General features: G+C 34.6%; 1 protein-coding gene across 1 annotated transcript; it reads right to left on the bottom strand.

Moving 5' to 3' along the window:
• Positions 1-49,217: 49,217 nt before the first annotated feature.
• Positions 49,218-54,507, bottom strand: LOC131802421 (odorant receptor 85b-like). The gene is made up of 4 exons (XM_059122623.1): positions 53,843-54,507; positions 51,001-51,202; positions 49,339-49,494; positions 49,218-49,277 (listed from the first exon to the last, which is right to left on the bottom strand). The coding sequence occupies exons 1-4, from the start codon at positions 54,505-54,507 to the stop codon at positions 49,218-49,220; spliced, it is 1,083 nt and encodes a 360-aa protein (XP_058978606.1).
• Between the last annotated feature and the right edge of the window lie 17,582 nt (positions 54,508-72,089).

Below are 72,089 nucleotides of genomic sequence, written 5' to 3'. Positions count from 1 at the left end.
AACCGTTAATAAGCTGAGCAAAAAGGAGAGGGGAAATAAAAATTATGGACTTAATTGTTGTTGCGCCTATGGTGGGGTGACCATAAAAAGCGTAGAAGAAATTTCTAGATGTTGAACACCTGGTAAACCTAATTATACCCTCAGTCATATGGCTAGAGAGAGTATATATCATTTGAAACGGCCAAAAAGTGTCTCATCAAAGTAATGGTTTTAGACCCTTCAGATATGAGGCTAGAGTGGGTATATATCATTTGATATCGCCAAAACTTACCTAATCGAAATATATAAATAAATAACGGTTTTAAATAGTATGTCTCTTTGTACTAAATCCATTTCAGAACATTTGGAGTCGATCTAACGATGTCCGTCCATCCGTCTGTCTGGCTGGTGCGCTCGATAACTCTTAGAAGGGAGTATCCGATTTGGTCGAACCTTTGTACATCGTAATATTATTATCAAACTTAGATCCAGTTCTGAGATGGTTAATACCGGTACACACCATAAACAAGTAACAAAGCTGTAAATTCGGCCGAGTCGAACTTTGAATACCTTCCACCATTATGATCGAATTTAGCAGTTTTCAAAAAAACAAACAGTAAAGAAAGTCTTAAAGTCGGGCGGGGCCGATTTTATGATACCCTACACCATTTTGCTAATTTAGTTGAGCTCCACTTAATAATTAAAAGTTTTTATGGGAGAATTCAATCATACACACTATGATTATAATTATAATTTAAAGTTCAAAGGACTAAATATGCCGAAGCATTTGTATTTTTTAAAGTCGGACTTGTATTGCCCACTTGGTGCACAATTAATTTGAAATCGGATAAAAATATATATTACAGCTATATCCAAATCGGAACCGATCTCGATAAAATTTGGCAAAGATATTTCTGAGCTGTATTTGATATATTTCCCTGAATATCGCATATTACGGCTGTGGGTGACAAATCGGATGAACAGTATATATGGGAGCTATAGCTATATCTGAACCGATCTTCACCAAATTTGACATACTAGCTTCTAGACTCAATTCGATCGAAATTTTGCCAAATTTCATCCGATTTGAGTAAATATTAGACGTTTGGTGCACAATCAAAGGTAAATCGGACGAAGTTATATATGGGAGCTATATCCAAATCTGAACCGATCTCGATAAAATTTAGCAAATGTATTTCTGAGCTGTATTTGATATATTTCCCCAAATATTGTTGTTACAGAGTGCATATTACGGCTGCGGAGTACCAAAAATAACAAATCGGATGAACAATATATATGGGAGCTATAGCTATATCTGAACCGATTTCGATCAAATTTGGCATACTTATTTTAAGGTCCAATCTGACGGTACGTACAAAATTCCATACCATTCGGACTCATATTACACGTTTGGTGCACAATAAAAGGCAAATCGGACGAAGATACATATGGGAGCTATATCTAAATTTTGACCGATTATCTTCAATTTCAATAGGGTTCGTCCTTGGGCCAAACAAATGATTTGTGCAAAATTTCATCTGGATAGGGCAATAAATGCGAAGTGTACTTTGTTTACAAAAATACATGGACAGACGGACGAACGGACATGCATGAATCGACTCAGAATGTGATTCTATGCAGATCATCAAAAGGAACTACGGGTCTATTTCGTTTCCTTTTGCCTATTACAAACAAATGCAAAAAGATATACCCTGACCACCTTGTGGTGTAGGGTATAAATAAATCGGTAAAAAATTTTGTTAAAATCTTAAAAATACCGAATGTAGCGGTATGTATACGAAGATGTGGTGCTCCAAAGGCAACTTTTGTCATAAGCCATTACAATATTCAAACGTGAAACTTGAAAAAAAAAATCAAAAATGTCATAGGCTGTAGCATCCATTACGAAATTCAAATACCAAATATGAAACAATTCCAGAATATCTGGAGGTACCGTTATATGGGTGCTATACGAAGACGTTGACCTGCATAGACAATTTTCTGGCTTAGGCTGTAGTATCCATTACGAATTCCAAATGCCAAATTTTAAACAATTCCGGCAAATAATGTCCCTTAAATCATCAAAATACCGAATATACGGAGGTACCGTTATGTGGCGGCTACACGAAGACGTGGACCTGCACAGGCAATTTTCTGTCATAGGCTGAAGTTTCAACTTCAAATACCACATTTGACACAATTCCGGTGAATAGTTTCGCTAAAATCATCAAAATACCGAATATCGGGAGGTGCCTTTATACGGGGGCTATTCGAAGGCGTGAACCTGTACAGACAATTTAATGTCATAGGCTGTAGCATCCATTACGAACATCAAGTACAAAATTTGAAACAATTCCGTTGATTAATGTCGCTTAAATCATCAAAATACCGAATATCCGGAGGTACCGTTATATGGGGGCTATACGAAGACGTGGGTCTAGTCAGACAATTTTCTGTCATAGGCTGTAGCATTCATTACGAACATCAAATAGCAAATTTGAAAGAATTCCGATACATAATGTCGCTTAAATCATCAAAATACCGAAAATAGAAAGGTACCACTATATAGGGGCTATACCAGAACGTGGACCTACATGGCCCTTTTTCAATATCAAAAGTCCTGCAAACATAATATATATTTGAGTAAAATTTTATCAATCTACTTCAATTCGTCCGGAAGCTAAAGTGATTTCCACAGATAGACAGTCTTACGGACATCGCTAAATCGACATTGAATTTTATGCTGATCAACAATATATATGCCTTGTGGGGTCAAAAGTGTATATTTCGAGGTGTTACAAACGGAATGGTAAACTTAATGTACCCTCCATACTATGGCGGAGGGTATAAAAAGATAAAGGATAATCCGATTTTGCTTCAACGTTGCAAATCCTAATATTTACATCAGTGCTAGGTCAGGTGCGAAAATGGACTATATCGGACCTCTCCATCAAGTACCTCCCCCACAAAGGTTCAAAATTTTAAATATTTATAATTTTTATAAAATGTAACGTAAGAGTCTGGTCGTCTTTACATTACATATATCACAATATTTTTATTAACCCAAGATCTGCTGCGAAGATGCAATATATTGGTCCGCTCTTTCTGGTACCTCCCACTTAAAGGGTCAAAATTTTGAATATCCATGAAGCTCATAAAACGCAAAATTAACATTCGATTCTGTTCAGACTTGGCGCATCTTAATTCTTCCATCAACACCAGATCTTTTCAAAAGATGGTAGAGATCGGATCACTCCTTCTTATACCTCTCCCACAAAGAGTCAAAATTTTGCATAACCAAAACGATTATAAAATACGAAATAAACATCCGATTCTCCACATATTTCACACATCCCATTATTTCTACTAACAGCAGATCTGATGTGAAGATAGGATACATCGGTCCACACCTTCGGGTACCTTCCCCACAAAAGGTCAACATTTTGAATATCAATGAAGCCCATAAAGCGCGAAAATCACATCCGATTCCATTCAGACTTAGCTCATTTCAATATTTCTACCAACCCGAGATCTGTTATAAAGATGTTAGAGATTGGACCACTCCTTTTGGTACCCCTCCCACAGAGGGTCAAAGTTTTGAAAACGATTATAAATCCGAAATGAGCATCCGATTCTCCACATATTTCACACATTACATTATTTTTACTAACACAACTGCTGTGAAGATAGAATTTATCGGTCCCCACCCTGTGGGTATCTCCCCCACAAAGGGTCAAAATTTTGAATATCCATGAAGCTTACGAAACGCCAAATTAAGATCCGATTCCATTCAGACTTGGTACATCTCTATATTTTCAGAAACAAAAGGTCTGTTATAAAGATGGTGAGATCAGACCCTTCTGATCCCTCCCCCACAAAGGGTCAACGTTTTGTATAACCATGAAGATCATAAAACGAAAAATTAACATCCGATTCCATTCAGACTTCATACATCTCAGTATTTCCATCAATACAAGATCTGTTATCCAGAAGGAATGGACCATTATTTCTGGTACCTCTCCCAAAAAGGGTCAAAGTTTTGAATGACCAAAACGATCATAGAATCCGAAATAAGAAACCGGCTCTCTTCATATTTCACAAATCTCATTACTTCTACAAACACAAGACCTGCAGTGAATAAGGAATATATCTGCTAACCCCATCTGTTTCCTCCCCCACAAATTACAATAATCATGGCTGAGGGTATATATCTGTCGGCAAAACCGACTAATACTTTTTTATTTGTTTCATTATATTCTTGAATCCCATTCCAAAGACAAGTTCTTCACCCTTATATCCTATATATTTCACTGCGAAAGCAATGGTTAAGCTCATTCCAATTAACCTTTTTCAATTAAAAGAAAAACACAATATCAAGTGTATTTTTTAATGAAATACAAGTAGTTACTTCTTTCCCTCTCTACTGTATCCACATCGTATTCTTATCTCACAATATCCATTCCTACATTCGTTTACTTTTTGTTTCCTCTGTTTTTTTTTTTTGCTTTTTTGCATGAGCATCGCATAGTTTTTCTATTAAACAAAACTTTGAAATTAAATCATAGACCTATCTTTGTACTTTTTGAAATGAAATGAATGATAGCATAACTTACAGAGATGTTTTCCCATTGTTGTTATTACTGCATGTTTTGCTGTTTCTTCTTTTTATTCTGCCCATTTTCTATTTCCTTAATTATATGGAAAATGCATACAGCCACACACACCCCCACGCACACATGGACACAAAGGAAATGAAAATATTATTCTTTGTTTTTAAGTTTTAATACAAAATTCTAGGAAAAAAGAAAAACAAAGCTCATTCTAATTCATGTAGACACACACACACGCGGAGTGAGAACGAACACGGCACAGTAGGAGACAATATGGAAAGAAATATTAAAAAAATGCTACAATTTAGTAATAATTAAAATCGGATATTTTGCATATTTCTGATAAACTAATAGACATGCATCTTGAACTTTGTCAAATAATACTAGATAAGCTCTCAGAACAAAATATGGGTGCAGTATAAGTCGAATAACCCATTAAAAAGTAATGTAAACAAACAATTTTCTACATTACCAGCTGGTAAAATATAATAGACTAACAATTAAGGGCTACTTCGTCAGCGAAAAGTCCACCTTAAAATGTCCTTTAAAAATCCAAAATTTAAGCTATGAAAGTCCTTTAAAATTTCACGACTGTAGCTCTGGATGTCATTCAAAATTCGACAGCTTTTAAAGTCGTATGCCTGTCTTTTACCTAACTCAAGATTATACCTCTGTAGCTCTTGATATCCTTTAAAAATTCACAACTGTGGTTCTGGATGTCCTTTAATGATTTTTAGATTGGTTTCAATGTGTTCGTGTTAGGCCTTTTCATAACCTCCACCAGTCATATTATGGAGGGTATATTGAGTTCGTCATTCCATTTGTAACTCATCGAAATAATAGCTTTAAACTTAAATAAGTAAATATATTCTTGATCAGCGTAATACTCTAAGACGACTTAACCCTGTCCGTTCGTCTACGATATCATATAGCCCCCACATAACGGTACCTCCCTATATTGAGTATTTTCATGATTTTAGCGACACTATTCACGGGAATTGTCTCAAATTTAATATTTGATGTTTCTAATGGGTATTACAGTCTATTCTATGATGACAGCAACTTCCTATATTTGGTATTTTTAAGATTTTAACAGAATTTTTAACGGATTGTTTTTTAATTTCCAATTTTTTTCCAAGGTATAATCCATCGGCCCGGCCGAAATTAACCGTTTTCTTTACTTGTTAGTACTTAAAATGCATAATTTGTTCAGTTTGACAACATATACGTATCAAAATTTCATATATCGTACTAAATTACCAGACTTTTAAGGGTTTATATGTTATTCATATGTTATTTACTTTTCCGGAAAAAATAATGGGAAACTTTTTACCTTTTACAACAAAAAGTCTTCAGATTTTTTCATTAGAAGGATATTAGTAGAACAAATGAACAATGTACCCACATCAAATTTTTTCTGTCCAAAATACTTCACAGTCTTCAAATATAAAGACTACCCACTTACAGTGACCCCAATATCAAATTCCAGGAACATTTAGTACACATATCTAAATAATCTACATCTCTCTATTCCAGACATTTACAGTGATACAAAATTGGTACCATTAAGTACATTTCGAACACCAGATCTCAAGACCAGATCTCAACACCTGATACCGACACAGCCCTCAACAATAAATTTCCGAATTTTATATCTATTCCCTCGCCCAATACTAAATATAGAACAATTTAGTACTTTTCGAAAAAAAAAAAAAAAAAATATATATAATAGTACACATTTTTCAAAAATATAGTACACATTTCGAAAAAATATAGTACACATTTCGAAAACCACTTCCACTTCTCTATTTCAGAAACAAATAGAGACCTCATTATCAAATTTCAGGATTTCAGCTCTTTAATTTCCCCTATTACCAAATTTAGTACAATTTAGTACAATTATAGTATCAATATCTAAAACCAGCTCTTTTTCTCAACCACAGACACCAAGAGTGACATCCATATACAATTCTAGGATTTCAAAGTTATTTTTTAACCTAATACCAAATTTAGCGCAACCTAGTACTCTTGTACAATTATGGTTCACATTCTTAAAATGACCTCCATATTTCTATTCCAGATACCAACAGAGAACTGAATATCAAATTTTGGGATTCCAGCTCCATCCCTTCATTCAATACCAAATTTTGTACCACTTACTACTTTTCAAACAATTATAGTACACATTTCAAAACCACCTCCACATCTTAACCTACGGTGGATTTCAGGATTTTAGTTATATTCCCTAATCCAATACCAATTCTAGTACTTTTCGTACAATTATAGTACACATTTCCAACGCTCTCTCATATCATAACCACAGACACCAACGGTGACATCTTTATCAACTTTTAGGACTTGTACTTTTCGTACAATTACAGTACACAATCCCAAAACCACTTCCATATCACAATCCCAGGTACTAACAGAAACTTCAGTATAAAATTTCAGGATTCCAGCTCCAATTCTTCACTGTATACCAAATTCTGTACATTTCAAAAACTTCCTCCATATCTCAATTTTAGATATCAACAGAGACCTCAATATCAAAGTGTAGAATTTCAGCCCTATCCCTTGTCCCAGTATCACATTTAGTACTTTTCATTCAATTATAGTACACATTTTCAAAAATACCTCCATATCCAAACTAAAAAAAAAAAATAAAACAAAAAAAAAAAAATAAAATAAAAAACCACCTCAATAACCCAATCACAGACACCAACAGTAACATAAAATTTAGGGATTCCAGCTCTATAGCTTCACCCAATACAATATTTAGTACAATTTAGTGCTCTTCGAACAATTATAGGATAGAAACGGATTTCAAATACTATCCGTTCAACCAATACCAAATTGTATCAAATTTGTACTATTTAGTACTCGTCGTGCAACAGAGATTTAAATATCAAATTTCGGGATTTCAGGTCTATCCCTGCATCCAATACCAAATTTAGTACTACTTAGTACTTTTCGTAAAAATATAGGAACCATTTTCAAACCATTGTCCAATCAAATCAAACAGACACCATCAGTAATTGAAATATCAATTTTCAGAATTTTACCACTAACCCTTCGCCCAATACCAAATTTAGTGTCATTTAGTACTTTTGGTACAATTATATACATATTTCCAAAACAACACCAACAGAGATCTCTATATCAAATTTAAGAATTTCAGCCCTATTACTTTATCCAATACCACATTTAATACCCTTTGGTACTATTCGTACAGTTATAGTACACATTTTGGGAAGCCAACTTCATGTGTCCAGGCTAAACATGAACAGAGACCCTAATAACAAATTTCATATTTTAAGCACTATCTGTTGAACCAATACCAAATTGTACCAAATGTAATATTATTTAGTACTTTTCGTGCACTTGTAAGCACCTCGTTTCACAAACCAACCACTAACACGGAACACGTTACAAAATTTCAAAATTCCACCTTTATCCGTTCGCCCTAAACCAAAGTGTTCCAAATTTAGTACCATTTAGTAAAGTTCGCCCGCTTAGTACACACTTTCTAAACTTATATTCTAATACAAAATGTCAAGTTTATATCTTCATACATTCAAATAATACCTAATAGTACAGTTTTAGAACTTTTCGTAGCATTAAATTTCGAATCTCCAAAAACCTTTGGTGGATCTATCCTGCACTCCATCAGGGACTCTCATTCCAAATTTCAGAAATTCAGATCCATCGGTTTATCACAATTCCAATTTGTACCAAATTTAGAACAATTAAGTACGAATTTCCAAAAATTCGCTACATTCCTCAGACATAGAATGCAATAGTAATTTTATTTCTAAATTTAAGAATCCCGGCCTATCAGTTCACCCAAATCCAAATTGTACCATTTAGTACTTTTCGGGCAGATAAGTACAAATTTCGAAAACTTTGTAATTTTCCCAATCCTAGACTCCACCAGTAATGTTAATTTCAAATTTCAGGATTCCAGCTCCATCTGTTCCTCCAAATTCAAATTGTACAAAATTTTTGTTTTGTAATTGTTTTTTTGTATACATGAGTACACATTTCCAAAACTACCACCTCACATCGACTCTACTCTACTCCTCAACCTTGATTCCCATTCCAATTTTTTAGCTCTAATCGTTAACAGGATACGAAATGGTACCAAATGTAGTACATTTTAGTAATTTTCGTACACTTATAGTGCAAGTTTCCAAAAAACCCTTTGCTACATCTATCATACACTCCATCGGTGACAATGATTTCAAATTTAAGAGTTCTAGCTTTACTGTTTTCTCAAATACAACGGGTACCATATAGCCTTATCTGATCCCTTCGGACAAAGAGTGACCCTCACGCAAAAATGTCAAGATTCTAGCTTCGGCTGCTTCGTCTGGGCGTTGATAAATCGTTAAGTCAGTCAGCCAAACAGTCAGTCAATTGATTTACTCTCTTACTAATATAGATTACATATTTAAGTACATTTTAGTACTTTTCGTACCCATTTAGTACGAATTTCCAAAAACCCAGCCTCATCACTCCCCCAGACACCAAGACTGGGTATTATGCAACATTTCGGGCAAACTTTCAAAATTATAGCTTCAGCCGTTTCGACTTTACGTTGATTAGTCATTCAGGTATTTCACCACTCTTTTATTTATATAGACGAATATTCCTAACAAAAAACAAGTAAAAACCTGTAAATTCGACCGGGCCGAACTTTGAATATCCTCCACCATTTGGAACGTATTTGGCAATTTTCAAAAAAAAAATAAAATCCGTTAAAACATCTGTTAAATCTTAAAAATACCGAATGTAGCCGTATGTATACGACGATGTGGACCTGCATAGGAAACTTTTGTCATAAGCCGTTACAATATTCAAGTGCGAAACCTGAAAAAAAAGTTCGGTGAATAATGTGGCTAAAATCATCAAATTACCGAATATCGGGAGGTCCCGATATATTGGGGCAATACGAAGACGTGGACCTGCTTAGACAATTTTTTGTAATAGGCTGTAGTATTCATTACGAACTTCAAACACAAAATTTGAAATAGTTCCGGTAAAAATGTCTCTAAAATCATCAGAATAGCCAATATCGGGAGTTACCGTTATATGGGGGCTATACGAAGACGTGGACCTACATGGTTTATTATCTGTCCTTGGATGTGGTCTCCATTACGAACTTCAAACACCAAAATTGAAACAATTCCGGTAAATAATGTCACTAAAATCATCAAAATACGGAATACCGAGGGGGGGGGGCGGTACCGTTATATGGGGGCTATACGAAGAAGTGGACCTACATGGCCCATTTTCAAGACCAAAAGTCCTGCAGGCATAATACACATTTGAGTAAAATTTCATCAACCTATTTCATTCGTTCGGAAGCTAGAGTGATTTCCACAGACGAACAGACTGACGGACATAGATAAATCGACATAGAATTGTATGCTGATCAAGAATATATATACTTTGTGGGGTCTAAAATGTATATTTCGAGGTGTTACAAATGGAATGACAAACTTAATATACCCTCCATACTATGGTTGAGGGTATAAAAATACCGAATGTACAGACAACCTTTGTCATTAGCCGAGACTTGAAAAAAAAAAATCGGTGAATAATGTAGCTAAAATCATCAAATTACCGAATATCGGAAGGCATCGCTATAGCCCCCATATACGAAGACTAGGTCCATGTCTTCGTATATGGGGGCTATAGCGATGCCTTCCGATATTCGGTAATTTGATGATTTTAGCTACATAGACATTTTTGTTTTAGGCTGTAGTATCCATTACGAACTTCATATGCCAAATTTGACACAATTCCGGTGAATAATGTTGCTTAAATCAGCAAAATGCCAAAGATCGGAAGGTACCATTATATGGGGGCTATACGAAGTCATGGACCCACACAGACAATTTTTTGTCTTAGGCTGTAGTATCCATTACGAACTTAAGATATCAAATTTGAAACAATTCCGGTGAATAATGACGCTTAAGTCACCGATATGTCGAAAATAGGGAGATCAAAAATTCTATCTCATTCCCCCACAGTTCGCCCTATTTTTCGTTTCCTCCTTATTATTGTTATTATTGTTGACATTATTTTTACAGGCCTTGTCTAAGAAAATTTTCTCGCTGATTGTAACGATGTGTATATATGTGTGTGTGTGTGTGTGAATGTGGGTGAAGGAGATTGCGTGTGTGCGTGCGTGTGAGGGAGAGAGGAAAACAGGAAATGAGCTGCATCATAAATTCAACAACTCGTCTAAGATGACAAACAATCATAAATATCTATGTTTTGTTTTTCTTATGTTTTGAATATTTATTTGTGTCTTCGCTTTTGACTGACTTCACGCTGTACCACAAAACTAGTAGTTTTTCATTTAGAACTTGGGAATTTCAGTTACAGTGGAACCTATATGTGGAGGAAATTTAAAATTTAAGGAAACTGCTTACCTTTTTCTGTAATTTATTGCATTTTTTGTTATTTTATACATCAATGAACAATTCCCACTTTTTTGCCTCCCCATTTTAGACATGTCCTCCTGTCCATCAATGCATTTGTAAATCTGTGCATTTCCCGTTCCATCATCACCACCACAGCGCCCACCCCCGGCACCATTACAACTTGTCCATCGTTGTGTGTTCCCATTCATGACATTGTGTTTTCTTTGCCAACTTTTAATTCAAGACTTCCAATGAAATGGATGTTAGTACATGTCGGAATGGCAGGACACGACAGCAGAGAACAGAATAGGACGGGGCGGACGCTCTCCACCACCACCACCATTCATTCATTCATGGAATATCATTTGCTGCTGTTGTCACAATAATAAATTTAACTACTACGTGGAAAAATATAATAATACAAAAACTTTTCTTATTATCATTGTTGGTGTTATTAGTTCTCTCGTTTTTTTGCTAGCTTTCTTTAATGTTGGCGTTGTCGGTTTTTTGTCCCTAAAATACATAGTTTGGTATTTCTTGTCCTACGAGCTTTGTCGTTGCAATGGCATATTAAAATTGAAGCAAGCATTTTTTATGCTCATTGATGTTAAAGTGTAAATTTATTTTTTTCGTGGATATATTGATGGATGAACTACAATAGGTCTTCTAAAGATAGATGACCATTTAAAGGACTTATATAAATAGAAGGCTTTCCAGAGGGGTAGTTCACATTAACAAAAGCCCCCCATAAACACAAGTAAGCAAAGACTAGAGACGTGCGGGGCTGACCATGCGACACCCTGCCACACTACAATATGGTAGAAGTCCCCATATTTCCAAATACCTCTTGGAAGACTCCGACGATGTCCGTCCGTCTGTCTGTTGAAATTACGATACAGCCCACATTATTTGACGTAGAGCGTCAAAATTAAGCAGAATGATTTGTATTATATCTAGGATGCTTGGTATTGAAAATGAGATATATCGGTACACGTTTTGGTATAGTCCCCATATAACGGTACATCCCGATATTCGGTATTTTGATGATTTTTGCCATACTTTTTCACGGATTTGTCTGAAAATTGGAATTTGTAGGTCATAATGGGTCCTAGTTCGTGCGGCGAAACATTGTATGTATAGGTCCACGCTGTGGTATAGCCTCCATATAACGGTAGCTCCCAATATTCGGTATTTTGATGATTTTTGCCACATTTTTTCATGGATTTGTCTAAAAAATGGCATTTGTAGGTCATAATGGGTTCTAGCTCCGGTGGCAAGATATTGTATGTATAGGTCCACGGCATTATCCTTATATAACGGTATCTCCCGATATTCGGTTCGGTCATGGATTTGTCTGAAAATTGGAATTTGTAGGTCATAATGGGTCCTAGTTCGTGCGCCGAAACATTGCATGTATAGGTCCAAGCTTTGGTATAGCATCCATATAACGTTACTTCCGATATTCGGTATTTTGATGGTCTTTGTCACATTTTATGACGGATTTGTCTCAAAATTGATATTTGTTGGTCATAACAAATTGTAGATCCGTTGGCGAAACATTGTATGTATAGGTCCACGCTTTGGTATAGCCTCCATATAACGATATCTCCCGATATTCGGTATTTTGATGATTTTTGCCACATTTTTTCGCCTGCAAGTTATTTTCAGCGTTTCGGTAGAATGGAAATGTTTTTTTTTTTTTTACACAAAAGTAGTGGTCCATTCTTCCTGCTGTACTAAACTCTAACTTCATGGGAGATTTCGTACCCTTTGGTTCCTATTTGCGACCTGCAAAATCAGGAACATTGTTAGCTGTTGGTCCATTTCAACCCCTAAATACATTGCGGAAATCTTTGAAAACAATAGTCCTAAACTTTCTGAGCCTAACCCTACCCTTGTGAAAAGTTTAGTGAGGATCGGACGATAAATTCATCTTTTTATGCGATTTTTTTTAGATTTTATACTTTTATGCTAGAACGGCATTCTGAATTGACAAAATTTATCAAAATCGGTCCAGCCATTCATGCAATATAGCGTTTTAGCTAACATTCCTTTCCTTTATATACACACATTGTATATATTTCGCTATATATATCCGATATATTAACTATCGGCATCTACGTAATGGTCAGAACTGACCTGTTCGTCTATTTGTGATTTCGCCATAATTAAAAATATTCGCGGTTCATGAAAAATTTGACTTTTATTTGACACAAATGTTATGGTCTATTTCACCCACTGAATATTACCCGATGACCATCAAAATTGGAAAGCTTCTGCTCAGCCCTAAGCCCCTTCGATTGGTCTATAATTGCAACCTGTAGAGCAACTGCAAAATCAGGAAATTTTTCAGTTTTTGGTCCATTTCAACCCCTAAATATTATGCGATTATCTCCAAAAGAAATAGGCTTCTATTTAGGCCCTAGCCCCAACTTCATTTTAAATTTCGTGAAGATCGTCCATAATTGCGACCTGTAGAGTGATTACAAATTCACATGGACAGACTGGCAGACGGACGACGGATATACATAGCTAGATCGACTCAGCTCGGCGAGATAGGAAGATCCATATATACTTTCCTATGCCGGAAACCAATATTTCGAGGTGTCACATAATTTTTGGCGCAATCAACTCAGAATACCCCCAACACATAGTGTTGTGGGGTATGACAAGTAAAAAAGCTGTAAGTTCGGCCGGGACGAACCCTCCACCATTTGGTACAAATTTGCCAATTTTCAAAAAAATAAAAATAAATAAAATCCTGTTAAAATCTTAAAAATACCGAATGTAACCGTATATTAGGGTCTATACGACTACGTGGACCAATAAAGGCAATTTTTGTCATAAGCTGTTACAATATTCAAATGCGAAACTTGACAAAAAATCTGTTTATAATGCATCTAAAATCATCAAAATACCGAACATAGGGAGGTACCATGGGGGTTATAAAACGTGGACCTGCACAGACAATTCTCTGTAGTAAGCTATAGTATCCATTCCGAACTTCAAATGCGGAATTTGAAACAATTCCGGTAAATAATGTCGCTAAAGTCATCAAAATACCGAATATCGGGGAGTACAGTTATATGGGGGCTATACGAAGACGTGGACCTGCACAAACAATTTTCTGTCACAGGCTGTGGTATTCATTACGAATTTCAAATAACAAATTTGAAATAGTCCCGGTAATTAATGTCTCTAAAATCATCAAAACACCCAATATCGGGAAGAACGGTTATATGAGGGCTATACGAAGACGTGAACCTACGTGGATTCTTTTCTATCTTAGGCTGTAGTATCTTTTACGAGCTTCAAATACCAAATTTAAAACAATTCCGGTAAACTATGTCAAAAATCAAAATACCGAATATCGGGGGGTACCGTTGTATGGGGGCTATACGAAGACGTGGACCTACATGGTCCATTTTCTGTCTTAGGCTGTAGTATCCATTACGAACTTCAAATATCAATTTTGAAACAATTCCAGTGAATAATGTCTATAAAATCATCAAAATACCGCATATCGAGAGGTACCGCTATATGGGGGCTATACAAAGACTAGGTCCACGTCATGGCCCATTTTCAATACCAAAAGTCCTGCAGACATAATTCACATTTGAGTAAATTTTTATCAACTTACTTCATTTCGTTCGGAAGCTAAGGTGATTTCCACAGACGGATAGACGGACGGACTTTGCTAAATCGACATAGAATTTTATGCTGATGAAGAATATATATACTATGTGGGATCTAAAATGTATATTTCGAGGTGTTACAAACGGAATGACAAACTCAATATACCTTCCATACTATGGTGGAGGGTATAAAAATAGAGCATTTTTTAAATATCCCTAGGAAGTTGTATACTTTTCAAAACTATCAAGTCCACAATTGTCATTTTTCAAACTTTTAACAAAATTGCGGATTTTTCAAAGTATTTGTGTAGCTAAATTAAGATTCTTATTCAAAATTTTTATCTATTATTAAAATAATTACTACAAAAATAAAAAAAAACTAAAAAGATATTTCGCAATTTTATATATATACTTAATATTTTTTAAAACATTTTTTAATAAAATATGAATTTTCCAGGAATTGTTTTCAAAAAAAATTTAAAATTTCTAAGATTTTTTTTTGTAAAATTACAGCTTTTATAAAAAAAACATTATTTACAACCTTGCATAGAAAATAAACTGCTATCGACCATGATCCTCTAAAAAAGTGTTACTTCATAGAAATTCCTTGAGCAAACATTATAGATTGTAGAACTTCTATCAATTTTCAACAAATTTCGTTTCTACCCTCCTCCTCCTACACTTGATCTAAACAAAATAATAGACATCATCAGGAAATAAATTCGAAAACATTAATTATCTTATCAACGACAGTAACAACGATTGCACAGAGGACGACATCCCATTTGTCCTTAACTGAGGGGAAAAATTGCATGCCTAAACAATACTATGTCTCTCACACATACACACCCCCACATACATAGATGTTATGTATATGCAAACATTGTCTGTGTGAATGTTTATCCATTTCGAAAAAAAAGTCCCCTTTGCATGTGTCACTTTGGATCCGCGCTGACCTTGTGTCCAGGTCATTCTAAAACTGGAATTAATAGCCGCCATTTAAACCCCCACACGCTAATATATTTTTTTGGGACCATCGGCCATGGTTCTTTTGGGGAATTTTGTACGAAAAAAAAAATAAAAAAAAATGTCAACCTGGGAAATTTAGCGGACAACATAAAATACCAAAATGCCAAATTTGTCTTTCAATTTTTTTCTGTCGGACAGTTGTGTTTTTTTTTCAATTGAGATTAGAAATAAATGTTTTACATTTGTATTCAAATGGAGATATGGCCACTAAAGTGAAATCGGACAAATTTGTTGAAACTTTTGTAGTGAAAGGTAAAATTTATTGGAAACATTTAAAAAACGATACCTTGAGAGGGAATATTGAAAAATAGAGGGGAAACATATTTTAAAAAGGGAGAGATTCCAATTAGACAATATTACAGATGTTCATGTGTAAAATTCCGAAATTTGGAATTTGATGGGGTAATGAGGTGAGCTTCAGCCAGATTGAATATACTTTATGTTAAATCTAAATTTATAAAGGAGTAGAGTAATAGAAGTAGGCTGATGCTAGAGTCCTGAAATTTTTGTTGAGGTTCAAAGAGGTAAGATAAAGCTGGGTTTTGGAAATTCGTATTGGAACGGTACGAAAAATATTAAAAGATACTAAATTTGAAATGAAAGTCACTGATGGAGAGTATGATAGATTTACTAACGGGCTTTTGGAAATTCGCATTATAAGTATGTGAAGAGTTAGGAATAAAAACTTGAAATTTGGAATGGAAACCAAGGTTGAGGAGTACAGTCGATGTAAGGCGGTAGTTTTGGAAACGTGCACTCATGTACCCGAAAAGTACTAGACGGTACTTAATTTAGTACAAATTGTATTTGGAGGAACGGATGGAGCTGGAATCCTGAAATTTGAAATTATCATTACTGGCGGAGTATAGGGTTGTTTTCACACAAATGGTACTTAATTTGGTACCATTTGGATTTGTGTGAGCCAATAGAGCTGATATCCTGAAAATTGGTAGTATGCAGGAAGTTTTGGAAATTCCTACAAATATGTACTAAATGGTACCAAATTTAGTACAATATAAATTTTGGGAGAACCCTTAGAGTTTAAATTCTCAAATTTGAAATTGAAAATGCTGTGGGAGTGTAGGATTGTAGGATTTATGTATGGTACTAAAGTTGGTACAATTTCTACTTAGACGAACCGACAATTATGGAATCCTGATTTTTGGGTTGGCGTTATTGTGGGTGTGTAGGATTGTGGATTGCAAAAAGCTTTGGAAATTCGTACTTATGTGTATTAAATAGTACTAATTTTTGGGATGAAACCAATTGGATCTGGAATCCTGATATTGAGAAATAAGGTTTCTATTGGAATATATATGGAGCAGGTTGTCATGAAAATGTGTAATTGTGAGTACTAAATGGTACTAAACTTTGAACAAATTGAAATTGTGGTGAGCCGATAAAGGACGAATTCTGAAATTTGGAAAAATCATTTCTATAGGATTATATGTTTTATGAATGGAGATAGTTTTAGAAGTTTTGAGTGTAGGATTGGGGTATGTGGGTTGTTTGAAATTAGCACTTATTTACATTAAATTAATTGGCTGACTGACCCAGATGACACGAAATCCTGAAATTTTGCACGAGAGACAGTCTTGGTGCATAGGAGTGTAATAAGGTTGGGTTCTTGAAAATTCGTACTAAAATTGTACGAAAAATACTAAAAATTTAATCTTTGTATTGAACAAACAATATGAGCTAGAAATTTGAAATGAGAGTCTCTGATGGAGTGCAGGATTGAGGTACCAAAATGGTTTTTAGAAATTCGAACATAAAGGTTAAATGGAAATAAACTTATAAAATTTTACTATTTGGTATTATATGTTGGTGGTTGGTTTGTGGTAAGTAGGTGGTTTTGGAAATGTGTACTACAAGTGTACGAAAATTAATAATTAGTACCATTTAGTACAATTTGGTATTTTTTGGCGAACATATAATGTTTGGACTCCTGAATTTGGTATGTTTAAGTCGCTGTTCATGTATAGCCTTGGCACTATGTTGTAGTTTCAGAAAAGTGTACTATAATTGTACGAAAAATACTGAATGGTACTATATTTGACAGTGAGTGAAAGGTTACAGATAAAATTCTGAATTTTTATATTTAGATTACTGATAGTATCTGTGTTTGAGATTTGGCGGTGATTTGGAAATGCGTCGTTCATTTGTACGAAAAGTTCGAAATGGTACTAAATTTGGTATTGGGTGTGGAGATAGGGTTGGAATCCTTAAATTTGATTTTGAAGTCTCTGCGGGTATTTGAAATCAGGATATGTAGTTGTTTTGGAAATGAGTACAAAATTTTTCAAAAAGTACTAAATAGTACTAAATTTCGATAACTGCTGGTGTCTAAGATGGAGAGATTTCAGATTGGTTTGGATATTGGTACTAACTGTTACCATCCCGAAATTTGTTCTAGGGATTACCTATGAAGACATTTAAATAGTTTTGGAAAGAAAAATGGGATGAGGGTCCATTGTGCAATGGTTTTACTAATATCCTTCTCTGTGAACTTCAAAATTAAAGACATTGAAGATTTAGATTTAGTAAGTTTTGATTAAAAAATTTTGTTAAACTGAACAAATTGTGAGTTTTGAGTACAAAACAAGTAAAACAGCTTTAAGCTTTAAATATCCTACACTATTTGGTACAAATTTGGCAATTTTCAAAAAAATTTATAATCCGTTAAAAATTCTGTTAAAATCTTAAAAATACCGATAATAAAAGTATATTAGGGTCTATACGACGACGTGGACCTGCATAGGCAACTTTTGAGTAAAATATCATCAACCTACTTCATTTCGTTCGGAAGCTAGAGTGATTCCCACAGACGGTCAGACGGCCATACGGACGGACATCGCTAAATCGACATAGAATTTTATGCTGATCAAGAACTTTGTAAGGACTAAAATGTATATTTCGAGGTGTTACAAACGGAATGACAAACTTAATATACCCTCCATACTATGGTGGAGGGTATAAGAAGGCCTAACACGAACTGTTGGAACGAACCTAACATTTTAAGATGGACTTGTCGCTGACGAAATAATGGGCACCTGTGCCAATGTTACTATAAATACTACATGCTATAATACTGCATCGCTAAAAGTCCTTTTCTATTAATGATAACTTTCCCCAAAAATATTACCCTATACCGCACATTCAATCATGATTTAGTACCACTAAAAAATTAGTTAAAAATATAATCCTTTTTAAAAGCGAACTCATCATCAAATCAAATTTCATCTCTTTCAAAATGAATATCAAATATTGCTTTTAATTTACTGGAATAATTTCCAAGATATTATGACAAACGTGATATGGCATTTGTACACTTACACAAATACATATGCAACATGACTATTCGCAGTACAATATTTCATAAGCACTTTACCGCTTTGCAATGTTGGGAAAAAGCAGCGAATGTATTCTCTTGGCTTTGATTAATCCGATAATGGATCGCATCAGTTACACCATCAATGAATAATTAGATAATGTATGTGTATATGTGTGCCACTTAAATGGTAGCATGGGTATAACACACACATACATACATTATTTTTTATACCCTACAACACTATGTGTTGAGGGTATTATAAGTTTGATTGCGCCAAAAATTATGTAACACCTCGAAATATTGGTTTCCCACATAGGAAAATATATATGGATCTTCCTATCTCGCCGAGCTGAGTCGATCTAGCTATGTATATCCGTCCGTCCGTCCGTCCGTCTGTCCATGTTAATTTGTAATCACTCTACAGGTCGCAATTATGGTCCGATCTTCACGAAATTTAGAATGGAGGTGGGGCTAGGTTCAGAATAGAACCCTATTTCTTTTGGAGATGATTGCATAGTATATAGGGGTTGAAATGGACCAAAAACAACATTTGTGTTAAATAAAAGTCAAATTTTCCATTAAACCGCGAATATTTAATCCCGGCGAAATCACAAATAGACGAACAGGTCAATTCTGACCGTTACGTAGATGCCGATAGTAAATATATCAGATATATATAGCGAAATATATACAATGTATATATACAATGGAAGGGGATGTTACCTAGAATGCTTATATCTCAAGAATGGCTGGACGGATTTTGACAAATTTTGTCAATGTAGAATGCCCTCTTGGCATTAAAGTATAAAATCAAAAAAAATCGTAGAAAAAAAAAATGCGCCAATAATGATGTTAATTTAGATTTTGTAGTATTTTGTGACATATTTTTATATTTTCATATTTTTATCGCATGCGATTTTTTCAAATATCGTCCGATCCTCACGAAAATTTTCACAAGGGTAGGGTTGGGCTCAGAAGGGCTAGGCCAATTGTTTTCAAAGATGCCCGCAATATATTAGGAGTTGAAATGGACCAACAACTAAAAATTTTATATTTAGAGGCTCAAGTGAACCAACAGAAAAACTTCCTGATCACAAAATTGAAGCCAATCGACACGCCTGTGAAGAAAGTAAGGACAGTGAAGAATTCTAGCATTTTGGATGACCAATGGATTATATTTAGCTGTAAAATGAACTACAACAACTAACAGCCCGACGGAGTGCATAACTATTGGGCAAATGTCCCTAGTCAAAATCCTAATTTCAAAAGCGAAATGGACATAAGGGGGCTTCTAACATATTGTAGTGTTGTAGGGTATAACATAGTCGGCCCCGCACGACTATAGCCTTTTCTTACTTGTTTTTATGTATGCTCGTTCTTTCTTGCGATGCTTATGAAATGCATGTAAGTGAATGTAAATAAGTGCTAAAGTGTTTTGCAGGATTTGCTATTGCAAATATACTCTATATTATTATGAGGATAGAGTTTTAGTAATCATGTAACGGCACACTTTTAATGACGGTTTTTTATTAATGTAATAAAATAGTTCTGCAAATAGTTCATAAAGCACAACATATTTCTAAGCAGTGAAAAATGTGTCACTCTCGAGCCATTCATTTTAAGGGCAAAAACTTAGTATTGTTAAATACCATACATTTTAGCAATTTACCGATGTGCTAAGTTTGGAATAAAACAAGTTTAAAAGTATCAGTCGGTATTGCCGCCAGAGATATACCCTCAGCCTATGTTCGATTATCTAAATATATTTTGACTAGTGTTAAGGTTATTCAAGCGTTTGACCCTCTATGGAGCAGATCCCGAAGGAATGGGCCAAAATTGCCCATTTCCTATCGGACCCAAAATATGATATAAATATTTCGACAGATGTGCCAAGTCTAAATGGAATCGGATGTTAATTTGGCGATTTATGAGCTTCATGGGTACTCAAAATTTCAATATTTTGTGGGGGAGGTACCAGAAGGAGTGGACCGATGTATTCCCCCTTCACAACAGACCATGGGTTAATACAAATATTAGGATGTGTGAAATTTGAAGACAATCGGACTTTTACATCACATTTAATGAGATTGTAATTATTCAAAATTTTGACCATTTGTGGGGGAGGTACTTGATGGAGTGGACCGATATTGTCCATTTCCACACCTGACCTAGTACTGACGCAAATTTTAGGATATGCAAAGTTGGAGCAAATTCGGATTATCCTTTCTCTTTCTGTGCAAAAAATATATTTTTTGAAAATTTCGGCCTTTTGTGGGGGATGTACCAGAAGGAGTGGACCGATGTTGCCCATCTTCGAACTCGATCTAAGTTTGACAAAAATATTATGATGTAGCCAATTTGGACCAAATCGGATACTCCCTTCGAGAATTATCGTGCGCACCAGCCAGACAAACAGACAGACAGACGGACGGACGGACATCGCTAGATCGACTCCAAATGTTCTGAAACGGATTTGGTCCAAAGAGACCTAGGGTGTAAAACCGTTATTTCAACTAGGCACGTTTTGGCCGTATCAAATGATATATACCCTCTGAAGCCATATGGCTGAGTTGTTTTCTAATATTTAACCATTAATTAATCATTTGCAAAGATATTATAAGCGGATATGAATGGAAATTATCAGACCTACTGGCGGACTTGACTAGATGCACTTCAAATGTCCTGACTCGGATTTTTTACAAAATATTATGGGGCTAGGTTCCTTTTTGATCATATCATACTATACACAATCTGAAGCCACATTTTTTGAGTAACACGAGGTCATAATATAAAACATGTGAGAGGGGTACGAGAAGGAATTGCCGAATTTACATTAGGCAAGTTGGCTAGTGGTAATTTTCTGTTTGTAGGTGAGAGAAGAGGGGGAATGGGAATAGAAAAAATGCTGGTACTGGCTATTTCTTTTCTTTGAACAACAAAGACAAAAAAAGAAATGATCAAAAACTAAAATTTCTAAAAAAAAACAGTAAGGAAAGCTCAAAAGTCGGGCGGGGCCGAATATATGATACCCTACACCACTATGCATATTTAGTAGAGCTCTCGTAAAAAGGTTTATACAGAGCATTTCTGAGCTCTATGAGATATTTGGTACAAAATCAAAATCTATCTAATTCTGTCGTACATTTTACGAACTATAGCTATCTCTAACCGGGTTTCTCCAAATTTTACGTATTAGCTTCTAGACTGGTGATTTGGGCTGATATTGACCATTTAGTGCACATTTAACCCGAGTTCGGATGAAGATATATATGAGAGCTATATCCAAATCTGAACCGATTTCGATAAAATTTAAAACAGCTATTCCTGTGCTCCATCTAATACCTGGTACCAAATATCACGGTTGTGGAGTGAATATTACGAATGTATGGGACTAAAACTCTAAATCGGATGAAACATATATATGGTTGCTATATCTATATCTGAACCGATTTTCACTAAATTTGATATACTTGCTTCTAGGCTGAATTTGGTCCGATGTACTAAAATTCAGTCCATTTGGACTTATATCGGCCATTTGGTGCACAATTAACCCGAAATCGGATGAAGATATATATGGGAGCTATATCCAAATCTGAACCGATTTCGATAAAATTACAAACAGCTATTTCTGGGCTGTATCTTATATCTGGTACCAAATATCATTCTTGTGGAGTGCATATTACGAATGTGAGAGGCTTAAACACCAAATCGGATGAAAGATATATATGGGAGCTATAGCTATATGTGAACCGATTTTCTCCAAATTTGATATACTTGCTTCTAGGCCGAACTCGGTTGGGTGTGCCAAAATTCAAGTAATTTGGACTGATAGTGGACATTTGGTGCACATTTAACCCGAAATCGGATGAAGGTATGTATGGGAGCTATAGCTGTTTCTGAACCGATTTTTTCCAAATTTGTTGTATTTGCTTTAAGGCTAATCTCGGTCACATGTGCCAAAATTCGGGCCATTTGGGCTGATATTGGCCATTTGGTGGTCAATTAACCCGAAATCGGATGAAGATATATATGGGAGCTATATCCAAATCTGAACCGATTTCGATAAAATTTAAAACAGCTATTTCTGTGCTCCATCTAATACCTGGTACCAAATATCACGGTTGTGGAGTGCATAGTAGGAATGTGAGGGACTTAAAGATCAAATCGTATGAAAGATATATATGGGAGCTATAGCTATATCTGAACCGATTTTCTCCAAATTTGATATACTTGCTTCTAGGCCGAACTCGGTTGGGTGTGCCAAAATTCAGGTAATTTCGACTGATAGTGGATATTTGGTGCACATTGAACCCGAAATCGGATGAAGATATATATGGGAGCTATATCTAAATTTGATCCGATTCTCACCAATTTCAATAGGGTTCGTCCTTGGGCCAAAAAAATATTGTTTGGAAAATTTCATCTCAATCGGATAATAAATGCGACCTGCATTTTGTTCACAAGAATACATGGACAGACGGACGGACGGACAGACGGACTGACATGCATAAATCGACTCAGAAAGTGATTCTATGAAGGTTCTCAAAAGTAACTATGGGTCTATCTCGTTTCCTTCTCCATGTTACAAACAAATGCACAAAGACATAATACCCTTACCACTATGTGGTGTAGGGTATAAAAATCCCTGTATAAATGCATAAAGCAAGTTCAATTGATAAAATAAAATATGGAGATACTAGATACGTGGTGCAATTTTGAACTCGATGTAAAATCGACCAAAAATATTTTTACGTTTAAAGATATAAGGAGTCATTCTAACTGACTATGTACGTAAATCGTAAAGATAACTCTCAAAGGGACCATACTATTTGTTGAACATTTTTGCACACCGAAATATTTTTGCCAAACTAAATTCGATTTCAATGGCGGATCATATTGGTCCACGCCTCCTAGTCATCACTTTAAAGAGTAAGAAGTTAAAAAGTATCAGTCGGTTTTGCCAACAGATATATACCCTCAGCCAATGTTCGATGATTTTTAATATATTTTGCCTTCTGCTATGATTATTCATATTGTTGACGCTCTATGGAGTAGGCTCCTAATGAATGGGTCTATATTGTCCATTTCATTTCGGATCTAAATAAATATGATATAAATATTGCGAAGGGCCAGGTTTGGACGATATTATTTATTTCGTTCACTTTATATGAGATATGTGATATTGTTTGAAAATGTTAAAATGTTCGCGAGGTTCCATATATAGTCGACCGAAGTATTCCGTTTTCATCCTCCATGGGTATGGGCAAAATTACAAGAAAATGGAGAATGTATGTCAAATTTTATGCGAAATCATAAATTCCATATTCATCTCAGGTTTTGGTTAAGAGAAAAATTTTGAAATAGCAAGTTGTAAAGAATTGCTGACCTGTTTCCCAAGTTATAACAGATAAAAGTATTGACAATTGTGAACGTTTATAGGTGAGATATCAGAAGGGGTTCTCAGATATATATCATCTTCACAATAGATCTTCTCTCAGAAAAAATGTTTGTATGTGTGAAATTTGAAGAGTGTTTGATGCCTATTTTGAGCGTTTTTTTCGAAATCTTGAACCCTATTTGGTCCGATCTTAACCATCTTTATAACTGATCTTGCGTTGATGGAAAGATTGAGATGTACCAAGTCTGGAATGGAATCGGATGTAAATTTCGCGTTTTATGAGATTCATGGATATTGAAAATGTCGACCCTTTTGTGGGGGAGGTACCAGAAGGAGTGAACCGATTTCATTTTCACATTAGACTTTGGATTAATTAAAATATTGTGATGTTTTGTAATTTAAAATTTTTCAAAATTTTGACGATTTGTGGGGGAGGTACTTGATGAAGTGAACCCATTTCGAACCTGACCTAGCACTGATGCAAACATTAGGATGTACAAAGTTTGAGCAAACTTGAATAATCCGTTCTCTTTCTGTGCAGTAAAATATTTCCTTTGACTTTTGTGAGGGGAGGGGTACCAAAAGGAGTAGACCGATATTGCCCATCTCCGAACTCGAACTAAGTGTAACAATAATATTACTATGTACCAAGTTTGGAAATATCGTGAGCAACAGCCAGACAGACAGACGAACGGACATCGCTAGATCGACACCAAATATTTTGAACCGGATTTAGTCCAAAGAGACCTAGGGTCTAAAACCGCCATATGGCTGAGGATATAAAAAGATATATCGGAGCAATAGATATATGGGAACCGAGTTTTACGAAATGGAAAAATTCTGTAGAATGTGTAAAAATCAATCCAATGTGGCCTTCTTTTACATATGGAAGCTATATCCAAATCTGAACCGACTTCGACAAAATTTGTCGGAGGGACTTAATGTGAGATACTTAAACCCTAAATCTGATGAAACATATATCTGGGAACTTTATCTAAATCTGAAACGAAAATTGCCAGACATAATTCTGAACTGAACATGGTTGTGTGTGCTAAAATTCAGTTGATTCGGACTTATATATGCATTTGGTGCACAATATTTATGAAATAGGATGACACTATACTATATTGTTGGTCAAAGGAAAAACATTATGGATCCTTCAGAATGACGAAAATTTAGACGTGCCCTTATATGCCTACTTACTAACAAAAATCATATTTCCAGTACCAATTATCCTAGACGCAATACCAATCAGATTATGTCCAATTATATGCCCTCTATCGTGATCTTAGCCTACAGACATAGTTAAAACCTGTTTAGATTTTTTGGTAAATAATATTTTATATTTATTTATTTTAAATCTCCTCTAAACACTAAGTTACAGTTAATTTAACATTTTCTATTATTTGTGAGCTTTTTATATTTATTTGACTAAAATATAATTTAAAGTGCCTAACATTTCATCATATGCAACGCCTTTGAACTCCACACTCACTTAGCCTACGGAAAAATATATAAAAGGACAAAAGCAATAGCAGGATTTCACGTTTAAACATAAGTTAAATTTTATTTTCTGTTAAATTGTGAGCTGGACAAAAAAAGGGGAACTGTTTGTATGTAGTCCATGTGACATATATAAGCAATTATGATGTGTTTGTAGTGTGCAGAGGAAGAAAAAAAGCACTAGTTGCCGTTTATCAATGTTTGTGCTAGGGATTATAAATCATCACATAGTTTAGAGAAATTGTTTTAAACCATTGTCCCAGAGTACATTTTAAAGTAACTGGTATGCAAGAGTATGGGTTTTTGGAAATTCTGATTGAATAGGTACAAAAAGTACTAATATGCACCAAAAGTTGAATAATTTGTATTAAAAAAACGAAATGAGCTAGAATTGTGACATTTTGAATGAGAGTCACTGATGGAGTTCAGGATAGATGTACCAAAGGTTTTCTTGAAAATTGAAAACTTTATGAAAATATATAAAATAGTACTAAACCATTTGGTATTATGAGAATGGATAGAACTAAAAACTTGAAATTTGCTATCAAGAATCAAGACGATAAAGTATATTTGGAATAATTTAGTAAAGGGTGAAAGGGTTCTGTTAAAATTTTGAAAATTTGTATTGGGGTCCCTGTTGGTGGTAGGTTTGTGATAAAGAATTGCTTTAGGAAATGGGTGCACGAAAAGTACTGAAAATTTGTAACATGTACAATTTAGCATTTAGTGGACAAATAGTGCTTGAAATCTGAAATTTTTTACTAGGGTCGCAGTTCGTGATTAGCCTGGACATATGGAGATGGCTTCGGAAATGTGTACTTAAATGGTACGTAAAGTACTAAGTGGTATTAAATTTGTTGTTGTATGAGGAGAAAGGGCCTCAAATTTGATATTGAAGTCACTTTTGTTGTCTGTGGTTAAGATATTAAGATTAGGTGGTTTTGGAAGTGTGTACTATAGTTGATCGGAAAGTACTAAATAGTGTATTGGGTTAAGGGATAGTGCCTGAAATCTTAAATTAGGTATTAGAGTCGCTGTTCACGTGTAGCCTGGACATGTGGAGGTGGTTTCGAAAATGTGTGCCATAATTGTACGAAAAGTACTGAATGCTACTATGTTTTGGGATTTGTTGAAGCGATAGAGCTGGTGACCCGAAACTTGATATGGATATCACCGTTGGTGTAATAAGCGAAATTACAGAGCCGTAATATGGAAACTTAATGGTGACTGTTGGTATCTGAGGTTAAGATAAGGAGATTACTTTAAAAATGCGTACATTAACTGTACGAAAGAAACTAAATGCTACCAAATTTAGTATTGGGTTAAGGGATAGGGCTGGAATCCTCAAATTTTGATATTGAGACCTCTTTTGGTATCAGGAATTTATTTATAGAAGTGTTTCTTGCTAAAATACTAAATAGTACTAAATGTCATTGTGTGAAGGAATAGAACTGAAATCCTTTACTTTAAGGTGTAGTTGTCGCTGATAAAGTATCGGCCTATAAAATATCGACCTATTCTACACTATATTCTTAAATACTATTTAAAATACTAAACCATTTTTATACCCTACTCGACACAGTGCTAAGGGAAGCAATATAGACCCATAGTTACTATTGAGGATCTTCATAGAATCACTTTCTGATTCGATTTATGCATGTCAGAGCGTCTGTCCGTCCGTCCATTCGTCTGTCCATATACTGTTGTGAACAAAATGCAGGTCGCATTTATTATCCAATTGAGATGAAATTTTGCAAACAATATTTGTTTAGCCCAAGGATGAACCCTATTGAAATTTGTGAGAATCGGTTCAATTATAGATATATCTCCCATATATATCTTCAACCGGTTTCGGGTTAATTGGTACATCCCACCAAATTCAGTCTAGAAGCAAGTAAAACAAATTTGGAGAAAGTCGGTTCAGCCCATATATATGTTTCATGCGATTTGAGATTTAAAGTCCCTCACATGCATAATATACCCTCCAGAAGAATAATAATTGGTACCGGACATGAGATACTGAGGGAAAATGCTTCAGTCAAATTTTCTGGAGATCGGTTCAGATTAGGATATAGCTCCCATATATATATTTATCCAATATCAGGTTTATTGTGCACCAAATGGCTAATATCAGTCCAAATGGACTGAATTTAGGCAATTACGACTAAATTTATCCTATAAATCATCTACTAAATTCATTCTATATTTGGTGTAAATCGGATGAGATATAGGTTTGGGGTTTAAACTCTCTCACAAGCGAAATATGCACTTCACAATAATATTCTTTGGTACCAGATATCGAATACAGATCAGTAATTAGGGTTTAAAATTTAGTCAATATCTGTTCAGATTTGGATATAGCTCCCATATATATCCTCAACCACCAAATAGCCAATATCACTCCAAATGACCTGAGTTTTGGCACATCCGGCCGAATTCAATTCTAAAAGCAGGTAAATCAAATTTGGTGAAAATCGGTTCAGATATACCTATAGCGCCCATGTATATGTTTCATCCGATTTGGTCTTAAAGTCCCTCACATTTGTAATATGCATTCAACATTAATGATATTTAATATCACATATCATATAGAGCTCGGAAATACCTTTTGCTAAAATTTTGTCGAGATCGGCTAAGATTTGTTTACAGCTCTTAATTTGATTTCAGGTTTATTCTGCAAATAATGGCTAAAATCAACTCAAATGGAGTGAATTTCGGGACGTACGTTTCCATTTCGTGGAACTCGACTTCCTATTCTATGGAGGAAATATTAACTTTGTCATTCCGTTTATGACTCCTCGAAATATTTATAATAGACCTACAAAGTATATATATTCTGGATCAGCGTAAAATTCTAAGACGATCTAGAGACGTCCGTCTGTCGGTTGTAATCACGCTATCTTTCGAACGAACCGTAATTGTTTCAAATTTGGTATTTGAAATTCGTAATGGATGCTAGAGCCTATGACAGAAAATTGTCTATGCAGGTTCATGTCTTCGTATAGCCCCCATATAACGGTACCTCCCTATATTCGGTACTTTGTTTATATTAGCCACATGATTCACCGGTATTGTTTCAAATTTGGTATTTAAAGTTCGTAATGGGTACTACGGCCTATGACAAAAAAAAATCGTATGCAGGTCCACGTTTTGGTACCTCCCTATATTCGATTTTTTTAAGTTTCGCATTTGAATATCTATTGGCTTATGACAAAATTTTCCTCGAAATATTCATAATAGACCTTACAAAGTTAATAGACCTTACAAATGGTTTTATTTTTGTGAAAATTGCCAAATTTTTAAAATTCCAAATGTTGGAAGGTACTCAAAGTTCGTTGGAAGGTACAGAAAGTTCGGCCTGACCGAACATACAGCTTTTATACTTGTTTCAAATTGCTTCAATGTTCCAAATTGTTTGCTGGGTTATCTGCATTAGTTTTTTATTCAGACTTTTTTTATACATTTTATGCATTTTTATTATTTTCCCTGTGCCGCGATAATCTTGCTGTCTGCATAGTTGGTAAAATGTAATCAACATTCACTCTTTAATTTTTTTTTTTTTTTTTTTTTTTGAATAGCTTACCTTAAAAAAAAGCTAACTGTTAATTAAATTTGTTGGAATAAGCCAATCTAGCTAATATTTAACTCGACAAAATGAAATAAAAAGACTTACTATGAAAACATAGTTGATGATGTATTCACGTCATTTGCCAAAGACAATGAAGATGGGAGAGAGAGCGACAATATTTGTCAAGGATGTAAGACGAATGATTTGAATATAATCAATTGCTTAAACTCTAGGAACAGATCCTTTGTTAAATTTAGTGAAAATTGATTTATACCTTTCATCTATTAGTTCCAACCGATCAAAGATCGAACGCACTAAAGCCCTAATAATCATTCAATAACGACCAAACCTGCTATGATCTTCTTCATGAAAATTTCCAATGCACACGTTTATTTACTATAGGTGGAAATGCCTTATATCCATAACGGAGTAGGGTATCATAAAACCCCACCCGATTTTTGTATTTTCCTTACTGGTTACTATTTAAAAAAGAATAATTCTGACACTCCTCATGAGAACCCATTTCAATTCACTCAATTTTCCATTTATCGATTTGTCGGTAATCAAAAACATTGCATAAAAAACAATACTTCAATTATTTTAAATATTAATATTCACAAATGCACTGACCATAAAATATTTGTCATTCTATTGGGGTTTTCATTTATTCCCAACAACAACGTAGAAAATCCTTCACCAATTTTTTTCTTTTCGTTGTGGATTATTTTTTTTGTGCAATTTCATGCAATGTCTGATGGCTTGTTTAACAAAATCCCTTGTTTAAATATTTGGAAAAATTACAAAGCTCATGTTTGTCCTTTTTTAACCCGAAATGCTTTTCAACATTTGACGGTTAACTAAAATATTTATCTAGAGTGGAGAAAAAGAGTGGTGAACTATGGTACATTTTTATACTGTACCCAAAAATTTGCAGTACCCCCACCGCTTTAAAAAAGGGAAGGGAAGAGAGCAACAAAAACAACGCTTGCATTCAATTAGTTAACATTTGATGCAATGAAAATCTTTTCAGTTGAATAAAATTGCATCTGCAAACAATGGGTTACCATATGTTCGCTCTCTCTCTCTCTTTTTTTTATAGTGAGAGGGACCATGGCATCGAAGGTAAGCTGAAATGTCAATTTACTCTGAAAATAGATGAAGCAAAAACAAAAAAAAATTGCAGAAAATATATTTAATACAGTTTATGTGTGTGTGAGCATGAATTCAGTTCCAAATAATTTTTTTCAGGAAAATAATAAAGACCAACAAAAGTGGAGGGAAAGAGATATGTGGGGAATTTCTATTTTTTATTGTATTGAAAATAATAAATATGAGTTTATCGTTGCCAAAGCCACCAAAGAAATCAATTTTGAAAACAAATATTTTTTAATAAAATTTTGAAAAGGCTTTTATGTTTATATGGAATCTTAGCAGATTGGCGACAATGCTTTGGGTTTAAGAGATATAAATCTTCTTTATCTTAACACTAGCAAGTGTACGATATTTCGTCAAAATTTAAATTTAAGATTTGTTCCAAACAGTTCGAGTTGAGCCTTTTCAGTACTCAAAATTTGAAATTATATCTCAGTTTTTCCTTTTTCGAAAAAAAAAACAGTAAAGAATGTCCTAAAGTCGGGCGGGGCCGACTTTATGATACCCTACACCACTTTGCTAATTTAGTAGAGCTCCACGTAACAATTAAAATTTTTTATGGGAGAATTCAATCATACGCGCTGTGATTTTAATGATAATTTAAAGTTCAAAGAACTAAATATGCCGAAGCATTTGTATCTTTTAAATTCGGACTTGTTTTGCCTATTTGGTGCACAATTAATTTGAAATCGGATAAAAATATATATAGGAGCTATATCCAAATATGAACCGATCTCGATAATATTTAGCAAAGGTATTTCTGAGCTGCATTTGATATATTTCCCCAAATATTGTTGTTACAGAGTGCATATTACGGCTACGGAGGACAAAAATAACAAATCGGATGAACAATATATATGGGAGCTATAGCTATATCTGAACCGATCTTCACCAAACTTGGCATACTACCTTCTAGACTCAATTCGGTCGTATGTGCCATCCCATTTGGGCAAATATTAGACGTTTGGTGCACAATAAAAGGTAAATCAGACGAAGTTATATATGGGAGCTATATGCTAATATGAACCGACCTCGATAAAATTTAGCAAATGTATTTCTGAGCTGTATTTGATATATTTCCCCAAATATTGTAGTTACAGAGTGCATATTACGGCTGCGGAGGACAAAAATAACAAATCGGATGAACTATATATATGGGAGCTATAGCTATATCTGAACCGATCTTCACCAAATTTGGCATACTACCTTATAGACTCAATTCGGTCATATGTGCCAAATTCCATCCCATTTGGGCAAATATTAGACGTTTGGTGCACAATAAAAGGCAAATCGGATGAAGATATATATGAGAGCTATATCTAATTTTTTACCGATTATCTCCAATTTCAATAGGGTTCGTCCTTGGGCCAAACAAATGTTGTTTGGAAAATTTCATCTCCATCGAATGCGACCTGCATATGGTTCACAAGAATACATGGAGAGACAGACGGACGGACGGACTGACATGCATAAATCAACTCAGATCATCAAAAGGAACTATGGGTCTATCTCGTTTCCTTTTGCCTGTTGCAAACAAATGCACAAAGTCATAATACCCTGACCACCTTGTGGTGTAGGGTATAACTATGAAATTGTCTACCTTTTACACCAAAGGTCTTCAATATCTTTCAGTTTGAATTTCACCGAGGAGAATATCAGTAAAACCATTGCAAAATGAGCCCACACCTAAATTTAATATACAAAACTATTTCAACGTAGCCATATGTAAATTCTAAAACCAACATGACCCCTATATCAAATTTCAGAATTTCAGCTCTATCCCTTCATACTATTTAGTACTTTTCGTACAATTATAACACATTTCCAAAAACACCTACATAACTTAATAACAGATACCAACAGTGATATCTATATTAAATTTTGTTATTTCAGATCTATCCCTTCACCCAATACCAAATTTTCGTACACATATAGGACCCAAAATCACCCCCATATTTTAACCATAGGTATCCACAGTGGCATCTATATCAAATTTCAGGACTTCAGCTCTTTTCTTTCATCCACTGGCAAAATAAATACCATTAAGTACTTTTCGTACACATATAGGACTCATTTCCAAAGCCATCCCAGATACCAACAGAGTCAAATTCGGTATTCCAGCCATATCCCTTCATCCAATACCCAATTTTGTACCACATACTACTTTTCAAAGAATTATAGGACACTTTTCCAAAGCCCGGATTTCCGCTCTATTCCTTCACACAATACCATATTTAGAAATATTTAGTACATTTCGTACAAATATTGGACTCATTTCCAAAGTCACTTCCATATTTCAGTTTCAGATACCAACAGTGAACAAAGAATTATAGGACACTTTTCCAAAGCCAGGATTTCCGCTCTATTCCTTCACACAATACCATATTTAGAAATATTTAGTACATTTCGTACAAATATTGGACTCATTTCCAAAGTCACTTCCATATTTCAGTTTCAGATACCAACAGTGGCATCTATAATAAATTTCTATATTGCAGCCATTTTTTTAACCAATACCAAATTTAGAACTTTTCGTACAATTTCAGCGCACATTTCCAAAAACACCTCCATACCGCAATTCCAGATACCAACAAAAACATTAATATCCAATTTCGGGATTTCAACCCTTTCTCTTCAATAAATACCAAATTTAGCAATATTTAGTACTTTCCGCACAAATATAGACGCATTTCCATACCAAAGCCAAATCTCAAACACAGATACCATCAGTAATATAAATATTAAATTTCAGAATTTTTTCCCTTTGTGCAATACCAATTATATAGTTCCATTTAGTATTTTTCGTACAATCATAGAATACATTTCCGAAACCACACCCATAGTCCAGGCTACACACAAACAGCGATTCTAATACCAAATTTTAAATTTAAAGCACCATATTTTTACCCAATACCAAATTGTACCAAATATAGTACTATTTAGTACTTTTCGTGCACGAGTAGTGTACATTTCCAAAATCACATATTTTTTAAAAATTTACAACAAGAGGGACCCAATACAAAATTTCAAAAATTTCGTCTTCATCCGTTCATCCTAAACCATAAAATTCCAAATTTAGTACCATTAAGTACTTTTTGTACAGTTATAGTACACATTTCCGAAACCACGTCTATGTGGCCCGGCTACACATGAACAGCGACTCTTATGGCAAATTTTAAATTTCAAGCTAAATAACAAATTGTACAAAATATGGTACTATTTAGTACAGTTCGTGCACTTGTATTACAATTTTCCAAAATCACCTCCTTATCAGAAACCTGCCACCAACAGGGACAAATAAAAAATTTCAAAATTCCAGCTTCATCCGTTCAACCTAAATCAAAATGTTCGAAACTTAGTATCATTTAGTACAGTTCGGACACTTAGTACAGGCTTCCAAAAGCACCATCACATTTTAAACTTACTTTCCAAATTTGATTCTCTTACCGAATTTCAAGTTTTTAGCTCGAACCGTTAACATAATACAAAACTGTACCGTTTTAAAAATTTAGTACCATTTTAGATTTTTTCGTAACCTTAAAGCTTGTATTTCCAAAAACCCTTTGGTACATTTATTCTGTACCCCATCATTGACTCTTATTCCACATTTCAGAATTCAAGTTTTAGTTCATTTTAGTACTTTGCGTACCCTTTTGGTACGAATTTCCGAAAACCCAGCCTTATCACACGCCTACGCACCAAGTCTGACCCTCGTGCGAAATTTCGTCTGGACGTTGATCGTCTGAAGGTTGACTCATTTGGAGTAACAAACGACGATTCAGTCCTTTCGATTATTATACCCCACACCACAAGGTGGTCATTATACCCTACACCACATGGTGGTCAGGGTATTATGTCTTTGTGCATTTTTTTGTAACAGGCAAAAGGAAACGAAATAGACCCATAGTTCCTTTTGATGATCTGCATAGAATCACATTCTGAGTCGTTTATGCATGTCCGTCTGTCCGTCCGTCCGTCTGTCCATGTATTTTTCTAAACAAAGTACAGTTCGCATTTATTGCCCTATCCAGATGAAATTTTGCACAAATCATTTGTTTGGCCCAAGGACGAACCCTATTGAAATTGAAGATAATCGGGCAAAATTTAGATATAGCTCCCATATATATCTTCGTCCGATTTGCCTTTTATTGTGCACCAAACCTGTTATATCAGCCCGAATGGTATGGAATTTTGCATATACAACCAAATTAGACCTGAAAATAAGTATGCCAAAGTTGATCGAAATCGGTTCAGATATAGCTATAGCTCCCATATATATTGTTCATCCGATTTGTTATTTTTGTCCTCCGCAGCCGTAATATGCACTCTGTAACTACAATATTTGGGGAAATATATCAAATACAGCTCAGAAATACATTTGCTAAATTTTATCGAGGTCGGTTCATATTAGCATATAGCTCCCATATATAACTTCGTCCGATTTACTTTTTATTGTACACCAAACGTCTAATATTTGCCCAAATGGGATGGAATTTGGCAATTACAACCGAATTAAGTCTAGAAGCTAGTATGCCAATTTGGTGAAGATCGGTTCAGATATAGCTATAGCTCCCATATATACTGTTCATCCGATTTGTTGTATTTATTACCTACAGCCGTAATATGCACTCCGTAACAACGATATTCAGGGAAATATATGAAATAGAACTCAAAAATATTTTTGCCAAAATTTATCAAGATCGGTTCCGATTTAGATACAGCTCCCATATATATATTTATCTGATTTCAAATTAATTTTGCACCAAATGGACAACACAAGTCCGAATTTAAAAGATACAAATGCTTCGGCATATTCAGTCTTTCAAATTTGGCATAGCGCGTATGATTGAATTCTCCTATAAAAGCTTTTAATTGTTATGCGGAGCTCTACTAAATTAGCAAAGTGGTGTAGGTTATCATAAAGTCGGCCCCGCCCGACTTTCTTTACTGGTTTTAAATTTAAAGTTGTTAACTCTAAACGTTCAGATGATTAAAATCGTGCCAAATGTAGTACAGTTTTGTACTTTTTGTACACTTGTAGTGCGAATTTCCGCAAACCCTGCGGTACATCTGTCATAAACTCCAGCAGTGACCCTCATTCCAAATCTAAGAGTTCTAGTTCTATTGCTTCTCGAATTACAGGAGGGTATCATATTTAGTACATTCTTCTTCGAACCGTTCTAGTACGAATTTCCAAAAACCCAGTCTTATCTGAACCTTCACACCAAGAGTGTGAAGATTAAAGCTTGAGCCGTTTCGTCTGGACTTTCTCCTCGAAAAATTAGTTGATGAAAAGATGACCCTTTTGGTATACCAAACGACACATATTTAGCCCTTTCGATTATTATCTCTGAAAGATCGGTCTTGCCTTCCACATTTCTCAGCAGTAATAGCACTAATGTCCGATTTCCGAATCCTAACTTTATCCCCTCAGGCTAAACGTTGACGACCATTCAATAAAGACGTCACTTATTCTCCTCCAACTACCCTTATCCACTGAATACCCACTTGGGATGACGATTATTTTCAAATCATCCCATTAATGCCTGTCGTTTATTTACTCCGAATCTGTAAATCCTTAATAACAGCCTAAAATCAATTTTGTTTTCTTTTCTATTTGACTTAATTACAATAAACATACAAACAAAAACTACAACAACAGCAATAAAATCAACAAACAAAATCAGTCAATAATAAAAGCCGAAAAAAAAACCCACGAAATATCTACAAAACAAAGAAAGAAAAGTTAATACGACAAAGAATTACCAAAAGAATAATGAACAACTCAAATATAATCGGAGAAGAACGATGGTTGGTTGTTGGTGTTGGCTTTGGTGTTTTTGTGGCTGAAGTGGCGCGTAATTATCATTGAAAATAGCAAATAAAAATTAACCACACCCGCAACCGAAAGGCAGTCAATAGGGGAGGAGGAGCAGGAGGGGATGGGGCTTGAATACAAATGTTTTCCCAAAAACCACTCATTTGTAAGGACTTGAACAAAGAGTGGGTGTGTGAGAGAGAGAGCGAGAATTAGGGAGAAACAACGAAGACCAAATCGATTTTTCTTGCTCGGATTTTTTTTTCATTGTTTGGTGTTGCCAAGAAGTTTTAAGTGTGTGTCTACAAAATAACAATCAATACGGCATTATTTCAAGTGAGTTCAGACAATAAACCTCCTAGTCAATTGAATTGGTGTATTGTGCACAATGGGATTGGAAACTAATATGTTATTGCTGTAGTCGTTGGAAAACTTAAAAGTAATATAAAATTGCTGTTTTGATTGATTGAAAAATATTAATTGGCTTTGATAGATGTTGGAAAAATATAGTTAAATTGAAGGTTGTTGCTCTGATTACCGTAGAAAAAAAAAAACATTAAAGAAAGTCCTAAATTCGGGCGGGCCGATTTTTTGATACCCTACACCACTTTGCTAATTTAGTAGAGCTCCGCATAACAATTAAAAGTTTTTATGGGAGAATTCAATCATACACGCCATGATTATAATTATAATTTAAAGTTCAAGGGACTAAATATGCCGAAGCATTTGTATATTTTAAATTCGGACTTGTATTGCCCATTTGGTGCAAAATTAATTTGGAACCAGATAAATATATATATGGGAACTATATCCAAATCTGAACCGATCTCGATAGAATTTGGCAAAGATATTTCTGAGCTGTATTTGATATATTTCCCTGAATATCGTTGTTACGGAGTGCATATTACGGCTGTGGGTAACAAATACAATAAATCGGATGAACAATATATATGGGAGCTATAACTATATCTGAACCGATCTTCACCAAATTTGACATACTACCTTCTAGACTAAATTCGGTCGTATGTGCCAAATTCCATCCCATTTGGACAAATAGTAGACGTTTGGTGCACAATAAAACGTAAATCGGACGAAGTTATATATGGGAGCTATATCCAAATCGAAACCGATCTCGATAAAATTTAGCAAAGATATTTTTGAGCTACATCTGATGTATTTCCCCAAATATTGTTGTTACAGAGTGCATATTACGGCTCTGGAGGACAAAAATAACAAATCGGATGAAACATATATATGGGAGCTATAGCTATATCTGAACCGATTTCGATCAAATTTGGCATATTTATGTTCAGGCATATTTATGTTCAATTTGGCTGTATGTGCAAAATTCCATACTATTCGGGCTGATATTACACGTTTAGTGCACAATAAAAGGCAAATCGGACGAAGATATATATGGGAGCTATATCTAAATTTTTACCGATTATCTCCAATTTCAATAGGGTTCGTCCTTGGGCCAAACAAATGATTTGTGCAAAATTTCATCTCAATCGGATAATAAATGCGACCTGCATTTTTTTCACAAGAATGCATGGACAGACGGACTGACATGCATAAATCAACTCAAAAAGTGAAAGAAAGGCACCTGCATCGACTGGACTCGGGAAGTTGAGGTGAAACTTATCAAACTTTTATAATTAATATTAAAATATACACTTTTAGTCCTAGAAAAGATTCTGAAAGAAAAAATTATAGTTTTGACTAAAACGATCTTTGTGAAAATACGATTACGAAATTCAAATTGTGACTATAGGTAATGGTAGTACTTGAAAAACACCATTAAAATCAAAGGTTTTGACTTGAGTTTTATTGAAAAGTATTGAATATTTCAGGTCATGGGCTCGATAGTCGATTAAAAGTCGATTATAGTCCAATATGTGGTTATAGGTCTGATAGTTCCGGGAAAAATAATGGTAAAAACTTAGATAGAAATAACTCTAGAAAAATATGATCCCAAATTATTTAAGACGGATTTCGTCCAAAGAGACCTGGAGACCCCTAAAATTTCGATGAGGCTGTGTTATATGATATATATCCTCTGTAGTCGCTGAGGGTATAAAAATCCACGATTAAATCTTTGATAGTATTAGGACAACATGTTCTTAGAACTTCTCAGTTGTTACTCTGATGGTTCCGAAAAAGTATTGTAAGAATTCAAAAATTAGGTATAAAAGAAGTAATTATCGACTGTGTGATACCCTACAATACTGTACATTCAAATCCATTCTGGCCATACGCTCCTGCAAATTTTATCTTTGGTGTTTTCCCGGTGGCATTGGCATATTTAGGCCACCTCTCTTTCTGTTAGGTATTCCACAAATTGGCTTATCTCCTATTTTGGACTCTTTCCCCATGAAATATTTCGCGTCGATTGGATATAATTGTGGCCTATTTTTGATCATTTCAGCCTGTAATCATCTGCAAAAACACGGTGTTACAAACTTTTTGACCCAATCAAATTCATAAAGTCCCCAAATCATAGTGTTGTAGAGTATACGAATTAAAGGTTTGGAATCGGGACCTCGAACGTGTTATTAAATTAGAAAAAAAATAAAAATGTTATCTCCAATCGACCTTAGAATACTGGCGTTAAAATCTACAGTGGGATTTCTGCAATATTAATGTTAACATAAATATTTTGCAAAACAATTATTTTAATTTAATTCAAAAATCCACCATAGGATCCCTTACAGTTCATAGAAAAGATGCTGTTAAAAATTAGTTATGGCCTTGTTGGTCTTTGGAAAATGTACTGTTAATATAATTTCATTTCGATAGAAATTGTAACAAAAACATTCAAACTGCGAAACATCTAGAGATACCGTTATGTGGGAGCTATGACAAACATTGGTGCTACATAGAAACTATTTTTGAAATGTTATGTGATTTAAGTTTATTCGAAGCGTAATGACAGGATTGACAAATTTAAAAATATTGTAGAAGCTATAACAAGTTAAAAAGCAGTAAGTTCGGGCGGGTCCGAACTTTGAATACCATCTACCATTTGGAACGAATTTGGAAATTTTTCAAAAAATAAAATCCTTAAAAAATTCTCTTAAAATTTTAAATATGCCGAATATAGCCGTTATATTGGGGTCTATACGACGTGGACCCACATAGGCATTGTTTGTCATAAGCCATTACCGTATTCAAATTCGAAACTTGAAATAAACGGTGAATAATGTAGCTAAAATCATCAAAATATCGTATATAGGAAGGTACCGTTATATCGGAGCTGTGCGAAGACTTGGAGCAGCATATACAATTTTCTGTCACAGGCTATAGCATCCATTTCGAACGTCAAATACGACATCTCAAACAATTTCGGTGGTTATTGTAAGTAAACTCGTCAAAATACCGAATATAGGGAGGCACTTATATATGTGGCCTATACGAAGACCTGGACCTGTATAGACAATTTTCTGTCACAGAGTGTTGTTTCCATTACAAACTTTAAACACCAAATTTGAAAAAATTCCGGTGAATAATGACTCTAAAATCATCAAAATACCGAATTTCGGGAGGCACCATTATATGGGGGCTATACGAACACGTTGACCTGCACAGACAATTTTCTGTCATAAGCTGTAGTATCCATTACAAATCTCAAATACCAAATTTGAAACAATTCCGGTGAATAATGTCGCTAAAATCATCAAAATACCGAATATCGGGAGGTACCATTATATGGGGGCTATACGAAGACATGGACCTGCACAGACAATTTTCTGTCTTAGGCTGTAGTATCCATTTGGAACTTCAAATACCAAATTTGAAAAAAATTCGCTTAAATCGTCAAAATACCGAATATCGGGAGGTACCGTTATATGGGGGCTACATGAAAACGTGGATCTACATGGCCCATTTACGAACGAACTCTACTAGGAAAATAAACACGTGTGCAAAATTTTAGCCTTCTATCTCAATTCGTTCGAAAGATAGCGTGATTACAACAGACAGACAGACAGACAGACGGACAGACAAAGAGACAGACAAACAGACAGACGGTAAAAAAACTTTTTATATCTTACCCAAAACAATCTAAGTTGATTGTGACTCAAAATTGTTGACCTAAACATCCCGAGATTGTGAGCTACCTAATGTTTTTAAAAATTCAGACCATTTTTTTGGTTTTTTTTTTGTTTTTGTAAATTATTGCGAAAATCACAGATATAAACATTTTCAAAGCTCTGCATAAACATAAAGTATTTTTCTGCATTTCAATAGACAAGCGGGCAGACAGCTTGATGTAGCTAACTCGACAAAAAATTTATGCGGATCAGTCAAGTGTTTACGAGTTTTGAGGTTAAGGTAACAAAAGTTAATTAAATTAAATAATTAATTCGAGTTTTTCAATTTATTATATCAACCCACTGTGCATTAATCTCTGAATTTCGTTAACCAACTTATTTGTATTTGGCAGTTTTTGTTGTTGATGTGGCAGAACAAAAAGACAAGAAATTGATGTTTTTTGGTAAATAAATTAAAATTTCAATCAGTATTCTGCATTGTTGAATAATAAAAAAAAAACAAAGCGACGAATGGAATTAAAAGAAAATCTAAGACATACAGCCGATGCAAGGCAAACCAAGGCAAAATAAATAACATATTGTGGCTATTTTTTAGAACACAAATGCCTACACATGTCATGTCATGAAGTCGGGCAAGAGCAAAATCGGGATAAACTAAATTTTCCGTTGGGAATATTTTGTATGGTAATTTCGAATTTGAAAGCGGCGTTAGTGGTCGATTTTAGCATCATTTCATCACTTTTTTACCCTCCACCATACATAGTACAAAGGCTATATTTAGTTCGTCATTCCGTTTGCCACTTATCGAAATAATCATTTAAGACCTAACAAAGTAAATATTTTCTTGATCAGCGTAAAATTCTATTACGATTTAACCCTTTCCGGCCGTCCGCCTGCCCGTCTGTTGTAATCACGCTAGAGTCAAAACGAATCACAATAGGAAGCTACAATTTTGCAAAGATCAGTCTTTTGTTTGTATGCAGGTAAAGCTCGAAGATGGGCTATATCGGTCCACGATATCATATAGCTCCTATTCGGTATTTTGATGATTGTAGCCAAATTTTTCAAGGGATGATTTAAAGAACATTATTCACCGGAATTGTTCCAAATGTCTTATTTGAAGATCTTAATATTTTAATTATTTTAGGAACTTTATTCATCGGAATTTTTTCCATTGTCGTATTCAGAGTTCGTAATGGGTACTACAGCCTATGACAGAAAATTGTTTATGCAGGTTGAGGAGTATGTATAGCCCCATATATCGGTACCTCCCTATATTCGGTATTTTGATGATTTTAGATTCAATTTAACGGAATTTTATTTATTAATTTTTTGTGGGTATTCAAAGTTTGGCCCAGTCGAAATTACGGCCCTTAAACATATGGCTACCGCGGCCATTTGATACGGCCAAAGCGCACCTCATCGAAATAGCAGTTTTAAGCCCTAGGTCTCTTTGGACCAAATCCGTTTCAAGACATTTGTTTGTCTCTCTAGTCTGGTTGGTGCGCACGATAACTCTCAGAGTATCCGATTTGGCCCAAACTTGGTACATTGTAATATTATTATCAAACTTAGATCGAGATCGGAGAATTTCAAGGAAAAAACTTTATCTCATGAAAAGGATGATTTAATTTTATGCATACTTTGCAAATCGTCATATTTCCATCATTGCTGGTGCGAAAATTTGGATGAGTCGTAACTTTTATAAAATGTGAAATAAGAGTCCGATTCTCTTCAAATTTAACAGATCCAAATATTTTCATTAACACAAAATCTGGTGTGAAGGTAGGATATATCGGTGTACTTCTGCTGGTACCTCCCCCACAACGGGTTAAAATTAAATTGAATAATTATATCTCTCATAAAATACGAAATAGACTTCAGATTCTCTTCAAATTTCACACATCCCTATTTTTTTAACAACTCAAAACCAGGTGTAAAGATGAAATATGTCGGACCACTCCATCAAGTACCTCTCTCACAAAAGTTCAAAATTTTAAATAAGTATATTTGTCATAAAGTGCTTAATAAGCATCAAATTCTCTTCAAATTTCCTGTATCTCAACATTTTTATCAACGTAAGTTCTGGTCGGAAAATATTTGATATCGGCCTAACCCGCATCTTCCCCACAATGGGTTAAAATTTTGAATAATTATATATATCATAAAATACGAAATGGGCATCAGAATCTCTTCAAACTTTACTTATCCCAATATTTCTAACAACACAAAATATGTATGAAGATGAAATATGTCGGACCACTCCTACCCCCACCACAAGGAAATGCGAAATAAGCATCAAATTCTCTACAAAATTCCTGTATCCTAATATTCTTACTCATTAAAGTTCCGGTTTGAAAATGTTAGATATAAGTCCACCACTTCTGGTACCTCTCCCACAAAGGTTCACGGTTTGTATTACTTATATCTCTCAAAATGTGGGAAACATCAAATTATTCCCAATAGAGTGGTTATAGATGTCTGTTTTTTGTCCAATATATCTGATACCTCATGCATATTTCAACATTTTCCAAAAAATAGCACATATCTCGTAAAGGAAGTGGTCGATATAGCCCAAGTCGGGCACGTTGTAATATACATATGAGAGTTAGTTCAGATGAGAAGTGGGAAATATTGATCCATTCTTTCGGTATCTCCTCCATAAAGGGGCATATGTTGAGGGTACACATTTGTCGACAAAACCGTCCGATACTTTTAAATTTATTAGATTATAATTCAGTTGAGATCAAGAATATCGACCTTCTCCTCAAAGAATGTGGATAGCGTATGAGCTATGTATGTATGCTCATACGCACCCTCTGTTTTATACCCTCCACCATAGTATGGAGGGTATATTAAGTTTGTCATTCCGTTTGTAACACCTCGAAATATACATTTTAGACCCCACAAAGTATATGTATTCTTGATCAGCATTAAATTCTATGTCGATTTATCAAAGTCCGTCCGTCTGTCCGGCTGTGGAAATCACTCTAGCTTCCGAACAAAATGAAGTAGGTTGATAAAATTTTACTCAAATCTGTATTATGTTTGCAGGACTTTTGGTATTGAAAATGGGCCATGTAGGCCACGTCTTCGTATAGCCCCCTTATAACGGTACCCCCCGATATTCAGTATTTTGATGATTTTAGCGACATTATTTACCGGCCTTGTTTCAAATTTTGTATTTGAAGTTCGTCATAGATACTGCAGCATAAAACAGAAAATGGTCCATGTGGGTCCACCTCTTCGTATACTCCCCATATAACGGTACCTCCGATATTCGGAATTCTGATGATTTTAGCGACATTATTTACCGGAATTGTTTCAAATTTGGTATTTGAAGTTCGTAATAGACACTGCAGCATAAAATAGAAAATGGACCATGCAGGTCCACTTCTTCATACAGCCCAATATAACGGTACCCCCCGATATTCGGTATTCTGGTGATTTTAGCGACATTATTTACCGGAATTGTTTCAAATTTGGTATTTGTAGTTCGTAATAGATACTACATCAAAAAAATGGGCCATGCAGGTCCACGTCTTCGTATAGCCCCCATATAACGGTACCCCCCGATATTCGGTATTCTGATGAGTTTAGCGACATCATTTACCTGAATTGTTTCAAATTTGGCATTTGAAGTTCGTAATAGACACTGCTGCATAAAACAGAAAATGGGTCATGCAGGTCCACTTCTTCATATAGCCCAATATAACGGTACCCCTCCACTTCTTAGTGTAGCCCCCATATAACGGTACCTCCCGATATTCGGTATTCTGATGATTTTGGCGACATTATTTACCGGAATTGTTTCACATTTCGCATTTGAAGTTCGTAATGGATGCTACAGCCTATGACAAAAAATTGTCTGTACAGGTCCACGTTTTACTACTCCTATGGTTCCTCCCTATATTCGGAATTTTACCTATGCAGGTTCACGTCGACGTACAGACCCTAATATACGGCTACATTCGGTATTTTTAAGATTTTAACAGAATTTTTAACGGATTTTTTTTTTTTTTTTTTGAAAATTGCCAAATTTGTAACAAATGGTGGAGGGTATTCAGAGTTCGTCCCGGCCGAACTTACAGCTTTTTTACTTGTCATAAGCTTCTATATAACGTGGGGCCATATTAATTTTGCCATCGTTATAATCATTTGAGACATAACAATTTATGTATATATTCTTGTTCAGGGTAAAATTCATAGTTGTCCTACCCCTGTCCGCCTGATCATATTTACGCCAGTAGTAATAACACGAGCGTCAAAACGTCTTGTGATGAAAAGCTGCGATTTAGCACAGAACTGCCTTTTGTTTGTAGCCATGTCCACGATATCGTATACTTTTTTGATGACTTAAGCCACGTTTTTTTAAGAATTATTTAAAAATATATGTTTGAATTTCGAAATGGGCACACAGCTTCCAGGAAGACATTTATATTCCATTCACCACAATCCTAACGTCGTATCCCCACCGAAATTCTCTCAATTTCAATTGATCTAATTATCTACCGTCAACTCATACACTTAAATAGACCTTCACTAAATAATATCTTTTATCACGAGCACTTCAGGTTGTCAATTCTGTATCTCGAGTTATGAATCAGTATTGACACCAAATACAACCAACACACATCTATCATTAACATATCAAGCGATAGTCAACACCCAACTAATAATGCCAAAATGCTTCTCTCATAATCTTCCAAGGATGTTTACAAAGTCCTTGACAAAACACCCACATGTAGAGGAAATACATATGTATGCGAAGGAAGAGAGAGAGAGAGAGAGAGAGAGAGAGAGACGATGGTTCATGATATATGTTCCAAACATGCTTATAACAATTGTCTGATTGTCCAAACATTTAGACCTACAAACACACACACATACACTCACTCATACCTACACAAACTTCGGGGCAAGGTTCATTTGGTCTTGCATTCAGCATTCATCAACAGATTTAATTGTCAAACATGTCAAAACTATGTTCGAATCATTACAAATGACAAACACATTTCGTGTAATATGTGTGTATGAGTGTGTGTGTGTGTAAATGCAAATGTATTGGCATATTTGATATTGTATTTAAATTCTGAATGCTTGTGCAGCAAATTTCGTTATTTATGAATGGGATTTGTTATGAAAATGTCGAAAGATATAATTTCCATAATGAATGGTGGACATAATGTGTGTCGGACCTAAGATTAACTAAGTATTTTTTTGGGGGAGAGAATTAACATCAGGACACAATGAATAGCATGTGATGTAATAATTTCTATGCTGGAAACGATTACATTTAAAACAAGTAAGTTCGACCGGGCCGAACTTTAAATACCCTCCACCATATGGAACAAATTTGTCAATTTTATCCGTTATATAAGGGGCTATACGGCGGCGTGGACATGCGTAGGCAACATTTATCATAATCCATTAAAATATTCTAATGCGAAACTTTAAAAAAATTTCGGTGAATAATGTTGCTAAAATTATCAAAATACCGTATATAGGAAGGTTCTATTATATTGGGGCTATATGTGGGCCTGCACAGGCAATTTTCTGTCTTAGGCTTTAGTATCCATAACGAACTTCAATTAACCGATTTGAAACATTTCCGGTAATATCGGGAGGTACCCTTATATGGGGGCTATACGAAGACGTGGACCTGCACAGACAATTTTCTGTCATAAGCTGTAGAATCCATTACAAATGTCAAATGCCCAATTTGAAACATTTCCGGTGAATATTGTCGCTAAAATCATAAAATACCGAATATCGGGAGGTACCCTTATATGGGGGCAATAGGAAGACGTAGACCGGCACAGACAATTTTCTGTCATAGGCTGTAGTATCCATTACGAACTTCGAATACCAAGTTTGAAATAATTTCGGTAAATATTGTAGCTAAAATCATTAAAATACCGAATATCGGGAGGTACCCTTATATGGGGGCTATACGAAGACGTGGACCTGCACAGACAATTTTCTGTCATAGGCTGTAGTATCTATTACGAACTTCAAATGCCAAATTTGAAGCATTTCCGGTGAATAATGTCGCTTCAATCACCAAAATACCGAAAATAGGGAGGTACAATTATATGGGCGCTATACCAAAACGTGGCCCTAAGTGGCACATTTTTAATACCAAAAGTCCTGCAGACATAATACACATATGAGTGAAATTTTATCAACCTACTTCATTTTGTTCGGAAGATAGAGTAATTTTCACAGGCAGACAGACGGGCGGACATTGCTAAATCGACATAGAATTTTATGCAGATCAAGAATATATTTTACTTGGTAAGGTCTAAAATGTATATTTCGAGGTGTTACAAACGGAATGACAAACTTAATATACCCTCCATACTATGGTGGAGGGTATAAAAAATATTAAAATCGGTTTCAGTGTGTTATATACCCTCAGCCATATAGGTACCGAGGTTGTATATCATTTGATATACAAAACAAACCTCTGCGAAATAACGGTTTTAGACCCTAGGTCAAATCCGATCTGGGACATTTTAAGTCGATCTGTCCGTCCGTCCATCCGCCAGTCTGTCTATATGGCTGGCTATTGTACATGATAACTCTCGAAAGGAGTATTCAATTATATTTTATATTTTACTGCACAGATAGAGAGATATAATCCTTTTTGACTCCAACTTTGCAAATCCTAATATTAGCTCAGCGCTAGATGAAAAACAGACAACATCCGTCAAGTACCTCCCCCACAAAGAGTCAAACATTTGCTTAATTATAACTCTTATAAAATGTGATGTAAGAGTCGGATTGTCTTTAAATTTAACACATACCAATAATTGTATTAACCCAAGGATGAAGATGGTATATATCGGCAGACTCCTTCTGGGTCTACCCCCACAAATGGGTAAACATTTTTAAAAAACTATTTTACTGCACAGAAAAAAAAAACATAATTCGGGTTTTGCTCCAACTTTGCAAATTCTGATATTTGCATCAGTGCTAGCTCAGGTGCAAAAATTTACAATATCGGTCCACTCCATCAAGTACCTCCCCACAAAGGGTCAAAATTTTAAATAATTATAATTCTTATAAAATGGGATGTAAGAGTCCGATTATCTTCAAATTACACACATCACAATATTTTTATTAACCAAAAGGTCTGCTGTGAAGATGGGATATATCAGTCTACTCCTTCTGGTACCTCCCCCCAAAAGGTCGAAATTTTTAAAATAATATTTTACTGCATAGAAATAGAAAGGACAATTCGATTTTACTCCAACTTTGCAAATCCTAATATTTGCATTAGTTCTAGGTCAGGTATCCGCCCCATCAAGTATCTCCCCCACAAAGACTCAATATTTTGAATTATAACTCTAATAAAATGTGACCCCCACAAAAGGTCAAAATTATGAATAATTAAATAAATGTGAAATAAGAGTCCGACAGCCTTCAAATTACACACATCACAATATTTTTATTAACCCAAGGATGAAGATGGAATATATCGGCACACTCCTTCTGGTACCACCCCCAGAAAAGGGTCAATATTTTCAACATCCATGAAGCTCATAAAATGCGAAATTACACATCTGCTGCCATTCAGTTCTGGCACACCTGAATATTTCTATCGAGGCAAGATCTGTTATAAAAATGGTAAAGATCAAGCAATTCCTTCTTGCACCTCCCCCCAAAAAGGTCAACGTTTTTAATAACCAAAACTATTATAAATTACGAAATAAGTATGCGGTTCTCTTTATATTTCACACATCCTATTATTTATACTAACACAATATCTGCTATGCAGATGGGATATATCGGCCCACTCCTTCTGGTAACTCCCTCACAAAGGGTCAAATTTTTGGATATCTATGTAGCTCATAAAACGCGAACTGAGAATCCGATTATCTTCAAATTTCACACATCCCAATATTTATATCAACATATAATCAGATATATAATATAATCCACTCCTGATGGTACTTCCCCCGCCAAGAATCAATATTTTGAATAGTTATATCTCTAATAATTTGCGAAGTAAGCATCCGAATGCCTTTAAATTTCACACATCGCAATATTTCTATCAACATATAATCAGATGACCACAAATGGGGTCAACATTTGGCATAATTATATCTCCAATAATTTCCGAAAAAAAGCATCCGATTCTCTTTAAATGTCACACATCCAAATATTTCTCTCAACACATAATTCATGTGTGAGGATAGAATCCGCTTCCACTTCTTCTGGTTGTTTCCTCACAAAAGGTTTAAATTTGCATTAATTATTCGCTTAAATTCAGAAATTAATTTTCGATGCTCAAACCAATATGTTTTTCAGTATTAGATGACGTGGAATACTTTCGTCACCTAAATATGGTACCGCAATCACATTTCTTAATTTTCCAACATTTCTCATGTAGAGGAGAAAGAAGTAGTCTATATAGGCCAAATCTGGCACATTTTTATCAGACTTAGGTTAGATACGAAACAGACAACATTGGCCAACTTCTTTGGAACCTTCCCCATAAAGATTCACCAATTTGAAAAATCATAACGCAAGTTAAAATAAATTTACATATAAACGAACAGTGGCTGAGAATATACATCTGTCGGCAGAACCAAGAGATTTAATTATTTGTGTATATAAATATTTTTTTAATTTAATTATTTTTAATTTAATTTTTTTAATTTAATTTATTTGTTTATATAAATATCAAAAATTATACAATTTTACTTCTTAACATACATTGTTCTTAGTAATGTAAAGAATTTATAGGACAAATGTAAAAGCTAAACAAAAAAGATTACATTATTTATTAAATATTACGAAAATTCTAATAAAAATATATACCTCATTCATTGTTCCCTGAGAGATCCATATGAAATAAGTGGCCTTCAGTTGAGCCGGTCTCTGGGCACGTTTAGACATTAGAATCAACATTTTTTGACATCTTACTTCAGTCTTTAGCCATTGGGTTGTTAAAACTGCTGTCGATACTCTTAGACTCTATGGAAATGAAAGAGAGAGGGAGAGACAGGGAGAGGTAAAAATAATTTATTTATTTAACAATAATTAAAATATATACAATTTTTATATTAATTTTTATACCCTCCACCATAGTATGGACAAAAATGCTCATGCAGGTCGAGGTCTTCTTATATATAGGCCCCATACTACGGTTTGATGATTTTAGCGACGTTGTTCACCGGTATTATTTCAAATTTCGCATTTGAATATCGTAATGGCCCATACAAAAAATACATCGTATGTATATCGGTACCCTATATTCGCTATTTTTATGATTTCGGGTGAATTTTTTTAAACGATTTTTTTTTTAAATTGCAAATTTTTTAAAAATGGTGGACCGGCCTTCCAATGTTCGGACCGGGCGAAGTTAATGGTTTATTAATTGTTTTTAGTTATATCAATATTTTTCATACACTCCACCATAATATGAAGGGTATATTAAGTTTGTCATTCCTCGAAATATAAATTTCAGATCCAACCAAGTATATATATTTTTCATCAGCATAAAATTTTATGTCGATGTAGAGATGTCCGTCCATTTGTCTGTTCGTCTGTGGAAATCACTCTAGCTTCCAAACGAATGAATGTTCTGCTAAAATTTTACTCAGATGTATGTTAGGAGTGCAGGAATTTTTGGTATTGAAAATGAGCTTTATAGGTCCACGCCGTAATTGTAGCGGCGCATTTAAGGATTTTTGATTGTTTTATACTTAGTTTTAACCCGAATTTGCTGTAAATTGGCAGCATGTGTTCTTTTTATATAAGAAGCATCTTTGCCTAGAACTGTCAATATGGGTCCAAATTTTGGTATAGTTCCCATTTAATTGTACCTCCAGATATTCGATGATTTTGATGATTTGTGTCACACTTGAAAATTTTATGTTTGGAATTTAAAGCTCGTAATAGATACTACATCCTATGAGAAAAAAGTGGCTCATGCAGGTTCACGTCTTCGTATAGACCGCATATAACTGTACCTCTCAATATTCGGTATTTTGATGATTTTAACGACATTATTCACCGGAATTGTTTTAAATTTCGTATTTGAAGTTCCTAATGGGTACTATAGTCTACGAAAGAAAATTGTGTATGCAGGTCCTCGCCTTCCCATAGGCCCCATATACCGGTACCTCCCTATATTTGATATTTTGATGGTTTTAGCGACGTTATTCTCCGGAATTGTTTCTGATTTCGTATTGAAATATTATGATGGTCTATGACAAATATTGCCATGCAGGTCCACGTTTTCCTATAGCCCCAATATAACGGTAACACCCTATAATCGGTATTTTTTATGACTATAGCAGAATAATTCAACGGATTTTTTTTTTTGGTTGATGGTATTCAATGTTCGGACCGTTCGAAATTAGTGCTCTTTAGTTGTTTTTAATAATATTAATATATTTTTTAAATATTTTTTCTTTAATTCATTAAATTACCTGTTTACGTGGATATGTCTATATTTTGGAATCTTATTTAACTTACCGAATCCATCAACATTTGACCATAGGAACATATCTCTGCCGATTGTATTAGCATGGTAAACAAAAATAAAGATAATTTGAAGAGACTAAGAAACGAAGTGCCAATTGTCATCAGAAATCCCAGCAAGCAAATCACAAATGATGCCGAGGCAAAATGTACGAACAGCAGTAGTCCAAATATGTCGTTCAAGCGATCGGATAGGCTGTAAATATTAAAGAAGAATAAGGTAGATGGTATGATAATTTATACACCCATATATACATATATACGATATAAAAAGTAAATTCTTCCTATTTATATTTATACTAGCAAGTGCCCGCTACTTCGTCGGCGAAAAGTCCAAATTTTTAAATTCGTTCCAAAAGCTCGTATTAGGTGTTTTTAATACTCAAAATACACAATATGTTTAGTTTGAAAAAAAAAAAATAATCAATACTTTATACATCGTAGTAAATTTTGAAAACTTTCAAGGGTTTTCGGTAAGAACAGTGGAAAATGTTTAACTTTTACACCAAAAAGTCTTCAAAATCTTTCATTTTGAAAGCTACCAAGGAGGAAATTAGTAAAATCATTGCACAATGGACCTACATCCAACTTTTCTATGTCAATGTCTCCATATGTAAACCCTAGAAACCATTTTAGCTCTATCCCTTTGCTTAATACCAAATTTACATCTTCCCATTCCAGCAGAGACCTCAACAACAAATTTTCGGGATTCCAGTTGTATTCCTTCATCCAATGCTCAATTTATTACTATTTAGTATTTTTCGTAAAATTATAGTACATATTTGCAAAACCACCTTCAGACCTCAGTATCAAATTTCTGGATTCCAACCTATTCCTTCACCCAAAACAAAATCTAGTACAATTATAATACACATTTCCAAAATCACCTTCAGGCCTCAATATTATATTTGGGGATTCCGGCCCTATCCTTTCACACAATTCCAAATTTAGTACTTTTTTTTATAGTACACATTTCAAAAACCACCACCATATCTCAATTCCAGATAACAATAGAGACCTCAGTATCAAATATCGAGATTCCAGCCCTATCCTTTCACCGAATATCAAAGCTAGTACCATTTAGTATTTTTCGTAAAAATTTAGGACGAATTTCCAAGCCACAGCTAAATTTCAAACCCAAATACCATCACTATTCTTAACATCAAATCTGATTTTTTTCTCTATCCCAATACCAAATATAGTACCATTTAGTACTTTTCGTACAATTAAAGTACATATTTCCGCAACCACTTCCATATGTCCACATGTGCAGCGACCCTAACGCCAAATTTCAGATTTTAAACACTATATGTTCACCCAAAGCCAAAATGTACCAAACGTATTACTATTTAGTACTTTTCGTGCACCTGTAGTACACATTTCTAAAACCATTTATTTTTAAGAACCTACCAACAGGGATCCCAATACAAAATTTCAAAATTTCCGCTTCATCCCTTCAAACTAAACCAAACTTTTCCAAAATGAGTACCATTTAGTACAGTTCCCTCACACATCTCCTTAACCGCATTCATATGTCAAAATTACTTTCCGACCTTAATTTTCATACAAATTTTTTTAGCTATATCCAATACTAAATGGTACCATTTTAGAAGTTAAGTAAAATTTTAGAACTTTTCCTAAATTAAAAGTTCAAATTTCCAATAACCCTTTGGTACATCTATCGTGCACAGCATCAGTGACTCTCATTTCATATTTCAGAATTCCAGCTCTATCGGTTCACCTAAATCCGAATTGTACCAAATTTAGTACCATTTAGTACATTTAAGTACAAATGTTCATAACTACCAACATCATACAGTTCAATAAAAATTTTATTTTTAAATTTCAGGAATCAAAATCTTAGCATACATAAATCGAAATTGTACCAAGTTTAGTACCATTTAGTATACATAAGTACGAATTTCCAACACTAATTACATTCCTTATTCCAAGAATGCAATTGTAATCATATTTCTACATTTCAGAATTCCAGCTCTATCAGTTCACCCAAATGGAAATTGAAACCTATTGCAGCTATAAGATTGAGGGTCTCATTGTGGTGGATGCACCAGACGGAGTTGTACGATATTTTCATCTTTGAACTCAATCTTAATAAAAAACAAGTAAAAAAGCAGTAAGTTCGGCCGAGCCGAACTTTGAATACCCTCCATCATTTGGAACTATTTTGGAAATTTTCAAAAAAATAATATTATTAAAAAATTCTGTTAAAATACCGAATGTATTTTGACAATTATCTTTTAGAGGGTTAAGTACTTACAAAGAACTTCTTGTGTGGATTTTCAGACGATTCCGTTAAAAAAAAAATGGAGTCAAAACCATCAAAATAACGAAGGATATACGATATCGTGGACCTATATAGACAATACTCTTCCATGGGGTAAATTACTCACATGGAACTCCTTTTGTGAATTTTCAGACAATTCCATTGACAAATCTGGCTACAATAATCAAAATACCGAATATCGGGTGTACCGTTATATGCGGGCTATATGATATGGTGGATATCGGCCCATCTTCGAACTTGAGGTGCCTGCAAACAAAAGACTGATCTGTGCAAAATGTTAGCTTCCTATCTTAATTCCTTTTAACTCTACCGTAATTACAATATGCGGACAGACGGATGGGCGGTCAGGGCTAAATCGCTAAATTTTACGCTGATCAAGAATACATATACTTTGTAGGGTCCAAAATTATTATTTCGAGTTACAAACGAAAAAATGAACTTAATATACCATTTATACCATGTATGGTGGATGGTATAAAAAACTAGCCCAAAAATATACTATACATCGATTAATTAGTTTTCAATACTTACCCTAACAAGTGACTGTGATATTCAATGAAACATTTCAAAAATTCCAAATCTTTTCCATTCTCCCTTCCTTCCATTTTTGCCACTCCCTTACTACCACTCTCTATCTCATAGCTTTCCATGGTATTTGCCACAAAATCGAAATGCATTATAAGTTGGGAAATCAGCGAATATAATAACATATCATTGGAAACATTACCCATGGCGGTGGTGTGGCCCGCCATGCTTGCCATTACATAGAGCAGATAGTATGACCAATGATTTTGCCAATTCCAGGGGATGTACATGAAATATGGGAGTTCCTGTTGCGATCGTGAGTGATGAAAATTTCTTGACGAAATCCCGAACTCCAATATGGCCAGCAGATTGAAAAACCAAATGGCGAAAACAAATAAAAGTGACATGAATTTTGACTTTCGATGACACTTGCGTAGGTACACCTGGACATCATAATCCTGTTGTAACATCAATTTCGTCGGAAATATGTCATGTAAATCACAAATGAGAGATTCTATTAGCGGTCTCTTTTTCCATATCATAAAAATTTTCCAACTCGAATTGATCACAAAGCCAATGTAGGACATGGACATGAGTAAATCGGGAATGTCCACAGTATCCGTTGTCGATAAAAACAGATTTAATATTTCAGCCACCATTACCACATTCATATTCGTTATATTTATGTAAAATATTATTGTTTTAAGATACTTTTTACAAGGCGCCCGTAATTCCCGTCTAGCCCAGGATTCAATGCCAAAGGTGGCATATATGAAATCCACATAAATGAAAAAATCCTCAAAGTTTTTCAACTTGAACATTATGAGAGAAAATGTTACGTTTTCGGAACGAAGAGAACTTTGTGTAACGAAAGTTGTTTTCAAACTAAATTCGAATATTTCAAAACTATTAAATGGTAATAACTTATTACTGTCCATCATGAAATAATTTGTGTGTCAACCTTGTCCTGTTGCTAACGCTAAGTGTCGCTGCCTAACTTCCGGCAAGTCTCGTGCTAACTATTATATGAAGTTAGAAAAGAACAGGATCATTTGAATTATTTAAAACAAACTTTGTTCGGCCGGGACAAACTTTGAATACCCTCCACCATTTGGTAAAAATTTAACTATTTTCAAAAAAATAAAATCCGTTACAAATTCTGTTATAATCTAAAAATTACCGAATGTAGCCGTATATTAAGGTCTATACGACGACGTGGACCTGCATAGGTAACTTTTGTCACAAGCTATTGCAATATTTATATGCTAAACTTGAAAAAAAAATCTGTTTACAATGTAGCTAAAATCATCAAAATACCGAATATTAGGAGGTACCATGGGGGTTATAAAACGTGGACCTGCACAGACAATTTTCTGTCATAGGCTGTAGTATCCAATACCGAATATCGGGGGTTCCGTTATATGGGGGGCTATACGAAGACGTGCACCTACATGACCAAAACAAAAGCATTTTGGTGAGAATTTTCCAGAAAAAAACTTATTCGAGATGGAGTTCAAACGTGATAGTGTGATTTCTATATATTTGGCTGGAAACCCAAAAATGGCTATTGTTAGAGCACTCCAGCATTTAAATGTGAATAAATCGTTTGTGTCTCGTACCATCGCTCGTTACCGTGATACTGGTAGCTTAGCCCGACGTCAAGGAAGTGGACGGAAGAAAACAGCAACATCAACAGAAATGGTTCGAAAAGTAAAGAAGCGACTTGATCGATACTAGCGTCGCAGTGTCAGAAAAATGGCTTGTAAGCTGAACATATCGCAATATTCCAGTCGGCAAAAATTAAAAAATGTGCTCGGTTTAAAGCCATTAAAATTTCCAAAAGTGCAAGACCTTACACCGCAACTTCGCTTGGCCGAAAGTGGGGAACTGACGAATTTGGTTTTCTCATTGTCCAGCAGTTTGCAAACAAGCAACACGACCGGGAAGGGGCAAAATACCGCAGAGCAACATTCGGGCAGCGTGTGACGGTTTCATTGGCCATTTGAAGGCCATAATTTGTGCCAAAGGTGACCAATTCGAACATATCTAGACTTTTCTAAAATTTGATGCTATTTCCGACATTTTTTGCTTTAATTCAGAATAATTGAAAAATTGAATAAAAATTTTGGCGTTTGACCTTGTTGCAGTTTTTTATCCCACCCTGTATATCATTTTCAATACCAACCATCCTAGACACAATGCAAACTACTATGCTAAATTTTGAAGCTCTACATGAAATAATCTGACCTGCATGATGATTTCAACAGATATAAGTATATATGTTCAGCATAAAATTCTAAGTCGATTTAACGATTTCCGTCTGTCTGTTGAAATCATGATGCAGTTCAGATTATTTCATGTAGAGCTTCAAAATTTAGCATAGTAGTTTGCATTGTGTACATACGTCATTACTAAATTTTCAGAATTTTATATGTCATTTAATTTATTCCTTCTCGGAAAGAATAATAGGAATCTGTTCACCTTTTCCACAGAAAAGTCTTCAAAATCGTTCATTTTGAAGTTCGACGAGCAGAATATTCGTAAAAGCTCTGCACAATGTACCCGCATACAATTCTTTCATTAATGACTCCATATATAAACCTTAGGAACCATCAGTGAATTCAATACCAAATTTAAACATTTAGTACGCTTATTCAATACAATCTATGTCCCATACACTAAGAGTGGTTTTCGAACAACAATAATACGTATTTATAAAGCCTGATACCAACAGAGACTTCAATATAAAATTTCGAAATTCCAACTCTATCCCCTCAACCAGTACCCAATTTAGTATCATTTAGTAGTTTACGTACAAATATAGGACGCATTTCCGAAATCACCGCCAAATCTCAAACAAATATACCATCAGTAATCTAAATATCAAATTTCAGAATTTGGTCTCTATCCCTTCATACAATACCAAATTTTTAGTACTATTTAGATATTTCGATATTATAATACACATTTCTGGAACCACCTCCATTTCTCATTTCCAGGTACCAAAAGAGAACTCAATATCAAATTTGAGGACTCCAGCCCTATTCCTTCAGCCAATACCAAATTAGGATAATTTCGTACTTTTCGTACATTTCCGAAATCACCTCCATATTTCAATTCCATTTCCGAAATCACCTCCATATTTTTTTTGAATTTCAATCGGATGTTAATTTCGCATTTGGTGAACTTCACGGATATTCAACATTTTTAACTTTTGTGGAGGGGGTACCGGACGGAGTGGATTGATATATCCCATCTTCATAGCAGATCTTGTATAAATAATGGGATGTGAGAAGAGTACCAGATGTTTAATTCTATGGTCGTTTTGGTTATTAAAAACCTTGACCCTTTGTAAGGGAGATACCAAAAGAAAGGGTCTGATCTCTACCATCTTTATAACAGATATGGCGTTGATGGGAATATTGAGATATTCCAAGTCTGAAAGGAACCGGGTGTTAATTCCGCGTTTTATGAGCTTTATGGATATTCAAAATTTTAACCTATGTGGAGGAGGTACCGGACGGAGTGGACCGATACATCCCATCTTCATAGCAGATATTGTGTTAGTATTAATAATGAGATGTGGGAAATATGAAAAGAGTCGGATGCTTAGTTTTTGGTTTGGTTATTTGGAAGACCTTAACACTTTGTGGGGGAGATACCAGAAGAAATGGTCCGATCTCTACCATCTTTAAAACAGATCTTGTGTTGATGGAAATATTGAGATGAACCAAGCCTGAATGTAATCGGATGTTAATTTCGCGTTTTATGAGCTTCATCAATCTTCATAATTCTAATCCTTTGTGGGGGAGGTACCAGAAGACTTTGGGTTAATAAAAATATTGTGTTGTATGTAATTTGAAGAAAATCGGACTTTTACTTCACATTTTTTAATAGTTATAATTGTTCCAAATTTTGACTTTTTGAGGGTGGGGATATTGTCCATTTTCGCAACCAGTGCTAGGGTGCAAATATTAGGATTTGGAAAATTGGAGCAAATTTAGATTATCCTTTCTGTGCAGTAAAATATATTTTTGGAAAATTTCGACCTTTTGTGGGGGAGGTGCCAGAAGAACAGGACCGATATCGCCAATCTCCGAACTCGATCTAAGTTTGATAAAAATATTACGATGTACCAAGTTTGGACCAAATCGGATACTCTCTTCGACAGTTATTGTGCGCACCTGACAGACGGACATCGCTAGATCGAAACGGATTCGATTTCGATGAGGCACGTTTTGGCCTTATCAAATGGCCTCTGTCTGAGGGTATAAACAGTTGCTGAAATATTGACATTCAAATTGATTTCTGTCTTTCAAATGGGAAAAAACTACTTTTTTTATAATTTTACCATTGGAAATACCCTGCTTAAGAGGCCTTCTAAAATTAACGACATTTTACGATTCTGTGTGACTTTGCAGTTTTATTTACAAAATTGCCCAAAAAACATTTGTATCCATGCATTAAATATTTTATGTGCAGCTAAGCATCTTGGAAACTTTTTTCATCTGAAAACTTCCAGAATATGCACTTAACCCATTTAAACTTAATGCTAATGTGTAATTATAGAATAATGATGAAGTTTCCAATTAAACTGTCATAAATTGTCGATTAAGCTTATTCATTGGAATCCCTCATCGAGACATCCATTCCAACGGACGCTCGCTCGCTCATGACCACATTAGAGGCAATTGATTCTATTGTCCTATGGCTTTTTGTCTATGTGATGGTAATTATTATTACTATCCGCTTCAAATTTCCTTGGAATACAACAACAACATCAGCAAACTTTGTGAAAAGAGATTGCTCTGAAACTGAACTTTCTTGTGGTCTTTGGACAAACTTAACTTTACCTAGCTAGTGTCCAGTATTTGCAGTTGTTGTAACTGTCATTTAAGTCGTTAACATGGCAGACTCGTCGCTCTTCACACACTTTCTCATGTAAAACTATTTTAAATAGGCAAAATAACTAACACACACTCATATGCACATATATATATGTATGCAAATACAAACAAACATTTGTAAACTAATTTTTGACCAACAATTGCCCATTGATGATGACGACATGTGAATGAATGTGTGTCAATCCAGCCAGTCCATCGATATGTAACAGAGGAGTAAGTGTGTATGTGCGTGTGTGCTTGTCTAAGTGTGAATATATGCTCGAATAGAGAACATTTCCGGTTCAATAAGTCCAAAATGAAATTTATATCTTGCATTACTTAGTCCAGTCTTCGAATTCATAGAATGTTTTGCCACAGGGCTTACGGCCGCAGGAACAAATGATCATTGGACAGGACAGTAAACCATAATAAATTATGGTCCGAACCGAAACGAGTTGATAGGCTGTAAGTTGTCAGTTGGTCGATAATAATAGTTCTAGTAGTAGTAGTAGTTGTGGGCATTGTTGGTATATCAAACATATTAACCCAGTTATAAATTTCAGCTGGGGCAAATTATTTTCAAGAAATGTAGATAAATTGTGGATGGCGCTCATTAGAGAAGAAAGAAAAAGAAGAAATTTTTGATTGAAGAAAATCAAGATTTTTTATACGCATTGAAGCTTAACCGGCCAAAAGTATGTGAATGGCCAATAAATTTCTTCAAGTACTAATAATTGTATCAAGGACCAATTGTGAATTTTTTTAAAATATTTTTTGCAAAGCTACAAAAAAAAATAAATAGGGTTTAAAAAAACATTTACTCGGAAAGGCTCTTCCATTTCTTTTATTTTTATACCCTACAACACTATGTGTTGGGGGTATTATAAGTTTGATTGGGCCAAAAATTATGTAACACCTCGAAATATTGGTTTCCCACATAGGAAAGTATATATGGATCTTCCTAGCTCGCCGAGCTGAGTCGATCTAGCTATGTCCGTCCGTCTGTCCGTCTGTCCATGTTAATTTGTAATCACTCTACAGATCGTAATTATGGCCCGATCTTCACGAAATTTAGAATGTAGGTGGGGCTTGGACTAGAATAGAACCTTATTTCTTTTGGAGATGATCGCCAAATGTTTAGGGGTTGAAATGGACCAAGTACTGGAAAAATTTCGGATTTTGCAGTAGCTATACAGGTCGCAATTATAGACCAATCGACGCGAAATTTCGCGTGTAGATAGAGTTTAAGGGAAGAAGCCTACCAATTTGGGGGGTCATCGGATAATATTTAGCGGGTAAAATAGACCATCTCTTTTGTGTTGAAAAAATTCAAAATTTTTCATTAAACCGTGAATTTCTTAAATCCCGGCGAAACCACAAAGTCATGACAAGGTTACTTCTGACCTTTACATTGATGTTAACATCCAACAAATCGGATATATAGCAAAATATCAAAGAAGATATGCTTGAAAGATCTCTTTTATGTCGAGAACGGCTGAACTGATTTCGACAGTTCTCATTAATTCAAAATGACCTCTTGTTAGGAAAGAAAAAACTTCTAAAAAATCGCATAAAAATATCTCTCTAAAAATGAAAATGTTGTTTTTGTAAAATTTTCTCATATTTTTTCAATTTTGTCATATTTTTGGCATATTTTCATTTTGAATTAAACATTTGGTAATATTTCTACAGCTAACAAAACTAAGTAGTTAGGATATCAGGATATCATATAGAGATCGCATTTATGGCCCGATCCTAACGAAATTTTGCATGGGGATCAGATGAGGGTCAGAATAGAAGCTTACTCTTTTTGGAGATGATCGCCATATATTTAGCGGTTGAAATGGACCAAAAAACCTGCAAAATTGTCAGCAGGTCGTAATTATTGCCCGATCTTCACGCACATTTGAATGGGGGTTATCGGACATTGCAAAAGCCAAGCAGTTTTGGATGGCCATCCAAAAATATTCAATATGTGAAGGAGTTTGCCAACTTTGGAGAATTCACGAACACAGGAAATACGCACTTCTGACTATTTCGTTAACGCTGATTTCATTAAGGAATATAGTCAAATGTCTGTATATCATATAAATGCGTTTCAGTCAAAAACCTATAATAAATGTTAATATTTTGCCACTTCTGAGAGATTATAGGTCTTTGGGAAATATTGATTCCAGATCTAGGAAGACAATTTTATTACCAATAAATTGGAAATGAGCAAATTAGTTTTAGTTGCTATTATTTGAACATTAGAGAACGAAACCTGATGTTTTCTTTTATTATTTGTCACAATATCTTGTGGAATTCTTTCGAGTATCTCGCCTATATAAACTGTATCGTTTATTATAGTGTTGTAGGGTATTCAACGGTCGGCCCCGCTCGACTGTAGCCTTTGCTTATTTGTTTTTAAAATAATTTCTGGGGAGAATATCCCTGACAAAAAACAAGGGAACTCATGAGGATTGGTGGCTCTTTCCGAAACCTAGGTATTCCCTGCCTTACCCCCTGGTAAACATTACCATCGTTCTCCACTAATAAACAAACGTTGTTTTTATAAAAACAACAATAAAGGGATAAAGCCTGACACTTTTGCAACAACAAAATATTTTTCAAGGATCAATTGTCCTAGATTCTTTAAAAAAAGGTTTTAAAAGTATTAGTAGTGGATCTTTGCATATATGCATATTTTGGCAGTAGGCAGTTTAAATTCGTAAATGAACCATGTCGATCCAAATTTCGTATTGCCCCCATATAATTCGGTATTTTGATGATATTAGCGGCATTATTCGCCGGAATTGTTTCAAATTTCGCATTGTGTCTAAGATAATTTGGAAGTGAAAAAGAGTGAAACGGTACCCTCCAATATTCAATATTTTTTAAGGTTGTTCGTCAAAATTGTCCACGGAATTGTTCCAAATTTGTTATAAGTAGTTTGTAACGGATTCTACCTCCGGTGGCAAAACATCCACCCTGTTGGTCCACGTTTTTACGATTTTTACGATTAATGCCACATTTTCTCACGAGTTTGTTTAAAAGTTAGTATTTGTGGTTCATGATCGCAGTGTCAAAACATTGTCGATATTAGTGAACGACTTCCACATAACTGTTTTAAATATTTCTTTGAAGGATTTGTAGTCTTAGTTTTATTTTTAAACTTATTGTTCGAAGGACCAATAGCTTAATTGTTTTAGAATATATTTTTATCAAGTATCAGAAATCTTAGTTTTTTAAACAACTTTAATGACTAATATTTTTTTAATAATTTTTCGGACCTGTAGCCTAGGATTTAAAAAAAATATTTTGTAAGGATCAATATCCTTGGATTTTATAAAAGTCTCGTATTTCATAAATTTTTTTAGAATCAGTATAGAATCATCATAGATTTTTTTTAATATATCTTAGAATCTATTATTTATGTATTTATTTATTTATTATAATTATTATTATTATTATTATAATTATTATTATTATTATTATTATTATTATTATTATTATTATTATTATTATTATTATTATTATTATTATTATTATTATTATTATTATTATTATTTTTATTATTATTATTATTATTTAATTTTTATTTTATTATTATTATTATTATTATTATTATTATTATTATTATTATTATTATTATTATTATTATTATTATTATTATTATTATTATAATTATTATTTTTTATTATTATTTATTTTATTTATTATTATTAGTATTTTATTTATTATTTATTTTTTTTAATACATTTTTATAAATATTTTTTGAATGAATGCATGACAGAGAAATAATCTTGGACTTTTTAACAAATTTTTGGAAGCATTTTTTGACCAATAATAATTGTGGATTTTTTAAAATAGTTTTAAAGAACTATCAGATCTAGGATCGGGGAAATTTGTAGGGACTATTTAAACTTTGTTTGGAATTTTTTCTTAAATACTTTGACCAATAATTTTTTTAATAATATATTCACCAATTTTTCAAGTACCAATTGTCCTAGATTAATTAAAAACAATTATTTAAAAGGCATTAGTCGTTGATGTTTTATAAATAATAATGGGTGACCATCGGATAAATAATTGTGGATTTTTACAAAAAAAATCTGAGGATTTTCAGACCAATAAAAATAGTGGGTATTTTAAATATTTTTGGGCTATCAAGTCTGAAATCGCCAACCGCTTTGGTCAATAATTAAAAAAAAAAAATTCTCACCTTTAATACTTGATAAAAAAAAGATATTTTTGAAGTAGTCATACGCCAAAAACCGTTGACTTTCTTGAAAACAAAAAACCCCTTTTCTGGCTTTCCCGAATCTTAAATTTAGAATAATCATTGTGTAATTATCAATAATATTTTTGAAGTCATTATACAAGATTTCCAAAGAAAGAAAACTATTTGAATGCCGATACACGTGAGGGTCTTTTGTAAATTTAAAATTATTTCCAGATTTCGTGGGTAGAAAGATTTATGATCTACCACTGGCTAACCTTATCTGGTCTTCTATCCTTTAACATTTTTGTCTTTAACAAAATGTCTTTTAATAGTCTTTTATGAAAAGACCTCTTACAATTCTTCGACTGTTTCAATGACTGAAAGGTATTTCACAACCGTAATTTGGATTTAAGTCTCTTTATAGGCCCTCTTCGGCTAAAAATTTATAGGTATATTTAGACATGAAGATTTTTTACAAGCCTACCTTGATTAGAAGGGACATAATTGCCTTTTCAGACTGGAAGAAACTTTAACATACGAGTATGTGACTTAAAGTTCTGTTATGGAGCTTCGATGGCTAATGTACCTTTTTATGCCTTCTATATAGAGAAGACCTATTACAGTTCTTGGATGACTAAAATAATTTTTTGTTAACTTATCTGACCAATGACTTGTTATTGATCTTTTTTATGGTTAATAGACCTATAAACAGCCTTCTGTATCTCTCCGCCAAAAGCTTCGCCGGACATCCTTGCTGCCAACCATTGCGAAAATCACCATTATCACTATCAACATAATAAACGATTACTTGAAATTACTTTGAACTGCAACAACAACGATATCCTAATATGCCACTCATACACACAGATAAACAAATAGCAGCACTCACACACACACATCCATATATACACGCACACAATTTCCTAATATCCTAATGCATTGATGGATTAATAGTCATTGTCGTATCTGCAGCTGTGTGCTTTTACTTATGGATGGATATGAGTGGTAAGTCATTTGGCAGTTCATTTATCCCTTTTTGTTGGATCCAAACACACACACACACACAAATCTACATATCACAAGCCTCCCTACTCTCAATTTACTCCCAAAATTTTTAATGTTTTTGAGGTCACTTTAGATATTGGGTCTTTGGGTCTCTGCTATGGCATTTTATTAATTATTGTCTTTGTTGTGCTGGCCGTCTGCCTGTCTGTCGGCCGAACATGTAATGAAGTCGATGCTGAGTTATCCCTCGGGTTCGGATAACGTCAAGGAAGCGATGAAAGGACATGTGAGTGTGTGTGTGTGTGTTTGTGCATACAGTGTAGTATTTGTTTTCGGACACAAAGTCCAGATATTTACATATCTTTCTTAATATCAATAAATTGCATGAAGTTAAGTGTTGGCTTTCGAACATTTATCCGCATGTTTGATAAAACTTTTTCAGAGATGAGATGTCGGAGATCAGGGTGTTTTGTGACATAGCTTTTTGGGCGAGTGATAATGATGAGGAAAATAATAATGGTGATTATATATTAACCAGTAATGAAAGGTCCAAAGTCGGACGGGGCCGACTATATGATACAATACACCACTATGAATATGAATAAATCTATCCAATTCGGGCTGATATTACATATACGGTAGACAATAACCGCAAAATAGAAAGAAGATGTATATCGAAGGTATATAAAAATCTGAACTGATCTCGATAAATTTTGGCAGAATTATTTTCAAGCAGTATCTGATGTCCTCTATAAAATATAATTGTTGTGGACTGTATATTACGCATGTGAGGGACTTTAGCATCAAATCGGATGAAACATATATATGGAGCTATAGCTATATTTGAACCGATTTTCACAAAATTTGAAGTACATGCTTCTGGGCTGAATTCGGTTGGAAGTGCCACAATTTACCTCATTTGAGCTGATATTAGCCATTTGGTGCACAATAAAGCTGAAATCAGATAAAGATATATATGGGAGCTATATCCAAATCTGAACAGATCTTGACAAAATTTGGCAGAGGTATTTCTGGGCTGTACCTGATATTTGGTACCAAATATCATTCTTGTGGAATGATGATGGGATGAAACATTTATATGGGAGTTATAGCTATATCTGAACCGATTTTTACCAAATTTGAAGTACTTCTTTCCAGGTTGTGCCAAAATTTAGGTCATTTAGACAGAGGACGAACCCTATTAAAATTGGTGAGAATCTGATTTCAATAGGGTTCGTCCTTGGCCCAAAAAAAATTGTTTGGAAAATTTTATTGCAATCGGATAATAAATGCAACCTGCATTTTTTTTCACAAAAACACATGGACAGACGGATGGACGGAACGACGGACTGACATGCATTTGGAGTCGATCTAGCGATGTGTCCTTCTGTCTGTCTGGCTAGTGCGCACGATAACTCTCGAAGAGAAACGATAATCCAATTTTGCTCCAATTTTGAAAATCCTAATATTGCGTCAGTTCTAGGAGAGGTGCGAAAAGGTTAATATCCATGAAGTTCCTCCCTCACAAAGGTTCAACATTTTGAATAATTACAACTCTTATAAAATGTGATGTAAGAGTCCGATTGCCTTCAAATTTTATACCCAAGGTCTGGTGTTAAGATGAAATATATCGGTAGCATCCTTCTGGTACCTCCCCCAAAGAAGGTCACAATTTTCACGAGAAAAAATATATTTTCTGCACAGAAAGAGAAGCAATAATCCGATGTTGCTCCAACTTCGCAAGTCCTAATAATTGCCTCAGTTCTGGGTCAGGTGCAGAAATTGATAATATCGTCCTCCATCTAGCGCTTATAACGCATAACTTTTATAAAATGTCATGTAAGAATCCGATTGTCTCAAAATTTCACACATCCCAATATTTTAATAAACCCAAGATCTGGTGTTAAGATGGAATATTTGAGTCCTCTCCTTCTGGTACCTCCCTCACTAAAGGTCGAAATTAAGCTAATACAACGCTAAATTAGCATCTGATTTCATTTAAACTTGGTACACCTGAATATTTCCATTAACACAAAATATGTTAAAAATACAGTAGAGATCGGGCCATTCCTTCTGGTACCACCCCAATAAAGGGTCAAAGTTTTGAATAACCAAATCGTTTATAAATTCCGAAATATGCATCAGATTCTCTTCATATTTCACACATCCAATAACTTCTACTAACACAAGATATGTTGTGAAGATGGGATATATCGGTGCACTGCTTCTGGTACCGCCGCCACAAAGGCTGAAAATATTGAATATCCATGACGCTCATAAAACACTCAATTAACATCCGATTCCATTCAGACTCGGCACATCTCAATATCTCTATCATCACAAAATCTGTTATAAATATGGCAGAGATCGGCCATTTCTTTTGGTTCCTCCCCCACATAGGGTTCAAGATTTTTGAAAAACTAAACGCTCATAGAAAGCAGGATAACCATTCAACTCTCTTCAAATTTCACACATCCAAATATTTTTGCTAACCCATGATCTGTTCTCAAGAAGATATATTTATCTGTGAACCCCCTTCTGGTATCTCACTAACAAAGGGTCGCCTATTTCAATACTTATATCTGTCATAACTTGCGAATCAAGTCGCGAAATTAACATCCGATTCCATTCGGACTTGGCATATCTCAATTGTCTATCAGCACAAGATCTGTTTTAAATATGGCAGAGATCGGACAATTTCTTCTGGAACCTCCCACGCATAGGGTTCAAGAATTTTGAAAAACTAAACACTCATAGAAAGCGGGATAACCATCCAACTCTCTTCAAATTTCACACATCCAAATATTTTTGCTTACACAAGATCTGTCCTCAAAAAGATATATTTATCTGTGAACCCCCTTCTGGTACCTCACGACTAAAGGGTAGCCAAGTCGGCGATTCTTTACAACTTGCAATATCTAAATATTTCTCTCAACCAGAAACCTAAGATGAACATGGAATTTATGAGTTCCTATATATAAGTATAAATATTAGATTTTAGATGAGGTATGAAATTAAATACTTCGGTCGACTATATCTGGTACCCCACACACATTTTAACATTTTTTTAAAAATCACATATCTCAAGTAAAGGAAGTAGTCGTGGCACTTGATTTTATTTGCATTTAAAATATCATATACGAATATTTTTTAGATTAAAAAAAAATAAAACAAATTCAAAAATTTTAAAACGTAATTATTGTAACACTTTAATGCGTTAACAAACAAATAGCTCGGTCTACCAACGCGTGACCATGCCAGGAACAGCTGATCATTAAAAAGCAAAAACATGCCAAATTTAGTCCGCGTACACGAAGGGTTTGTCCTTCGGATTTATTAATTTCATAGCAAATGCCAAGCGTGCAGGAAAATGCAATCTTTTGAAGTTGAGTGGCATTTCTCTTGCTTAAGAGAATTAGAGGTAGCAACATGCTTCCCCATAAAAATCGTTTCAATGCAAAGGTGTTGTGGGTCAATGCTTCTTAATAAAACCATATCCCAATCTGAACCGATTTCAATATAATTTGACAAAATTTACTTTTACACCAAATTCCGTCATATCTTCCATATTTCATTGAAATTGGTGCGTCAAATATGTAAAATCGGCCGAGAATATATATGGAAGTATATCCAAATCTTAACCCATTTCTAATTAATATGTCAAATTTATTTTTGTAACCAAATTCTGCCACACATTCTGAATTTCATTGGAATCGAACATATATATTGCAAATATATATATAAAGGAGCTATACCCAAACCTCAACCGATTTCAATATAAATTGACAATTTATTTTGGTACCAAAATACGTGTCTCTTTCTAAATTTCATTGGAATCGGACATACATATCGGGTGGGGTGCATCAAATATATAAAATTGGCCGAAGATATATATGTGAGCTATATCCAAATCTGAAAGCCATTTGAATATAATTAGACAAACTTATTTTTGTACCAAATTTAGTCACTCATGCCAAATTTCATTGGAATCGGACATACGTATAGTGTTTGGTGCATCAAATAAACGAAATCGGCTGAAAATATATATGGCAGCTACATCCAAATCTGAACCGATTTCAATATAATTTGGCAAACAATTTTTTTAGAAAAATTACATCACACATTCCAAATTTCATTGGGATTAGAGGTACACAGCGTGTTTAATGCATCAAATACCTGAAATCGTCCGAAAATATATATGCGAGCTATATCCAAAACTGAACCGATTTCAATATAATTTGGCAAAATTATTTTTGTTCTAAATTCCGTTACGCATTCCAAATTTGTATATAAAATCTAATTTTTTTGGGAGGTACCTCCGATTCTGATGCTATATCTCCAATTCCAAGGAGAATTTCAAAAATTTTTATAGCCTATGTTAATTTCAGGCGATGTTTTAGTATACTTGGAAATTTTTAGAAAAATCTGTTCGGCGAATTTCGAGTCCATAAATTACAAACAAACAAAATATAGATTTATTTAGGTCCTTTACGAAATGGGCAATATTTGTCCATTCCTCCGGAACCTACTCCATAGAGTATCAACAATCATAACATAAGGCCAAATATATTTTTTTTATAATCGAACTTTGGCTGAGGGTATACATCTGTTAATAAAAAATTAAAAATTATAGTTTTTAGGATTATAATTTTTCAACACAAAATATATAAGGAAAATCCAGCAGTTTATGAGAGTAGAGTTAACAATTAAAAGACATGTATAACGGCGTTTGAAACTTTATATCTAAAAATAATCTAAATAGAGGGGCATATTTCCCTCTCTTCAATGATTTTTGAAATTTTCGGATTAAGATTCCTTGGAATCCGTTGATTTACGGCATTATTTTGGTCCAAAATTTTAAAAAACATATGTTAATAAACTGGCTGAGGGTATACATCTGTTGGTTAAACTGACTGATACTTTTTAACTTGTTAGGTACCGTTTAGACATTTTGCGTCTTCCAGGACTAATAGTTGAATTTTTCGACAGATATTTACGACTTCGTTTAAAGGGAGTTTTTAGCCATATTTTCAAAAAAGGCCAAAAAGACCCCTATGTCTTATCGCTACCAATTATCCCAGTATTTTTGTCGGCAATATTGCCCAAAACCAATAGATCCCAAGGAATCTTAATCCGAAATTTAAAAAAAAGAAGTAGAAATGAGTAACTTTTCTCCTCTATTAAGGTTACATTTTCAAAACAAACTTTATATATTTTTAATAATTTTTCTTATATTTTCCTTGCCTAGTATTGTTATCTGTAATATTTGACCCATATATACCTGTATTTTACATTCATACATGACATTTTCGACTTTTAGCCTTGCAAATCCTCTCCAATAGACCATCTGTAATATTTACCCACATATACCTATAAACATATATATCCACAAAGGCATATATATGTACACATGTATGATATTCATATGCTATACTGATACTGAAGGATATGTTACGATAATATCCTTGCAGATAAACACGCACACGCACACACACTCAATAAAGATATGAAAGAACAATGAGATCGCACAAATATCCATTGTAGACACAGATATGAATGTGTAAGCATGTTTGTGTGTATGTAAGCTGCCGGCGAATGCTTGTCGATTGGCCATTGTCGGCTATGGCCTGTCGACTACTTCTGCTGAATAAGCTTTCAAGCATTTTAATCGTAAAGATATATTAATTATCAATTTAAAAAGGCATTTATTAATTATTCCATTATGTGTATGTGTGTGTATGTTGGTATGTATGGGGGAAATATTTATTATTATCTCTGAGCTGGAGCTGAGATATATGACACAATGCCGAGACACACACAAACAACAGGATGTAGGAGGCTATAATTCCCAGAAAACCGCAATACCTTGAGGTGTGTATGACAAAATATTGTAGTACGGAATTTTGTATAGAATGAAGGGATTTTAAAGGTGTTATTAAGAGAGGACACCTATAGATTAGAGAAATTTAAAATTATTTCAGTGACAGCTCATTATATTGTTTACAAGCGTACAAAAGCATTTTGGTGAGAATTTTCTAGAAAAAAAATTATTCGTGGTGGAATTCAAGCGTGATAGTGTGATTTCTTTATATTTGGCTGGAGAACCACAAGCGGCTATCGTTAGAGCACTCCAGCATTTAAATGTAAATAATTGTTCTGTGTCTCGAACCATCGCTCGTTACCGTGATACTGGTAGCGCAGCCCGACGTCAAGGAAGTGGACGGAAGAAAACAGCAACATCAGCAGAAATGGTTCGAAAATAAAGAAGCGACTTGATCGAAACCCGCGTCGCAGTGGCCCAAAAATGGCTCATGAGCTGAATATATCGCAATATTCTATTCGGCAAACTTTGAAAAATGTGCTCGGGGTGAAGCCATTTAAATTCCAAAAAGTGCAAGAACTCACAACGCAACAGAAAGAAAATATACTCAAAAGAGCGAAAGAGTTGCTTCGCTTGGCCGAAAGTGGCGAACTGCCGATTTTGGGTTTCTCCGATGAGAAAACATTCATTGTCCAGCAGTTTGTAAACAAACAAAATGATCGTGTTTATTTGCCAAAGAGGTCAGCTGAAAATGTGCACCTTCGGTTGACCACCAGAACTCAAGCGCCGGCCATAGTGATTGTGTGGGCCGCGATAACAGCCGATGGTCACCCTCCGCTGGTATTAATCGACCGTGTCATTAGAATAAATACTGAATATTATTGCGAAAATATTCTGGAGGGTGTATTAAAGCCTTGGGTACGCAAACATTCAGCACAATCGCAGTCAGCACGCGCCACCCAAGAATGGTTATAAAATGAGGTTCCTCACTTCATTTCCAGCGCACAATGGCCGCCAAAATCTCCGGATACCAATCCGCTAGACTATTGTGTCTGGAGTATTTTGGAAAGCAAGGTTGGCACTAATAAATACAAAAGTGTCGATCACCTCAAGCAAGCGCTTCGTCGGAAAAAGGGCCAAAATACCGCAGAGCAACATTCGGGCAGCGTGTGACGGTTTCATTGGCCGTTTGAAGGCCATATTCGTGTCAAAGGTGACCAATTCGAACAAATCTAAACTTATTCTAAAATTTGATGCTATTTCCGACAGTTTTTGCTTTCATTCAATAAAATTAAAAAAAAATGTAAAAATTATGGCGTTTCACTTTGTTGCAATTTTTTTTAACTCACCCTGTATACCTGTATCTCCCTATATTCGGTATTTTGATGATTTAACCCTACTTTTTAATGGAATTATCTGAAATTCTACACAGGTAGAATTTTATGACTTCTTTACTTCCTGAAAAAAATTGTCTATAGGTCCACGATATTCTATATACCTCATATAATTGAACCTCCAGATATTCGGTATTTTGACGATTTTAACTACATTTTTATGGAATCGTCTGAAATTCTACACAAGGAGTTCCTTGTGTGTACTTTACCCCCCGGAAGAGAATTCTCTATATAGGTCTTCCTTTTAGTAAAGTACCCATATAGCAGGACCTCCAGAATTCTCTATATAGGTCTTCCTTTTAGTAAAGTACCCATATAGCAGGACCTCCAGATATTCGGTATTTCCATGATTTTAGCGACATTGTTCACCGGAATTGTGTCAAGTTTCGTATTTTAAGTTCCTAATGGGTACTACAGCCTGTGAAAGGTAATTGTCTATGCAGTTCCAGTTCTTCGTATAGCCCCCAAATATGGGTACCTCCCTATATTCGCTATCTTGGCGATTTTAGGTACAATATTCACTATAATTGTTTGAAAATTCGTATTTGAAGTTCCGAATAGGTACTACAGCCTGTGACATACAATTTTCTATGACGGTAGAGGTCAGCATGTGACATGCAATTTTCTATGAGGGTACAGGTCTCTGTATAGCTCCCACATTGCGGTACCTCCCTATATTCGGTATTTGAATGATTTTAGCGACTTTATTCACCGGAATTGTTTCAAATTTCGTATTTGAAGTTCCCAATAGGTACTACAGCCTGTGACATAACATTTTGTGTGACGGTAGAGGTCTTCGTATAGACCCCATATAAGGGTACCTCACAAATTTCGATATTTTGATGATTTTAGCGTCATTATTCAACAGAATTGTTTCAAATTTCGTATTTGAAGTTTGTAATGGATTCTACAATCTGTCGCGGAAAATTACGGTACCTCGGTA

This window comes from Musca domestica, unplaced genomic scaffold (genome assembly GCF_030504385.1).
Source record: "Musca domestica strain aabys unplaced genomic scaffold, Musca_domestica.polishedcontigs.V.1.1 208, whole genome shotgun sequence".
Taxonomy (NCBI): Eukaryota; Metazoa; Arthropoda; class Insecta; order Diptera; family Muscidae; genus Musca; species Musca domestica.
Note: the sequence above shows the minus strand (reverse complement) of the source record. Positions and strands in the feature narration are given on the sequence as shown.

What these genes read in the sequence shown, in the direction of transcription:
- LOC131802421 (XM_059122623.1), bottom strand. Translation starts at nt 54,507, where the DNA reads ATGAATGTGGTAATGGTGGCTGAAATATTAAATCTGTTTTTATCGACA. An exon ending in TATCACAGTCACTTGTTAGG is followed by an intron (nt 51,203 to 53,842) that starts GTAAGTATTGAA and finishes TAATATTTACAG; the next exon opens with CCTATCCGATCGCTTGAACG. An exon ending in CTCAGGGAACAATGAATGAG is followed by an intron (nt 49,278 to 49,338) that starts GTATATATTTTT and finishes TTTTTTGTTTAG; the next exon opens with CTTTTACATTTGTCCTATAA.